Source organism: Caenorhabditis remanei, chromosome IV (genome assembly GCF_010183535.1).
Source record: "Caenorhabditis remanei strain PX506 chromosome IV, whole genome shotgun sequence".
NCBI lineage: Eukaryota > Metazoa > Nematoda > Chromadorea > Rhabditida > Rhabditidae > Caenorhabditis > Caenorhabditis remanei.
The window spans coordinates 9,586,224-9,658,312 of record NC_071331.1 but is presented as its reverse complement, the minus strand read 5'-3'; the positions used below and the strand labels follow the sequence as shown (position 1 = coordinate 9,658,312).

General features: G+C 36.3%; 5 protein-coding genes across 5 annotated transcripts; 1 reads left to right on the top strand and 4 right to left on the bottom strand.

Annotated features, from left to right (window-relative positions):
- Positions 1–20,893: 20,893 nt before the first annotated feature.
- GCK72_013066 (uncharacterized protein) lies at positions 20,894–22,150 on the bottom strand (the record flags this gene model as incomplete). The annotated part of the gene is made up of 4 exons (XM_003089918.2): positions 20,894–21,124; positions 21,256–21,336; positions 21,476–21,571; positions 22,121–22,150. The coding sequence occupies 4 exons, from the start codon at positions 22,148–22,150 to the stop codon at positions 20,894–20,896; spliced, it is 438 nt and encodes a 145-aa protein (XP_003089966.2).
- Positions 22,151–28,320: 6,170 nt separating this feature from the next.
- On the top strand, positions 28,321–29,130 carry GCK72_013065 (uncharacterized protein; the record flags this gene model as incomplete). The annotated part of the gene is made up of 1 exon (XM_053729618.1): positions 28,321–29,130. One exon carries the CDS (start codon positions 28,321–28,323, stop codon positions 29,128–29,130), a length of 810 nt encoding a protein of 269 aa, XP_053584390.1.
- An 11,418-nt stretch (positions 29,131–40,548) lies between these two features.
- On the bottom strand, positions 40,549–42,900 carry GCK72_013064 (uncharacterized protein; the record flags this gene model as incomplete). Its single annotated transcript, XM_003110132.2, has 14 exons — positions 40,549–40,714; positions 40,757–40,852; positions 40,898–41,067; positions 41,112–41,248; positions 41,295–41,425; positions 41,475–41,599; positions 41,648–41,764; positions 41,808–41,907; positions 41,953–42,093; positions 42,138–42,304; positions 42,350–42,454; positions 42,501–42,678; positions 42,725–42,798; positions 42,844–42,900. 14 exons carry the CDS (start codon positions 42,898–42,900, stop codon positions 40,549–40,551), a joined length of 1,764 nt encoding a protein of 587 aa, XP_003110180.2.
- Positions 42,901–49,443: 6,543 nt separating this feature from the next.
- On the bottom strand, positions 49,444–49,914 carry GCK72_013063 (uncharacterized protein; the record flags this gene model as incomplete). Its single annotated transcript, XM_053729617.1, has 2 exons — positions 49,444–49,695; positions 49,867–49,914. The coding sequence occupies 2 exons, from the start codon at positions 49,912–49,914 to the stop codon at positions 49,444–49,446; spliced, it is 300 nt and encodes a 99-aa protein (XP_053584389.1).
- Positions 49,915–63,271: 13,357 nt separating this feature from the next.
- Positions 63,272–63,795, bottom strand: GCK72_013062 (uncharacterized protein; the record flags this gene model as incomplete). The annotated part of the gene is made up of 3 exons (XM_053729616.1): positions 63,272–63,390; positions 63,441–63,618; positions 63,679–63,795. The coding sequence occupies 3 exons, from the start codon at positions 63,793–63,795 to the stop codon at positions 63,272–63,274; spliced, it is 414 nt and encodes a 137-aa protein (XP_053584388.1).
- Positions 63,796–72,089: the final 8,294 nt, after the last annotated feature.

Below are 72,089 nucleotides of genomic sequence, written 5' to 3'. Positions count from 1 at the left end.
ATCACAGAAATTTTAAAAAAATTGAAAAGCCAAAATTTTTCAATCTTTTCCGCTAAAAATTCGAAAATTAACATCAAGTTCAGTTTTTAATCCTAATTTCATAGAATTCTGCCAAAAATTAGATTTTTTCTCAAAATTTCAATAATAAAGTATTAGTTCGAAATAGTTCTTACAATTGCGCTCCACCGAAATGCCCTTGAGAAATCTCTCTTTTTCTCTGAGTCTCTCAATTTCGCACGCAATTTTCTTCAGTTTCGGTAGAGCGCAGTTGTTGAAACGTGCCGTGCTAAAACAGTTTTGTTCAAAATTTCACCCAAAAACCCGTTTTCCCCCAAAAAAACCAACCTGAAACCTTGCCGACGACACCCGATTCATCTCGACGACTTCTTCTGAAGTTGTCAGAAGGCCTCCTCCTGCAAGCGAGGACGCCAAAAGTTTCTGCTTTTCGTCCGTCCCATTCTCTCCATTTCCATTCATCTGTTTGTCTACAAGTGTAGGTTTTCCTTTCCCCCGGTCCGGCGGCTCTCTCTGGAAATTGAAACATGTAGAGAGGAATGGGATCAGATTTCAGAAGAGACGACGGGGGAGACGCCGTGAGAAAAATTAGAAAATGAAAATGGAAAGTGCAGAAAAAAAGTTTTTCTTCAAGCAACATTTTTGAGCGGTGACGCAAGGTTTTATAGGTTTTTTGTGTAAGGGGGCGGAGCCTAATGATTCATCTGTCAAAAAAAAAAGAAAAAAATTCAGATTTTTAGAAAAAAAAACTGGTGAAAAATGCGCATAATAGGGGCTAAACAATAGAAAAGAAGCATTGACGTAACCAAATTTTAGCCAAATTTTTCAAAAATTTTTCGTCGACGACAGCGAAAAAAGAAACAGTTGATAAGGAGCTCATAAAAACGGGGAAGCGAGTGACCGGAAATTTTTTTATCAGTTTTCAGTGCTCGCGGAGCACTGAAACCTCTCACACCCACTCAGGAGGCTACTGAATGCGCATTTTTGAATTCGGGTGATGTCAGAAGTGCGCTCTGACGTACAAGGGGGTACTGTCATATGAATGGAAAAAAAAAGAGAAAACATGCGTGGGAAAATGACGATATTTTTGATTTTTACTCGAAGGAATAAGTGTGAATGGAGTGGGTTCCCACGAATTGTACGATTTTTTGTTGTTGGAGTCGGTTTCACAAAGATTAGATGTGTCAATGTAGAAATGAAGAAATGGTTATTTCATTGATCTCATGAAGAAAACACGCTCCAGCGCACTTTATCGGAGTCCAGAGGAGCGCGCTTGCAATGACTACTTTTTCGAAAGTTCTGTGCACTTATGACGTGGAAAATGCATATGTGTTTCTGGTCAAGTACACATAACTGTAGTTTGAGTTTACCAACCACTTGAGTAAATGGGAAACAAAAAAACAAGAATAGGGTGTGGTTTTAAGTTCAAAGTATGGATATCGACTCACGGTTAACAATAGGTAGCTAAATGGAAACAACGAAACAGTAGTTTTAAATTGTGATACTGCTCCGTAGATTGCGAAAATTAATTCTACCTATTCTTAACGCTCTAATGAAAATCTTTCAAAATCCCAAACTCCTCTACTAGCTGATTGGGGACTGATGAGCTCACAAAGAATACCTGTTTCAAGAAGTTCGCTATTTTGATCAGAATCTGATACATTTCGTTTACTATTAGTTAGCAATGAAAGTTTCGAATTCGGGGACAATTATGCAATGGAACATTCTTACAAGACCAAGAGACTTTATAGCTATGTTATGAAAAAGTAAATATACAGATTCAGTAATAAGATAAAATTTGTAGCCGAAAGTTACTGTCAATGTTTTTGGTATGAAACAAAATAAACCAAAACTCATACATTCTGAAACATTTATAGCTGATCGAAGACCTGTCTTGCAGCGAATATAGCTAAAATGAGATCAGAATATATCAACTTTCAATAGGGAAAATCAATAATTGATTAAATATGTAATGATACTAATTTTGACGTATTAGTTGAGTCCTATTCGGTTGGCTCGGCCGTCATCAGGGTTAAATTATAACCTGTTTCTGACTATTCTGATACATGTGAAAAGTTACTGACCACAATACGGTGTGTTCAAGAAAAACGTTACCTAGAGATCACTTTATCTGTTTATACACTTCGAGAAGCAAAACTGATAAAAAATTATGTAAGGAAGTCCGATCTGTTGAGAATAATTAAAATATTTTTGTTTTTATTTTCAAAGATGTCGATGAATCGTTCGTAGAACCAAAGAGGCCAAATAGCAATGTTATGAAATAGTAAATGTACGGGTTCAGTAATAACAGAAAACTGCTGACTAGAAACTGTTATTAGTCCCTAGTCTTCATTCTCACCACAAAAAAAGTTGTCAAATCAGTTTTTACTTACAATAAACATTTTGGAAATCTGTTTCATGGATGTCTGATTGGTACTGATTGAAACATTTCCAGTTAATCAATCTTCTTCCTACTAATGGAATAGTTCTGTGTGTGTGTCCGTCCGGCGCTTCTCCCTGAATAACTTTTTTCTCTCTGGACCGTTTCAAAAGATGTTTTGGGGTAAACACATGAACCTCCGAGCGCTTCAATTTTTTGTACCCCGGGCACCAGATTACTGTAGGATTACTGTAGCAACCGTAACCCAAAAAATGAAAAAGGGTTCCAAACAAAACGAGGGGAGACCAGACTGGGGTGGTAACATTCTTGACCCCTCAGCATGACACTCAAAAAAAGTTGAGCCGGTTACTGTAGGATTACGGTAGTTACAGAGTTTTGAACATTAACAGTCGAATCTGAATACCTTGGAAGGTTCAGATCCCCACTGATCGAGTACGTTCATAAATTTGTTAACTTTATAGTCCTGTACTTTCTATTGGGCTACTTTGCAGATTTTCCACTGCCATACCCCTGAAGGGGTACTGTAGCTACCGTAACCCAAAAATCGGGAAAGCAGGTTCCAACTGAATATACGGGGTCAATACTTTGGCCGTGACACCCTTGGCAACTTAAGACAATACTCCGAAAAATTTGAACCAGTTTGGCCGCAACATCCAGAAATTTCCAAAAGATTCCAGAATGTTCCAGAAACTTCTGAAAACTTCCAGATACATCTGGAAAATTCTAGAAAGTTTTAGAAATTAAAAGAACCGTCCAGAAAATTCAAGACTGACTTTTCCATAGCCTTCCAAAAGATTCCAGAAGGTTCGGAAGTTTCTAGATTTTTTCTGAGTTTTCTAGAAACTTCCGGAAACTTCCAGAAATATTTCCAATTTTAGAATGCAGATATTCCTGAACCTTCTAGAAAAAACTTTTGAATTTCGGCGGGAATTCAAATATTCCAGAATCTTCTAGAAACTTCTAGAAAAATTTTTTGAATTCCGGCGGGAATTCAAATTTTCTGGAATCTTCTAGAAACTTCTAGAAAACTTTTGAATTCCGGCGGGAATACAAATATTCCAGAACCTTCTAGAAACTTCTAGAAAGAGTTTTGAATTTTGGCGGGAATTCAAATATTCCAGAACCTTCTAGAAAATTCTGGAAAAATCTTTTGGATTTCGGCGGGAATTCAAATTTTCGAGTTTTGCCGATAGTTCAAACGTTCTGAAAACTTCCAGAAACTCCCAGAAAAACTTTTATATTTTGGCGGGCTTTCGAAAATTTTTTGTGACGTCTCAATGTTTTTGGGACGCTCAAACAATTGAAAGGACGTCTAAATGTTTCAAGCGATATTTCTTTTTTTAAAGAACATCTAAACTGGAATAAAGCCAAAAGACTTCAATCGAAAAACAGAATATAGAGAAGCAACCAACAAAGCTGATTAGAAGAGCAACCCTTTCGAAAAAGTGTCCATGAATAGATGTCTCAAAATCGTCTCACTTTTGACTTTCCAGCAGCGTCTTTTCGATTTTTCATCTTTCATCAAACATGTCAAAGAGATGTTTCTAGACGCTTTAGTTTTGGTTCTTTGACAACAGGTAAGTAGAGGGAATCCAAATTTTTCTCTGAGAACTCCGGAATGTCGAGATTAATTTTTTTGAAGTTCTGAGGGGTGTGACGGCCAAATTTGCAAAGCTGTCATACGGCCGACCAAGGAAGGCCGCGGCCTCGGGTCAGCTTTGGCTCCAACAACTAAAAAAACAGCGGCCGGGTGAGCTGCTGTGAAACTGACTAAAGTTTTGTGTTAGAGCCGGAATCAAGAATACCTAAAGTGAAAAGGTCAGAAATCTTTTGTACCGCACCTTATGCTGAACGACAAAGCAGTGCAATTAAGAAGAAATAATGAAAAAACAGATAAGTCAAAACGAACAGTAAAGTTACAAGAACATTGCATTATTTCATTCATCTCAAAAGCTTTTTTGGATTTAGACGGAGTTTTCCAGCAGTTTCTACTTACAAACTTCAAGTCATCTAAGTCCAGCGAAAATCGCGGCGTAGCCGCGAATTTCCTGCTGGTGTCGTCTAACCCGACTGAAAACTGTTTCTGGATATCTAGCCACAACGTGGTAGAATTAATGTTATGCAAACGGTTGATTGAAAATTGCTACTAATTTCAACAAAAACCAGTTTCACGGAACTTAATTATGAAACAATATTATGCAACAGAAACATTCACCGGTATTCCAGATGGATTTTGGGCTACGTAGAAATTGTATTACGGGCAAAATGAGTAAAATTAATTTTCAAACTATCGAGTGGTCACTGTTTCTTCTAAACGTTATTTATTTGCCAAAAAATGAAGTTTTGATTCATTTTTGGAAAAGATTGTTCACAAGGCAAAGATATGGTTTGGTTTCTCCAATTTCAGACAACTCACAATCTTCTAACATATGTATAGTTAATCGAGTTTTGGTTCTGTTTATGACGAAGTTCCATCACTTTCAATTTGATACTGAACACATGCGTACATAAAGTAATGAACTTAAATACGAAAGAGTTGGAAAGTTCAGATTCTGTTTCATCAAGTAAGGATATTTGAGGAATAGTTCGAGTTTCAATAAGTCTGATTCAATTGACTGATGAAGTCGTGGTCTACGTTCCAGTTACGTCTAGAACTCACAGTCGTTGCCTCTCAAAATTCAAGGAAAAATTGATCGAAGCCCCACTAAAACCACTGTTTACTGACATTATAACACCGCTGGTATTATCAGAGCTTCATGAAACTGTAGTTGTGATTTTTTTTTCTTCTGAAAATTGTCATTCAGTCTCTGAGTCCGGTCTCACTTTCAATGGCCATAGACCAAAAACCGATTAAAACATGTATTGTTCCGAAATTCATTGCATGCCCAAAAGGTTTAAAAAAAAGTCGGTTAAGAAATTTAAAAACACCGTTTCAATGAGAGCTTATTCTTGTCAGCTGAATTTTTTTAGTAGTATATCTAAGCTAGTTGTAGATTATTTCAATAATACGTATCGACATAATTGTATAGTCTGGTGCGGAGATTTTCGAGCGGATTTCCTAGTAATAACTGGTTACCTCTACTATTGTTGAGGGGTGATAGGAAACGAATAGGAGTTTTAAGTTATCAGAAGCGAGAGAAAAAGTAACTTATGTATTTCCCAGTTTCATGAAACAGATATCTTAATGTCGATAAGTGTTTTGTACAATTGACAAAACTTTTAAGCTTTCTAAAATAACAAAGCAAATAAGTGAACCATCGACAAAATAATTTACTGTATCACCTGTAGGATATCGAAATCAGTATAGTTTGAAAATGATTCTTGTCCTTTTTAGAAACATTATGATAACATTCAGGTCTCAGTTTTGATCTATGTAGTTACATTTACAACTTAATCTGATTCACATCGTGTAGGAGAAAATGAGTGAGATACGTATTGACTTCTGCATTTATGAAAAAAAGATCAACCTGGTCGAAAAGATTCCGTTTCATTATTTCAGTATTTCAGTATTCAAGGAAAGTGCTTATTATAACTCAAACTTCCTTGATTATTGAAAAGGATTAAAAGAAAAATGTATCCTTCATACTAATGATCGTTTCAAAGTAATAGCGACATCTAACAGTTACAAAACAGAATAAAACATTGGAAAGTGCTTAAAATTTTGAACCACTTACAGGGTTCAATCATCACTAAGTATTTACAAAAAATTGAATTCCATGAAAGATGGTGGAATAATAGTAGGAATTAAAATTTCCCTGCTGTTTCATGACCAGGCTTTGTCAGCACTGTATAACAGAAATATGATCCTCCATCTGAGGCGTCAGTAAAGTTTGAATATGAATTTAAGTTTCACAAAAGTCACAAAGGTAGATAAATTATGAATTGGGAGTTGTGAACTGATGGAGCTAACATTGCATTGATTGAATGATTGAAACTTCAAAGCCATATTTAGGCTGAAAAAGTTACAAAACATTGGGAGAAATAAGAATAAAAATAATTGAAGGAGTTCCGTTTCACCAAAGTTTGATAATCTACTTCAAAAAATCTAGATTCAGTGTGGGAGATATCTCAAAGAATACATAATCCATTATTGAATTATGTCAGTTGGAATGCCAGAGTTTCTGACTCAACGAAGATATTTTTCTGACAAGGAAATTTTGAGTGATATCGCACTAATATCGCACTCCATATTGGACCGAATGGCTATTGGACCATTTACAACTGTTTCATGAAGCAGTGATTGTTAAATTTTATTTGTAACTAGTTTAATCTTTCCGTGTATTTGTAAGCAAGTAATGTTTTCATGTGTACCATGATTATCGTGTCAGGTGCCGACGGACTGAAGACAGTTTTGTCGGATTCGATTTTTTCATACTTGCCCGGTCCTTTTCAGCAAAATTAAGGTCCGGCCCGGACCGAAGGCTCGGATAATTGATGACCAAATTCAAAATTTAATTTTTTTGAATTTTTTCTTGCGAAAAAATCAACATTTTCGACTACAATCATTCAGAATTAGAAGAAATTCTGAAAAATCTTCAAAAACGTTCACATTATCGGAGAAAAATAGAAAAAATGACAAAAAATGGTTTTTCTTTTAAAAGTGGGCCTACAAAATTTTCCCTCGGCCCGGGTCCTGATAATTAGCAAAAAAAAATTGGGCAAACCAAAATACAAAAATTTAAAATTTCAGAAAAATTGAGAAAGAACCTTTTTAAGAAACAATACCGTTTCAACACATTATGATGTTTCAAAAAAACTTTTACACTCCATTGGATTAAAAGCTACGTTTTGATACTAATTTGCTCTACTGATAACTCTCCCCTATCAAAACACCCCAAACTAGACTCTTGAGATCAAAACTGTACAAAAGCAGAAATAAATCTTTTCTTCAAATTGACGTGGCTTTCCATCATGTGTGTACAGTCACGGGGAAGAAGCAGAAAAGCATCGAAAAGAGAAAGAAAAAGAAACCTTGTGATCGCTCACAATAGCAAAGAAAAAAACATAACAAAAAAGGGAATATTCAAATTTTTGTTTCCAAACAAAAATAATGTTTTTCTTCGATTTGAATCAAAAAGAAGAGGAACTATACGAAACGAATTGTTTCTTTTAGTGGGGGTCTCTGTGTGTCACATTGACTCCTAATGACATTGAAAATAGGGGTGAAAAGGATGAGTAGACAGGCGGAAAGAAATGACAAATATTGACTCTTTTGATTCGGAGCAGCAACATGATTGGAGCAGAGGAATGGTGCTTTTGGGATGGGACGGAGATTGAGAGTGAGAAGGGATTAGGAATTGAACAAATTTAGAGAGAGGTCACGGCTGGGGCGCCTTGTGGCGCTTTGTTGAATCTAGAGTTTATTCTCAAAATTGGAAGAGAATGATTGATTTAGTTTTAAGATACGTGAGTTAATGGATTGATGAATCAGAAAAAATTGACACCCCTCAAGAAATGTTTTGAACACGTTTTCAGAAAAGAAGTTCGACACTTTTTTCGGTTTCTGAGATTCCATTTCAAAATTTCAGATTCTTTCAAAGTAATGAAGGTTGCAAAAAGGGGGGTTCTGGAGATTTTTTGGAACCATCTTCAGGAAATGAAATATTCAATACTTGCGGTTTCCGAGATTCCATTTCAAAATTTCAGATTAAAAAACAAAATTGTTTGAAAACAACTCCTTAAAATTAGAAGTTCATAACGTAGTGATCCCATTATGGATTTTCAGATTTGTTACTGATCAGTAAAGATAGTCCTTTTATCGTAAAACAACTAGACTATTTAGTATATTTATGCCAGACGTTGCCCTGGAGACACTTCAGAAAACTTTCAAATTTTAGTGTCTATCGAATCAAAATTAGAGTGTAGTGTAGCGGCTAGCACTTCATGTGAAAATTTGAATCCTTCTGTTATTCATTTTTGAGAAATTTTCAGACGTGGTAGAAACTAATCCCCAGGGATAGTTCTTACTAATTGCTTCGGGCTTGCTGGAAGATCATAGTACCAGAGCAAAGGCTGAAGATTGTTCACATCAGACAGCTATTCAGCTACTAACAATTATCACTAAGTAAAAACAGAAAGAGATTTAAGGTTTAAAAAAATTCATAAACAATTCCTGTTTTCTGAGAGTGATTTAAGATTGAAAATGAAATAGATAGTAGTGAACACAGCGTCTGATGATGACATTTTTTAAGTAATGATTGCAATTACCTGACGTTTGAATTTACATATTTGTACTGACTCCGAGTACGTAAGCTATTTTGACGGCACCAGCTAACAATCAAACTGCTGACACTTTTAGCATACAATGAAACGGATAGTTAAAAATATGAGAAATGTAGAGCTCACAGTTTCGATGGTTTTTTTAAAATGCAGATGAATTCCAGATGAGGTTCGAAGAGAAACGATTGTCGCTTATCTAAAATTATAATATTTATTAGTGAGATTATTATGTGGTAAGTCAAAGGATTTTGATAAAAGTGGAGGAAATTGCGATAAGTGACTGATTGAGCGTTTTGATAGTGAGAAGAAAGCAGCGTTTGGAAACAGTAACGTTAAAGAATGAAATGGTTTGAAAAACGAACGGCACTTAGAAAAGTACACATTTTGACTAAAAACTTTATTTTTCATTAAAGTAGAAGTGTAGATTTTATATATGCAAATTTATATGAAACTACTAAAAAAACAATTTTTATTTTGGTCAAAACGCTACACAACTATAAAATTATCCCTTATCATTCAATAGAAACATGAAAATTTTTTAATTTTTCATATGTCTTGAACACTCCAACGTTTAGTTTATAACTACTTAAAACAATTGTTGAACTATCATGAAATTCACAAACTATTACCAATATTCTCAACCTGAACGCTTTCAGAAACTGGACGTCTGTTCAGAATGAGAATGAAAACTGGGAATTTATGGTTTCGGTTATATTCCAAAAGCCTCTAGATAAATTCACATGTACTACCAAAACGCACGTCGCCAAACACGTCGCCAAACAATTTATGTCCAATTCTACCATCGATTAACAGTGATTTGAAACATGAAAAAATAAAAAAATCAATTCACTGACAAAAAGGATATTAAAACACTTTCAACAAATAAGGAAACAGAAAATACGGTAACAGGATGGTATTCTGATTTATCGAGTTTATGTATAACACTGACTAATAATTTTCAGTTTCTCAATTTTGTCTTATATTTTGGGCCTGTGCTATTATCCAATCACCCTATCTAACTATCTATCTTACTATCTATCATAGCCCTATACTCACAAAAAAACTACGTTCCTATACAAAAGTGACAAGGACGTTCGAAGAAAATAATGTTCTGATGTGTACTTTGTACACTGACAATCATCATCTTCTTCTCCTTCTTACGACTCAAATACTGTATTTAATGGGGCGTATCTTAGAAGGACAAGATGATCATTTTGAGGGAGAAATGAATTAGAAAGAGGGAGGGATTGGTGTTCGAGAAGATCAACATTGAGAGGAGGAGGAGACGAAATGGAAGGGAATGGAAAAGGGAGTTGAGCTCAATAGTCTTAAAGAGAGATTGGAATAGGTGGAAAATGTGAAAAGTAAAACTACGGAGTGAAACAGTGTCAGGAAACTACCAGTCAATCGGAAAATTTCATATTGGATTTACTGGATTTTGAGGTACTATTTAGATATGGGTTCTGAAGATATTCTACATAGATTAATATAAGTTTGATCTCTCAAGAGCAGTATAAATTTTCATGAAATTTATATGAAATCAATGAGAAACTGAAAAATGTATCATCAAATAATCGTTTAAAATCGGGAATGAGCGGATGAAAAACCACTGATCGTGTAAAAGTTGAAAGTGAAACAGTGGGTAAATGTGATTTTTGGGAATAATAGGCCTGAAACCAGAAACTTCGAAAGTTTGCAGTTCCAACACAGTTTCAAAAAAAATGAGATTTTTCGTTCCAATTCTATTCTATTGCTGTCGTACATAGTTCATTTTTGCTATATTCACTCTTCACATATTGACGTTTTTGAACGGTTTTTCATATTGGTTACTGTTTCAAGAAAGTTACATGATATTCACGGCGTAGTAACGTATAATACTGCGTGACTTAGCGTTGCCAACCCCAACAACTGTTTTCAAAAGCACAATAAATTGAAGTCAGAATTAATAATTGTAATTCAAATAATCAAGGAAAGAAAAGTATTTTGAGCTCCAATCAGTTCTGCCGTATTGAATTAATATAAACTATGACATTGCAAGAGTGGTTAATGAAAAAGTAAACGGTATTGAGTACAGTTCGAGAAGATTTCGAGTAGAAGAAATGGCGAAAAGAAAAATATAAAGTTTCAACCTGAAAAGACACAAACTGAAATGACATAAAGTATGATCGTGTAAAAGTGAGAAGTGAAACAGTTGGTGAATATGATTTTGTGAAAAAATAACCGAAATCTAGAAACTTCAAAAGTTTGCAGTTCCAACACTTTTTCAAAAACATATGAGAGTTTTTGTTTCTCGGCTCGATGTCTGTCTAACATGGAATTAATATAAACCATACTTGTCAACGAAACGGGCCGACACGGGCCACCTCGTAACTGGCGAACATTATGAGCTGAAAAATATACCAAAATGTAGATCTCAGCGAGTTCTATGTCCGTGGGCTAATAGGGGCCGGATAGGAAGGAAAAGTGCCAAAAAACGCGAAAATGGCCAAAAAAGCCATTCTAGCCCCGTCCGCAGCACATTAACGAATAGACATCCGGCCCATAGTAGGTCACGGGCATAGAACTCGGCGAGATCTACATTTTGGTATATTTTTCAGCTCATAATGTTCGCCAGTTACGAGACGGCCCGTGTCGGCCCGTTTCGGCTTGGTTGACAAGTATGATATACACCATAACATTGCAAGAGTGGTTAATGAAAAAGTAAACGGTGTTGAGTACATTTCCAGACACAAACTGAAATGACATAAAGTATGACCCTGTAAAAGTTGGAAGTGAAACAGTAGATGAATATGATCTTGTGAAAAAATAACCGAAATCTAGAAACTTCAAAAATTTGCAGTTTCAAGACATTTTCAAAAACTTATGAGAGTAGTCGATTCATTTTAAAAAGTATGAGTAACAAACAGCTATAAAAAAACGAATCGGAGTAGCAAGATTTCAAAAAACTTCAGTTGCACCATTATTTCAAAAATGTTTCAGTTTTGGGGATTTGATAAGTGTGTTTGGATCATATGTATTCATTTTCATCCAAAGGCTGAAGAAAAACTGTCGTCCTTGCTAGAAATTTGGCAGTTTGCTCAAACGGCGTTTCTTTTGTTTTATGGTTTTCAGTGTGTCTTTGGTGTCGGCTACAGTTTCTAGGATCTCCATACTTGCAAACCGGGCCGAAACGGGCCGACACGGGCCGGCGCGTAACTCGCGTCATACTCAATATTATGAGTTCAAAAATATACCAAATTGTAGATCTCTACGAGTACATTGTCCGTGACCCACTACGGGCCGGATGGCTATTCGTTAATGTGCCGCGGGCCGGGCTAGAATAGCTTTTTTGGCCATTTTCGCGTTTTTTGGCACTTTTTCCCGGCCCGCGGCACATTAACGAATAGCCATCCGGCCCGTAGTAGGTCACGGACATAGAACTCGCTGAGATCTACATTTTGGTATATTTTTGAGCTCATAATATTGAGTTTGACGCGAGTTACGCGCCGGCCCGTGTCGGCCCGTTTCGGCCCGGTTTGCAAGTATGAGGATCTCTAATTATAAAACCGGTGTTATGATGTGGGATGAAACTTTCGCTTTTTAAGGAAAAACATCTTCTTTTAGAAACAAAAAGCATTATATTCACTTAAACTACTGTTTAAAACGGAAGATAACTGTTTTCTGGTGTTATTTTCAGAACCTGTTGATGATCAAGAAATATCAAACAGTTAACATCAAACACCTGCCACAGTAAAAAAGTTTACGGTTGCATGATCAATATAATTCTGACATTTAGTTATTGAGTGATTAAGTAATTGAAGTTTAACCCTATTCCAAGTTTATAAAAATCTCCGGATAAGAGTCTGTAACTATGATAGTAAGATGAAGAGAAACTAAAAATATAAAGTTCTTCAGTTTCAGGCTAATGGTATTCACAGTCAATGAAAGGTATAGTAATCGATGTCACAGTAATACATTGTCTGGCCAGGATATTAATTGAAATTCAAGATTTAGCTCTGTTTACCAGATAAGATACGGGGTCGGATTTCGATTAGCACGTTTGATGGAACTTCAAAAAATTTCAAAATATCTATGTTTCAAACTGGTCATATCAAAAAATTTTCCGTTTTTACATTTCCTACCAAAATATTTAAAAAGAAGTAAAATGAGCAATATGTCAAAAAGTGCATGCATTCATTAGTCCAGAGCATCACATATTCAGTTTACGGCCAGACTACTTTCAACAAAGCAAAAGGAGAGGTAACAAGAACGTTTTGGAACGGGAAGTAAAAAAAAGAGAAAAGTTCGAATGGAGATGAGATCTCTTGGGAGAAGTCTCCGCATATCCATCAGGAAACAATAAATTCTTTTTTGCTGCGGGTGTCATTTTTTTCTCTCTCTCTCTCTCTCTGAGCCACTTTTTGCAAAAAGTTTTTTAAAGCATTTCATAAAAGAAGGATCAGAAGAATCAGAAAAGTACAAAATTTCAGAAAAATGTGAAACTGAAATATGTATTTGTACTACAAAATGTGTAAAATACATTCTGGAGGAACAAAACGCACGGAAGCGTATCCAAGGGAGCCTCCGAGCCAAGAGAAAAGAAAAGAAGAAGACAGAGAACAATCGGAGTCAGAAGAAGGAGGAGGAGATGACAGGGCTAAAAATAAGATATTTTGATGCCATTGTGTAGTTTTTGTTGGGAAGAAAAAGGGGAGGAAGGAGTGGTCAAGTTTTGGGAGAATAGAGAGAAAAGGGGGTGAATATGTTCGGGATTTTGGGTTTTTGGAATCAGTTCATAGTATGTTGGATGTTTTTGTTATTGACAAATTGCCTATAAGCACCAGCTTGGAAAGATATGGCTGCTCAGAAACTGTGACCGAGAATAGACGTCTCTCAATTTTTCTTCGGCAAACTTTTCTGAGTTTCGGTGAAAAATGAATTTTGCACATAGAATAATTTGGACATAGATTGTTGCAAATCACATCCAACTTTCATTTACCGGAGTGGTGTAACCGTAAGAACTAAAATTCCACGTTTCGAAATTTTTTAAGAACATTCAGAATAGAAATTAAGAATTTGAGTTTTCATGAAAACGAAACTACGGTTGAAGGAGGATAATTATTCTTTATGAAAACCAAATTGCCAAACTCTTTGAAACTCAAATGGTGAAAGTGGAACAGTAATTCTTGAAATTATTAGACAGTGTGAGGCATGAGAATTATAGATGAGCCTGACTCGCGACACTGGTCAGCAACAGTAAAAGGTGAATGTAGTAAAACTAGAAGAATTAGCTAATAATCGCACGTAAAGTTTATATGGTGCAAATAAAACAGAAGTTTTGAAAAAAGGTTTTCAGAAAGATAAAGAGATAGTGGGGGGGGGGGGGTGTTTGGGATGTGTAGGATTTCTGGAATCAGTTTTTAGTAAGTTGAAACAGAAGAAATTCACAATTCAAGTAAACAAAACTGAAAATACTAGAAGTAGACAAAGCGAAATATGGAAAGTTTCCAAAAAGGTTATGTTTCACACAATTTGTAAAATTTGAGTCATTTCACGAACCTAATCTCAATCATAATTGCGATGGACATTTCCTCAGAGAATCATTCCATGTCAAGATCAAACGCTTAAGATTATAAATCAAGAGAAAGAGCATCCATTTTCAGATATAAAAGGAGAAGGATTAATGTAATGTACATAAGACGAGATTGACATTGTAATGGGTCTTTCGGATTGAGAAGAGAGAATACAAAGAGGAGGATTAAGTTGTTTGGTGGTTAGGAAGGAGAGAGGAATAGATACACTGACAAGTTGTGATTGGGAGAGAGAGAGAGAGAGAGAGAGAGAGAGAGAGAGAGAGAGAGAGAGAGAGAGAGAGAGAGATTTGTAGTAACACGAAGAGTCAATGGCATTAAAGTTTGTTGTTTTCTTTTCTGTTGTTGTTGTCTGTTTCTTCTAGACGCCTTTTCCGAAAGAGTATCCGTTATCCGCAGACGTTTTCTAATTTCTTTTTAGTTTTTTCCATGTTTTTCCATAGGTTCTTTGCAGTTTTTCAAAAAAGAGCGGATTCAAAAAAGGCGGTTGAAACGCATAATGTAGAACATGGCACGAATCTAATAAGAAGATGAACTGAAACAGTAGAGAATCGAAGTTTCTGCCAGAAGCGCTGAATTCGAGTAAACTGTTCTTTGCAGTTTCTCACTAAGAACAAAAGGAATAGATTCTGAAAATGCCTGATTCATGGAAATGTTGTCTTTCCTTGACCTTTTCCTACCTAATTTTTCTAAATCTGCCGACTGAGTGTATGTGTTTTTCGTCTGTAGGACAGAATTCGTTGTACCCAATTTCCCCAGAATTGTCAAGATTACTCAGATGTTTACAGACAGCATTCTCTGTAACAGCTTTTGCATTATATCGCATAAAGTCTTGGCTAAACATACACTAAAAGTTATTTCAACTTGATAATGTTAATGACGGGTTGAAACAGAAAGTAAACTCAAATATAACTGTTTCAGTAACTTAAAAAATGAGAATGTGTTACTCAACAATCGTTTCTTTCTTGACAAAAGATGGCAATGTACTTTCGAGAACTTTCTTCATATTCCAACTGTCTCTAATAGAATTTTTCTATATGAAATGGGGAGTTTGCGAACGCGCCGCGAGTGCGTCAGCCTTTGCTGGTGAATGAAGGAAAGATAAGATTGGTGGAATTTGATTATTGAAGTTAAATAGTTGTAATAAAAAAGGCCAACACAGGTTAAGTGATCATACCGATAGCAATCCCAGAAACTTCAGCACTAACTGAAACGGAAAAATATCTGACTGAATTTTGCAAAGCTATAAATGATTTGGCAGCCTATCCTCTAAAACTTGAAGAAATGTTATCTCTCAAAATGAAACGATGTAATCTGATACAAAATACGATATTTGAATCAGCGAACATTGAAGATTGTCATAAAAATCAAGATGCAATCATGAAAATTGAGTAGCACAAAATATGAAATTGATAGGAAACCGAGAATTTTTAAATTTTTAAATGAGAATTTTTAAACAATAGATTTCTACTCCATTGCGTCATGATATGACGGATATCTATGCAAGAATAACAGAAAAAATATCCCAAAAATGTTCAAAATTAAATGAAACGGAGAATTTTTCACTGTTTCAAACAGTCCATTTCAGTTTGCGGGAAACGAAGCGCTCATTATAATCTTCATTTCTTTAAACCTTGAATGAGTTTATTACAATATTCTCATTCCATACACAAAGGAAAGAACTCAAGTCAGATATTTTTTTGAGTGACGATAACTTTTTGAAACGGTGAAAAGTTGTGAAAGTTACATTTGAATCAAAATCTCACCATCATTCTAGAATTTTAATGTTGTAAAATCCTTTCAAACTAATTAATTTAAGTAAGTGAAAACCAGAATTTCTGAAATATTCGCTGTCTCAAACAGTTCAGAAAAGTGGAAAAACTTTTACATTCAATTCTCTGACACCAATTTAGAATTAAAACAGAACAACTTTTCTCCCATAAAGTGGGTGTCTATTTGAGTAGAGACCCATCGCTTTTCCCATCATCATCTAATATTTCATTTGGTAGTATAAAGAGGGGAAAGAGGCGCGAAAATCGGAGGAAAACATTAGGAATCAACGAAAGAGAGTCGGGGAATGAGAGGGGGTCAAACTACAAGAATTTCTGGGGGGAGTGGAGGTGAGGAAGGATGTTTTGGATTTACAAGAAAATGATTTGAAATCGTAAATGAAGAGGAAAGAAAGCTACATAAGATACAGAGTAATTGTAAAAGGCAAAATTCTAGAAGTAGAATGTTATGTAACAACGTGAAAGTGTAAGGAAAAGAGCCAGTGGATAACGGGGTCAATTCATTGTTTTGAATTACAGTTCCGTGAAATTAAGAAGAACTTGAAACGAATAACTAATTGTACAATTCTAACAAACTTTCAGAGTGTGGAGGTGTGGAGGTTGATGTGAGATAAGGGGAAAAGATGATAAAGTTTTGCAAAAAATCGTCATTATACTTTGAGTAAAAGATAAAAGAGAGGTTATGTGATACAGTGTAACTGTAACAGAAAACATTTTAGAAACAACCTGTCTAATGAACTATTTTGAAGTAAAGTTTTGTGAAATTATTAAAAACTTGAAACTGGCAATTACATAATTCTATAATTCTTACTTTTTTGACTGAACTACTTTAATTTCATTCTGCTACAATTGGACCCAACAACTAACAATCAATTTTTGTTGATATAAATATAAGAGTTGAAGCATCAAAATTTCAGACGGGGGATTAAACTGGTTCTGTTGGAATAACAAGAAAAAACAGGAAGTCGAGTAATATTTATTGATGAACATGCTTTCACGTCATAATTTGGAAATAAAGTTTTACAGGAATAGTCAGAGTATTTTTTAGACGATCTATGAACATGTTTTATGTACGATGAAAAAAGTTTCACAGTTTCTGACAGTACCTGAAAGTGGGTGTATATTTGGAATAGCTAATGAAGCTATCCAAAAGTTTCGAAATTTTTTGGTTGCTTGTTTTTTGGAAATATCCAAAATTAGGAGCGGTTAGTGATTTGAAAAAAAACAAGAGACAATCAATTATAGCATGCACAAAACTACAGTTTTATGAAGTTCGTGAGATTGGTAGGATTAAGAGTATTTCTGCGATTATCTACGATTTTTCCTTTCAATTTGTTCTTTACGGGACATTTTAATTAGAATCTTGAGTTTACAAGAAATGTATGTAAGAATTATATTTACAAAGAGAGTACCGAGAGTAAAGTTATTAAGAGAAGGAAAAGTATTAGCAACATTCAAAAGGATGTGAAACAGATTTTATATTTCTTCAGAACTCGAAAAGTGTAGACAAAGTTCCTACGGTACTCAAAACACTAGAAGTGATCTTGAAATTCATTGTTTACGGATATGGAACACTTGAAACAGAAACAATCTGAGAATTGTCTTCTCAAATAGAATCATCAGGTTTTTTTTTCAAAATTAGCATTCATGATTTGAACAGAACTGATTAAAAGAATATACCGACTTTTGATTGAATTCAAAAGTTGAGATAGTTTTGAAAAAAGTGAGAAATTTCAAACCAGGAAGTGTTTTCTTATTTTCTAATTACGGAAAATAAAGAATTTGAAACAGAATTAAACAAAAAGCAGACTAATATTTATGGTCCAAGGTGAGATGTTACATTTAGGAGGTTGGCAAGAAAAAATATACAGTAATCCAGAACGTTATTGGAGGAATTTACATAGCAATTCTGATTCTAACGGTCCGTTTTTAACGAATTGAAGAAACAGAAGCAGTTATCGGAAACGACAATAATTTATTATGAGAAAGAAAGGTAATGTTTCATAATGTTTATGTATTAGAATAGGTAAAATGAATAGGTAATTAGTTTTCAAGTTGTGTGGAAATATCCAATCGGGAAATTTTATTTTTCCTGTCATAAGTAAAAAAAAATTTAAAAGGACAAAGTTGAAAAACTAACGAGAAAACTGATTCTTTCAGTTTCAGAGAATTTCAGAAACTGAAAATCGCGGGTACGCTGTAATATAATCAAGGTTCCGCATAAAAAACACACAGGAAACCAGTAAATCTAAAAATTTAACTGGAACCCGTCAAACAGCTGGCCGAAAATCCAAATAGAAAATCTGTTTCAGTTAGTTCATATTTACATAAAAAATTTTTAGAATTTGCTGATGCAACTACAAATTTGTTACTTTTAAAAAACTACAAGGAAAATTTGATGCCAAGTGAGAACAACAATGAAATATTGAGTTTTGCGACTGATAAATATGAATAGTCATGAAAAAAAAATGAAGTTCCGACGATCAAAATGAGTCACAAAAAAGGATACCGTTTTAATAAAGTTTTGAAACGGCGGAGAATAGGTAAAGGATTGCTAAAAGAACATCAAATGAACAAAAAACATCGGTTTCAGAATCCTCATTTTTCTTAAAGGAAATTTCAATTTTCATTACTTTAATAAAAGCCATGTGAAAAATGAGAACACACATGTCAAAGTGTTCCAACTGATAAGAAGTAAGGGATTAGTGAAACAAAGCGTCTGCGTCTCTATGATCTACATGATATTTCTTCAGAGGGGGAGAGATAACACTCTCTCTCTCAGCCCCTCCGATTGAAATAAGCCGTCTCCAGGGCTCTGGGTCCACTCAGACATTGACACCCAGGCTGGTAGAGCAATTGAGAGAAATAGTGGGGGAGATGAAGAGACGCAGACGGTATTGGTAGAGAGAGCATTTTGGAAGGGCAGCTGGTGGTCAGTGTGGAATGGAAAGAAATGAGTGGATGGAATAGAGAAAAGAGAAGAGGAGGAAATGAATTCATTTTGCCCTTCTATTCGTCCCTTTTCTCCCCACCCCGTCAATGATTTTCTCCTTTTTTTGTCATTTGGAATATTTTTCTCGGTTGGTATGACGTTTTGTTGAGTATGGGACTAGAAAGAGGTTCATGAAGACTTAAAACCAATCACAAGCAAGAACCAAGAATCGTCTCCTAAAAAAGACACCTAAGAAACGGGAAAATTTTTAAATTTAAAATAGTTGGAATCTTGAAAAAATTATTTGAAAATTGTGCAAAAGTGTTTTTTTTGTTTCTGAAGGTACAGAAATTTGAACATTTGAGAAAAAGTGTGATCTCTTGATGCTCGTATTATCTCTTGATGCTCGTATTGGATAAATACCATGAGTGCATATTGTGTTGATGACATTTTCCGATTCCTATTACCGTTCGTTCCTTTCAATCGATAAAATTTTATCGAAACTACTGTTTCAGATAACATTAAGATGTTTCAGAATAGATAACGAACTTTGGTATGACTACTTTTGTCGACTCTGAAATAACATCAGTTATTGGATCAGGACCAGTATCAGGAAGTCTTACGGACCAAATCTCACCTCCGTATATCACTGATTACGGTTAAATTTTTTTGCAATAATGAAAAATTTTGGTTTACTTTTATTATTATCTCTAGAGCAGTTATTGCAATTTCAGTTTCAGGTAGTCTATTATTACGGATCACGGTGATTTTTTTTATTTTCTGACATATTGCTATCAAACTAAAAAGATAATGAATAAAATATGCCCTGTTCCTATTCCAAAACTCATTCTCGGCGAACTGTGGCTTTCTATGGAACAGTAAATCTCAAAGAAAAAAACACACTCAATTTTTTCTGTTCCGGTCCTATTTGATTGTGAATATTTGCATCAAACCAGCCGGAACTCACTGGAAACGTGCTCCCCCGATCTATTTTTATGAAATATTTCTTGTTATTTCCTGATATGGAATATTTCGAGCTGTGATAAAATTTCAGTTATGCTTCAAAACTACATAGTGTGTTGTGTGTTACCTCATGAAAATAGTAATTGGTGTCGAGAGTGATGTTCCTGCCATATAACTCGTATCATTTCTCACTCATAAGGAAACTGTTGTCCTTGATGTGGATAATGACTGTGTGTTTGTTTGTCCTCGAATGAAAAACCCAATTCATAACATGGCTCTTTTATTTCAGATTCGGAATCTGCGTACTCGATAGTATCAGGGGCTAAATTCTTGATTCTTTTGAAAGAAATACCACTTCACTTCAGAAATTAGTATTTCACGTTTTTATAGTTTTGTCTGAATAAATCTGGCCAACTAAAGTGTTCGGTTTGCTTCATTTAGATTCAGTCAGTAAAACCGTAAAATTTGAATTTCGATAATCTGCCGTTCCATGCTCATGTTTTCTCAGTATGTACAATGAAATTAGTTGGTCAGAAACGTTTGAATGCAGAGTTTTAGACTAGTATAAAAGAAGACTAATTAAGATTTGTGTATTGATCTTGATTGCAATTTTTTTCATCTTCAGAACTTCGATGTTTCAAAGTGGTTACAACAAATCCTTCGATTTTGATGTTGGTTTCATCTGAACAGTTCACTACAAAATTTTCATTCATTTCTACTGAAAAGTTTTCCCCCCACTAAAAATGATGTATGAAATTGAGGGAAGAGAATGGAAAAATATTGTATTTCAGTATTGTGAGATCAGTTTTGTTACAACGAACTAATCAATCCAAATCCAGCACAGACCAAGGTTGTCAAGCATAAAATCTCCCGAAAGACTTTTCGATTCGACTTGTGAACTTTTTTTAAACAAAGAAAAATTCAAGTATATTTCAGGCAGTCCATAAATTCATAAATTATTATCAGTTACCAATAGTTTCTGTAAACTATGGTTAGATAAAAACTACAAAAAAAGGAGTTTAAAAACTGAACCACGACGAAAAAAATGTTTTGACACATTTGCAGTCCGACAGTATGCCTTCGCTTTCTTATTCAATGACATCATCTCCGTTTGTCCAGTTGCACTCATATCAGTCACTATTTTATTCACCATCAGATATCTCTGTCGTTTTGGAATATAATAGAAACTTGGTTGACTTGTCAGTGATTTTATTTCAGAGTAGGCGGTGCGGACCTGGAATAAAATTTCAATATATTCATGTCTCTCATGAAGAAATTTAAAATATGTACTGTTTCAGCTTATACTAAAACAAGTTTCAAATAAGCTAGTCGTTTGATTCTATTATAAATTTTTTAAAAACCCACTGAAACCGAGGCGGCTGCCAACAATCCTTTGATATTCTCCTGTGCCATTGTGATATTCGAAATTGCAACGTTTGTGAAGGACTAGAATCGAAAAATGAATTGTATTAGTGTGGAATAAAATATGAAAATATAAAAAGTCGGTGAAAAAAAGTGTTTCAGTAAAGCCAAAAACGTATGTATATTTGGACTGCGGAACTTCTTCCTTTCCACTTTTTCTTACATTATCAATAGAATCCATGAGACTTGAAGCTCTGCTGACATAGAATTCTGTCTGTTGTGCCTCGATGATTTCGTCTTTGCGATGGTGTCCAAGGCCCTGTAATAACGGTTTTAAGGATCAACAGGGGTAGAATAGATTAATTAATTATTCAATAAGCACATTTGAGTTACTAGACTCTATGACAAAATCTAGTTGTTTATCATTTGGCTGAAACCGAATAGTTGGAAAAGGAGGCTAACAAAACTGAATTGAAATGTTTTACTTATCGAGAGATTGTTAAATAATTTATAATGATAAGTCAACACATACACTAATTTTGACAGACTTCAGAAGCTCATAACAATTTTCAGAAACGGTAAGTCCTTTTAACACGAATGGTCTCGTTTTGAAACCTACACTCAGTGTCTCCAAAAATTAAACAAACGTGAACCTTTACGTATGTAAGACTTGAAATAAACACAGGAGTACACTTGATAAATCAAAACTAAGAAAAAATTCATTTTCATTTTCACTGTTTCTAACTAGTTTAATCAAAACTCTTTGGCTAGGGAATAATTGAGAGTATGTTTCAGAGAGGTCTGATTTGTACTTTCTGAAACATTTCCAGTTGATCAGAATTCTTTCTATGTAGCGAAGAAGAATCACTTTTAATTGAAGAGACTGACATCCGTACATAAAGTAATTTACAGCTGACTGGAAACCGAAAGAGTTGAAAAGTACAGTTCCCGTTTCATCAAACTAGCATATTTGATGAATAATTTGAATTCCAATCGATTAGGACGTCTGATTCAAGTACCGCTAGTTATTGACTAATCAACTCGTGATCTACGTTCCAGTAACTTCAGAACTCACAGACGTCGGCTCTCAAAATTCCAGGAAAAATTGATTGAGGACAGAGAATTGCAATCCATCACTGATGTTATAACACCGCTGATATTATGACATCTTCATGAAACTGTAGTTGTGATTTTTGTTTTTTTTTGCTTTTTAGTGAAAATTGTCATTCAGTCCCAGAGTCCGGTCTCACTTTGAATGGCTACGGACCAGAAACCGACAAAACATTTATTCAATCGCTCTGTTCCGAAAACTAATGAAAGTCCGAAAGGCGAAAAAAAATGCAGTTGTGAAATTTAGTATCACCGTTTCAGTGAGAACTTATGCTTGTCAGCTGTGGTATTTTAGTAGTTGCTTGACAGAATGAATTTGAGTTAGAGCTTATTTCAGTAATATGTGCCGACATAATTGTATAGTCTGGTGGCGAGATTTTTGAGTATATTTCCAAGTAATAATTGATTATCTGATATACTATGGTTGAGTGATGTTAGGAAACGAAGTCGTTTTCATGTTGCAAAAGCGAGAGAAAAAGTAGGCCATAAAGTTTCCAAGAAAATATAATCAACTTTTGTAGAATGTTAATTGCAATGGCAGAGTTTCTGTCTCCACGAACTTCTCCTGACTGTACCAATAAAGGTCATTTTGATTGGATGAGAAATCTAACACTACTATTGAAACGTATTGCTGACACTACTATGGAAACGTATTGGAACATTTGCAACTGTTTCATGAAGTAGTAATTGTAAAATGTTATTAATAACTGCAGTTTATTGGATTTTTTAGGCGAATCAAACTACAAAAATTAAAAAATTAGAGAAAGAACCTTTCTAAAATTACGACTCCGTTTCAACTCATCGTCAAGTTTAGAAAAAAGTTCTACAATCCATTGAATTTCCAGGGGTTGGTGCCAATTTGCTCTACTGATAACTCTCCCCTTATCAAAACACCCGAAACACCGAAACATCAAATGCAGGTCTCATGATTTCTCCGACAGTCAACGGTATTCAAGATGAGTTGGTTTTATTAGGTCAATGTCGCCCTTGTAACGTTTCTAACACATCTAACACATTGTGATTTTCTATATTATTAAATTGAACAATACATTTTTTTAAGTGTTTCTACAAATTCTTTTTGAAAACACCTCCGTAAAGTCAATAGTTCATAACGTACGGTATCAGAGATCCCATTTTAGATTTGTGACTGATCAATAGCTGATGATCCGTTAATATCGTAAAGCAACTAGGAAAATTAGTTCATTTATGCCAGACGTTGCCCTGGAGACACTTAAAGGAGGGCTCCGGGACATTTCGAAACCAGACATTTCGAAACCGCGACAACTCGAAACTGCGACATCTCGAAACCGGACATTTCGAAACCAGACATTTCGAAACCGGACATTTCGAAACCGGTAAAACGCGTATAAATTTTACTCTAGAAAAGAGGTAATATTATGGTTCCGAGGGTCCGGGGTTCGACGTCAGGCCTGGCAAAACTTTTGCATTCCGTTTTTGGCCTTTTGGTACGAATCAAAAAAAAAATCTTTTTTATTGATTTTTAAAATCTTAACAAAAAACCGGCATCTAAAAACGCCTGATTTAAAGAAAGCATGAGTTAATGGGTTCATCGTGATATTTTTCTTATTTTTGAGATGTCCGTTTTTTGTTAAGATAAAAAAATCAATAAAAAAGATTTTGCCAACGGCCGGAGTCGATCCCTCGACCGTAGACTAATACCACAAACGAAAAATAAAAAGCAAAAATATTTTATCTGCAGTGGGGATTGAATCTTGGTCTTCAGATTGGTACCAAAAAGCTAAAAACAAAAAACAAAAAAGTTTTGCCACCAGTGGGGATCGAACCCTGGTTGTCTGATTCGTACCAAAAGGCTAAAAACGGAATGCAAAAAAGTTTTGCCAGGCCCGGCGTCGAACCCCGGACCCTCGGAACCATAATATTACCTCTTTTCTAGAGAAAAATTTATACGCGTTTTACCGGTTTCGAAATGTCCGGCTTCGAAATGTCTGGTTTCGAAATGTCCCGGAGCCTAAAGGAGGACTGAAGTCTTTTTTTTTTTTGATTCTGATACTTCAGAAACTTCTGAGCAATTTTCATCATTGGAGCATATGCTAAAAATCGCTCTAAACGCCCTAAATTAACGTTTTCCCGGCTCAAAAAGAGCCTAAGAGTTTTCCCACGCGAGTTTTCGCCCTTGTGTAGTCCTCGCGGACAAAATTATTTCTTTTTATTTCTCTATTTTTCGTTTTCTTTCTTTTTTCAACAAAATTTCGTGTTTTTTCAATTTATATCGTAAAAAAAGAAGAAAAAAACACGAAAATTTGTTGTAAAAAGCAAGAAAACGAGAAATCGAGAAATAAAAATAAATAATTTTGTCCGAGAGGAATACACGGGGGAAAAATTCGCGTGGGAAAACTCTTCCACCTACTGTCGAAAAAATAAAGTTTCGACAAGGATTTTCAAAAAAAATTTTGCGGGCTGGAACACGCAAGCGCATGAAGTTTGTGGGCGGAGCTTAAACTGCAAACGGCGCGGTTGTTAATTTGGAAAAAACAACTGGAATTAGAACCGCGCCGCTTAATTAAGCTTGCAGTTTAAGCTCCGCCCACCACTTCATGCGCTTGCGTGTTCCAGCCCGCTAAATTTTTTTTGAAAATCCTTGTCGAAACTTTATTTTTGCGACAGTAGGCTCCTTTTGAGCCGGGTAAACGTGAATTTAGTGCGTTTAGAGCAATTTTTAACACATGCTCCAATGATGAAAGTTGCTCACAATTTTCTGAAGTACCAGAATCTGGAAAAAAGACTTCAGTCCTCCTTTAAGAAAATTTTCAAAACTTTCAAATTCATGGAATTCTTAAACTACTACTCTACACCAATACTCAACTCACAACCTGAACGCGATTAGAAACTGAACGTCTATTCAGAAAGAGAATGATAACTGGGTGTTTACAGTTTCGGTAATGTTCCAAAAGCCTCGAGATAAACTAGGTATCGTAACTGTATCTATTCGAAAGCAAGTTATTAACCCATCGGAATGTTATTCAATGACAACAAGCAAAAATAATCATGTGATGGAAGTATTGAATCCAATATGAGAGAACTTTACTTATCATTGCTCCTCTGAATCAGTTAATGTTCAATTCTACCATCAGTTAACAGTTATTTGAAACGTGAAAACAGGTTTTTACTGACAAAAAGGCTATCAGGATAGTTTTCTGACTTATCGAGTTCATGTATAACACTGACTAATTATTTTATGTTTCTCAATTGTGCCTAATATTCTGGGCCTGTGCCATTTTCCAATAATTTGACTGACCAAATTGTATTAACTAAAAATGCGTTCCTATTCGAACGTGACAAGGACGTTCGAAGAAAATAATGTTCTGATGTGTACTTTGTACACTGACAATCATCATCTTCTCCTCCTTCTTACGACTCAAATACCGTAGTTAATGGGGCGTATCTTAGAAGGACGAGATGATCATTTTGAGGAAGAAATGAAGAGAATGGAAAGGGGTTGAGCTGAATTGTCGTAGAATGGCACTCGAATTGTAATGGGTAGAAAATGTGAAAAACAAAACTACGGGATGAAACAGTGTTTGGAAACTACCAGTGAATCGGAAAAATTCAGTTTTGGGATTTCCTGGATTCTCAGGTGTTATTTCAAAATGGGCTCTGATGATATTCTAGATGCTGGTATTTATGATTTCCACGTGAATTCTTTCTATAGCAGTATAAACTGTCATGCGTATGAAATCAATGGGAAACTGGAAAATGTATAATCAAATAAAGGATACGATCAGAAGGACAAACAGAAGAGAAAACAGTGATCGTGTAAAAAGAGGAAGTGAAACAGTAGGCAAATGAGATTTTGTGGAAGATCAACCGGAATCTAGAAATTTCAAAAATTTGCAGTTCCAACACACCCAAGTTTAATATTACTTTTTTCAACATTTCCCAGATATTGGTTCCTATTTCGTCGAGGTGTATTGATATTCACGGGATAGTAACGTACAGTTTTGCACGGATTAGCTCTAAAAAGCTCAACAACTATTTTTAAAAGCACAGTAAATTGGAGTCAGAATTAACAATCGCAATTCGAGTATTCGAGAGAAGAGTAGTATTTTGAGCACCAAAAGGGTTGTGCCGTATTGAATTTTAATTCAATACGGCACAACCCTTTTATTAAAATATAAATTATGACCGTGAAAAAAGTGCTAATAAAGATGCACAAAGTGTTGAAAATAAAATAAAGTTGGAGAAGACTTCGAGCAGAGGAAATGGTGAAAAGAGAAAATAGCGTGTGAAAGCGCGTAGTGAACTGAATTTATATTGACTATGATCGTGTAAAAGTTGGAAGTGAAACAGTAGGTGAATATGTTTTTGTGGATAATTAACCCGAATCTAAATATTTCAAAAGTTTGCAGTTCCAACACCTTTTCAAAACACATGACAGTTTTCGTTCCTATTCCATGCTCGGTATGGCAATCAATCGAATCAGGTCTGTATATTTCAGTTTGCCGCATCGTAAACGAAGTGCTAATAAGGCAGATTTGATTGAACTTTGAATAAATTCACTACAAGATTCTTATTCGGTACGCAAGACGAAAGAACTCAAATCAGATACTTTTTTGAATGACGATAACTTTTTGAAACGGTGAACAGTTGTAAAAGTTACATAAGAATCAAAATCTAACCATCATCCTAGAATTTTGTTGTTGTAAAATCTTTCCAAACTAATTATAAGTAAATTAAGTAAGTACAAAATGTCAAGTTAACATTAAATCAGAATTTCTGAAATATTCGCTGTCTCAAACAGTCCAGAAAGGTTGAAAAATTTGAAGCTTACATTAGATTCTTCTCATTCATAAGAGACAATCCAGCATTAAAACAGAACAAAAGAACAACTTCTCTCTTCTCCCATAAAGTGGGTGTCTATTTGAGTAGAGAGCCCTCACTTTTCCCTTCATTATCTAATATTTCATTTGGTGGTATAAAGAGAGGCGCGAAAATCGATGGAAAACATTAGGAGTCAACGAAAGAGAGTTGTGGAATGAGAGGGGGGTCAAGCTACAAGAAATTGTTGGGGGGGAGTGGAGGTGAGGAAGGATGGTTTGGATTTACAAGGATATGGTTTACGAAATGGTTGCGTGAATGGCAGAAGAAAGAAACCTACATTAGATATAGAGTATTTGTAACTGGGAAAATTTTTTTGTAAGGGAAAGAGCCAGATGAAGAAATGATTGGGGAATTGCTTCAAATTACAGTTCCGTGAAATTAAGAAGAACTTGAAACTGGCAACTAATTCTACAATCATTCTTACATATATATAAAATGCATGTGGGGTTTGTCTGCATCTCACAATGTCGGAATTTTATTTTCATTTCCAAAAATACAAATTATCAGCAAAAAAGTTTTCACGTGAACACGAGTGGCGCAGCCGTAAGAAAACGCGCCGACGGCGCGTTAGCCTAAGCTGGTACTAAAATAACTTTGACAGAATAATAATCGAAATTTTTTGGATGCTTGTTTTTTGGAAATATCCAAAATTAGGAGCGGTTAGTGATTTGAAAAAAACAAGAGACGATCAATTATAGCATGAACAAAACTACAGTTTTATGAAGTTCATGAGATTGGTAGGATTAAGACAATTTCTGCGATCATCTACGATTTTTCCTTTCAATTTGTTCTTTACGGAACATTTTAATTGGAATCTTGAGTTTACAAGAAATGTATGTAAGAATTTTATTTACAAGGAGAGTAAAGTTATTATAGAAGGAAAAATATTAGCAACATTCAAAAGGATGTGAAACAGATTTTATATTTCTTCAGGACTCGGAAAGGACCCTCATTCCCCTTGTGTGTCCTTGTCTTGAGCGCACCCTCCGTCCCTATCCTCCGGTATTGATTTTTTGGATTTCATATTCTAACTATATCTATCTATATTCTGAACCTCAATTCTATATTCGCTGCCAAATATTTATTCCGAATTTGATCATGCTGAATGGTAGGGGACCCCGTGTCAAACGGGCTCTCACAGAAACGGATTCGAAAGACGCCCCGCCCAAATTTGTTGCCTATGAGGACTATCGTGCCCTGTATGACCATGTCCTCAAGTTGACTCGTCAAGTCAATGAACTTCAAGCGTGTCTCATGGAAACCTGCTCCACTAAAGTAAGTGAACGTCTCTCTAGTGCCTGCCCTATGGCGCAGGACCCCCCAGCTATCGGGGAACCTGTCTTCTGCCATTCAAACAACGACGTCTTCTCTTTTCCCTCCGCGAATGGCGATGAGAGCCGTCCAACAAGTTATGCCGAAATCTCTTCTAAAAACCTGCCAAAGCCGCTCTCTACGCTTTCCATTGCGCAAGAAGCAGCCAAAATGCTGGACAAAGCGACCCGCGCCGTCATCGAGAGATTCCCGGACTCAAAGGACGATCCGGAACAAGAGAAACGTGACTTGGAATTCTTCTCAACATTCAGCGCAAAGCACGGACTGCCATCTCCATCTCAAGCCCACCGCCATCCGTCTAAAACGGCATGTCGGCCTCTCAAGTTGCAGTTTGCATCGAATTCTGACAGAGATAAATTTCTGAATGGATTTTTCAAAGCCAAGAACGCGGATCCGTCACTCTCTTCTATCCAGAGCCGACCAAGAGCTAGAAGAGATCTTACGAGAGAGGAACTGAAGAAATTGTACGAGTCTCGCAAGTTTGTCTACGACAACAACTTGAAAGAAAAATCATCCAAGTTCATCATGGTCGACATTGAGTATAAACTCAACAAAAATCCTCGCCCTTTTCTCTAATCGCCTGTCAACCCTCTTGCCAATTTCCATCTCTTCTAACTTCTCGCTCTAATTCTTTTTTACCACTTCCTCCTTCCAATATTTCCGACTTTTCTTCTTCTTCTCCGGCTAGCCACATTGACCAGTCTGACATACAAATCGACATAGTTCTCTCTAACGTACGCAGCGTCGCCAGCCTTTCCAAAATTTCCTTAATTATTGATTTCTTTCGATCTTCTGAACACCACCTTCTAATACTTACTGAAACCTTTCTTGATCAATCAGTACCTTCATCTCTTTTCTCTTCTCCTGATATAAACATCACAAGGTTTGATCGAGATCCCACCGTCCATCATAAATCTAGAGGGGGTGGAGTCGCCTTACTCTCCAAAAGCATCATTACCGTATCACCAATAGAAATCAATAATTCATTCCACTACCCCCTCCACAAATCCGAAATACTAGCTTGCATGATTGCTCCTTCTGACTCTTTTTCTGGCAAATTTGCTCCTTTTACCCTTTGCACTGTCTATAGACCTCCAGACATTCATGTCTCTGAATCTGAAGCTCTCATGAATCATCTCAACGTAGTTCTCCCCCTTGACTCTTGTCTCCTCATGGGAGACTTCAATTTTCCCGAAATCTCATGGGGACTTAACCCTCCTTCTCTCCATAAGTTCCAAAGTTTCCTGAATTCGCGTGGGCTTACCCAACACATCACTTTTCCCACTAGACTCGGTGCAACCTCCTCGAATATCCTGGACCTCATCATCTCTTCTCCCGACGTTCCTATCTACAAACTTGAAAGAATCCCACCTCTCCTGAATTCCGATCATCTATCTATCCACTGTGTTTTCAGCCCGCCTTATGTTAATACTATCGGCACCCCCCAAGCGCATAAACCCACCAACCGCCTAAACTTCCGAAAATGTAACTTTAGTGCCTTAAACGCTGCGCTTGCCTCCACCGACTGGGACATAGTTCTTAGTACCCTCCCATCTTCTTCTGATAAGTACAATAAATTCATTTCTATTCTTTCTAGTTTAATTCGATCCCACACTCCCTCTATACTTCCCACCAAACACCGTGGTCCATCTAATCTAGCCAGACAGCTCAAGCGTGTTCGCTCCTCCTACTCCAAAGCCCTTAAGTCACCCACTCCCGCGCCCGATTTAATGCGTGAATTTCAAACTCGCTTAAAAAAAATTCAGCATGACATCAAAAAACAATTATTCCGCCGGGAAAAACATATATTATCCACTATCCACAGTAGATCAGCGCTTGCTTTAATCAATAAACGGCTCAAATGTAGGTCTACAATTCCCCATCTATCCTTTGGCTCAGACCTTATTACTTCAGATTCCTCCAAAGCAGCCATATTTGCTGACGAATTCCTCTCCAACTACAGCACTAGCACCCACACTCCACCTTCCTCGGTCCCGAATAACCCCTCTCCTTCCGCCCACCCGCAGTCTTCCAGAGACACTTTTTCCCCTTGGGTAATTGAGCAAGTCATCTCCAAAATTCCTCCAAAATGTGGGTTCTCCCTTCACTTAGCCAATTACTTTATAATCAAAAACTGCGCCACTAGCCTTGCCCTACCTCTCTCCATCATTTATTCTGAATCCCTCGAGTCCTCTGTTGTCCCCAGCGCTTGGAAACATGGGACTATCATCCCAGTTTTCAAAAAAGGGAACCCCTCATCCCCCGCAAAACTATCGCCCCATCACGCTCACCGATTCATTCGCCCGCATTTTTGAAAGAATTCTTTGCCGTCAAATTAGAACGGACCTAGGTCACCGATTCTCCATCCACCAGCACGGATTTCTTGCTCGCCGTTCCTGCCCTAGTTCTCTGGTCTACTCTACCGCAAACTATAAAAGAATCCTGAAAAGTCACCATTCTCTAGACGTTGTCTTCTTTGACTTTAGGAAAGCATTTGATAAGGTAGATCACATTATTTTGATCAAAAAACTTGCTAACTTTGGTCTGCCAAACCCTTACATCTCCTGGTTCGAAGCTTTCCTCAAAGAACGCACCTTCTCAGTCATGGTTAACGGATCCCTAGACAATAAAATTTCTCCTATTCCTTCGGGTGTTCCGCAAGGAACTGTATCAGGTCCCCTTTTATTCCTAATCTACATAAACGACCTACTCCTGAAACTCCCGCCAAACATTCATTTTGCCGCTTTTGCTGATGATATTAAACTGTATTCCCACGACCCAGTTCTCCTCCAACACGGTATAAACCTAGTATCCGAATGGGCCTCCGCCAACGCTCTCCCATTAGCCCACACCAAAACCTCTCTTCTTAGGCTAGGTCCCGAAAACTCTCGTCACCCATTTCATGTAGACTCCATCCCCATCTCCGAATCTACAGTAGTACGGGATCTAGGTCTATTAACCGACTCAGATCTCAAATTCGTCCTTCACATTTCCAAATTATCCTCGTTAGCTTTACTCCGCTGTAATCAACTGCTCAAAGCCTTCAAGTCTAGATCTATATCACTCTACAGACATCTTTTCAACACCTATGTTCTTCCCTTGCTTGAATATTGCTCTGTTGTTTACTCTCCTACACCTTCTAGCATTCTTTCTCAAAAACTTGAAAAACCACTCAGATTATTCACTAGAAAAGTTCTACAACGATGCAACATTCCTTATTCTTCTTACCTCGACCGTCTCGAAATTCTCGATATTTACTCAGCCCGCCATCGCAGACTTAAATCACAATTAATCTTACTTTATAAATTTATATGCGGCGCAGCGTATTTTCCAAATATCCAATCGTATGTCAGACTGTCCAATTCGGCTAGACGACCCATGACTTTAATTTGTGTTAGGCCTGACGTTAATGACTTCTTCTCTACTACAATTCCCATATGGAATTCTATCATATGTAATACCCATGACTTCCTTCCCCCCGGTAAATTTGTCTCCCTACTCAATAATTCAATTAATAGACTATGATCTCCCCCCTGTGAATTTGCTCTTTACCTTGCCCCCTCTCCCCCTTTTCGGTTACTTCAGCCATTTCATTCATATCTTCTCTCCTCATGTCAATTAATTCTCGTTCCCCCCATTTTTCCCCATACCTTCGGACTTATTAGCTTGCTTTCCTCTTATTTCGCCCTCCTACCAGGTCTATAGCCTCGTGAGGGGCATGACCCGGTCTCCTGTTTTAAATTTCTTGATTTATACCCAGTCAATAAATAAATAAATAAAGGAGTAGATTTATTTGTATTCACCGGAATTTCTTGAAATTAATTCTCTACGGATATGGAACATTTGAAACAGAAACGATCTGAGAACTGCCTTCTCAAATGGAGTCATCAAGTTTTCTTTTTCAAAATTAGCATTCATGATTTGAACATAACTGATGAAAGGGAATATACCGACTTTTGGGTAGACTTCAAGCGTTGAGATCGTTTTGAAAAATTTGAAAAAATTCAAGGAAGTGTTTTCTTATTTTGTAATGACGGAAAATAAAGAATTTGAAACAGAATTAAACAAAAAGCAGAGTAATATTTATGGTTTAATGTGTGATTAGGTGACATTTAGGAAGTTGGGAAGAAAATTGACAGTAATCCAGAACGTTATTGGAGGAATTTAGCAATTCTAATTCTTACGGTCCGTTTTTAAAGAATTGAAGAAACAGAAGCAGTTCTCGACAACGACAATAATTAATTATGAGAAAGAAAGGTGTTTCATAAAGTTTATGTATAAGAATAGGTAAAATAGAAAACTGATTCTTTCAGTTTTACAGAATTTTAGAAACTAAAAAAAAAAAAGATGCACTGGATTATTTGGGTGTAATGATGAGAAACCAGTAAATCAAAAATTGAGCAAATTTAAGAAAACTATAAAAAGCTGGGCGAAAATAAACATAGAAAATCAGTTTTAGTTAGTTCATATTTTCAAAAAAAGTTTTAGAATTTACTGGTACCACTACAAATTTGTTACTTTTTCAAAAACTACAAATAAAAATTTATGCCAAGTGAGAACAACTATGAAACGTTTGAGTTTTGCGACAGATAAATATGAATGGTAATGCATTCGAATAATCAAGCTGAGTCACAAAAAAATAGGTTTAATAAGGTTTTGAAACGGCGGAGAATGGGAAAATAATTGCTAGAAGAACATGAATTGAAAAAAAAATCGGTTTCAGATATCTCTTTCTTTTCTTTTTTTTTAAATAGAAATTTTAATTTACATTTCTTGAGCAAATGTCAAAATATGAGAAAAGTGAGAACACAACTGTAGAAGTGTTCCAACTGATAAGACGTAAGGTATTAGTGAAACAAAGTGTCTGTGTCTCCATGATCTACATGATATTTCTTCAGAGGGAGAGAGATAACACACTCTCTCTCTCTCTCTCAGCCCCTCCGATTGAAATAAGCCGTCTCCAGGGCTCTGGGTCCACTCAGACATTGACACCCAGGCTGGTAGAGCAATTGAGAGAAATAGTGGGGGAGATGAAGAGACGCAGACGGTATTGGTAGAGAGAGCATTTTGGAAGGGCAGCTGGTGGTCAGTGTGGAAAATGAGTGGGGTTGGATGGAATAGAGAAAAGGAAATCAAGGATGTTCAAAAAAAATTTCGCGGGCTGAAACGCGTAAGCCTGAGAGTTGTGGTGCACGTTTCAGCCCGCGAAATTTTTTTTGTTGAAAATCTTAGGTCACTTAATTTTTTTTACAGTATCAATAACAGAATTGTTTTCAGATCAATTTTTTAAAAGTTTCAATCTGTTTTCTTGGCAAACTTGGAAACGAAAAAAAAAACATTTTTTTTAGTTTCTCTATTGTGCCTTATATTTTGACCGTTGTCGGTGTTTCGTTAATTCGGCGTTATATAAACGCGACAAGGATATTCAAAGAAAATAATTAAGGAGTATGTCGTACACTGAAAATCATTATCTTTCTCACTTTCTTACGACTCAAATACCGTAGTAAATGGGGCGTATCTTAGAAGGGACATCTTTGGAGACGCCACTTTCAAACGACCTATAAATTTGATTATAGGTATTTTCGACCCCGGGTAGTCCATTTCAGATTTTAAATTCTGCTAAATGTCTCTGTGAGCCGTGTTACGAGCTCTGAAATTTTACATATGGGTAAGATTTTTCACATGGAATTCCAAACCGATCGCATATACGGCCCACCGCGGTTCCATTTGTGTTCCCCAGCGGTACCTGTGCTTCAGAGTTGCGCGGAATTCCGACTTCCGACTTCCGACTTCCGACTTCCGGATTTGGAATTTTACTTCCGACTTCCGACTTCCGACTTCCGTTTTTGAAAAAATCACTTCCGCGCATCTCTGCTGTGCTTGTAGGATGTAAAAATGAGAAAATCTTGTGTATACTACTTGTCGATTTGGAATTTCATATGAAAAGTTTCAGAGTTCATAACTCGGCTCTCAGAGACATTTAACAAATTTTGATTTCAGAAATGGACTCCCCATGGTCGAAAATACCAATAACCAAGTTTATAGGTCGTTTGAAAGTGGCGTCTCAAAAGACTTCTCTTGTTAGAAGGACAAGATGATCATTTTGAGAGATATATTCATTTGGAAGGAAGGGATTGGTGTTCTGTCTTACCCTCACAATCAGAAACCCGCTCGCTATTCCCCCCTGATTCAGCTCCTTTCCTTTTTTGTAGCTATTGTTAAAATTATGAGTGAACTGAAATAATGAAAGATCATTGAAAATTAATAAAAACAGTGAAACAGTAGGCGGATTAAGATAATGTGATTTTTAAAATTGGAATATCATCATTTCACAAAATTTCACTCAAAAGTTTTAAAACACAAGAGAGTTTTGATAATGAATCCATCCGGAATTAATTTCGAAAATATTCGGATTCAGCACAACTTTAAAACAGAATACAGCTGGATTATATTAAACTGACATGAAGTACATCTGATAAAAGAAAAATTAACTACCATGAAACAGCATAAATATTAGATAGAAAATATTTTCTAAAAATGAATCGGACTAGCAAGATTTCGCAAAACATCAGTTGCATTATTATTTCAAAATGGTTCAAGTTATGAGAATTTAATATTCATATGTCGTTGGTTTCATATGTATTCATTTATATGCACAGGTCGTCCTTTCTAGAACTTTGGTAATTTGCTCGAACGTCTCTTCAGTTTTTTGGTTCTCAGTGTTTCCTTGGTGTCGGCTACTGTTTCACGGAGCTCTTAATATATAATCGGTGTTATGATGTGAGATAAATCGTTGATGTGAGATAATTGAACAAGAACTACTTTTAAGAAACAAAAGCATTGAACTCAAATATTCGAACAAAATTCTCTTTAAAACGGAAGACAACTGTTCTTTTGAGCTGTGTTCATTGTCAATGGAAGGAAATACATATTAGAAGAGTGGAAGGAAATACCAACCGTATATCTGTGTATTTGTTAACATCAAATACCTGCAACAGTAAAAAATGTTCGGTTGCATAATTAGTATAACTACGATTTTTAAGCTACTCTGATGAATGGAGAATTGAAAGGTAACTCATTCTCATTACAGGGAAGGAATTTAGTTATTTAGTTACTGAGTGAAAATTTCTAGGTTTAGAGAAATCTTCGGATAAGAGTCTGTAGCTAACTAGTCAGGCTAAATTTAAAAAAAACAGAAAAAGTAAAGCATTTCAGTTTCAGACTACTGCTATTCGAAATCCTCGAAATAAACTGTTATGTCTTCTGGTGGCGGGAGAAGGGACTTATAAAACCATTTATTACATGGTGAGAATCAATAACTAAGAGTTCTCTTCATTTTATATAGGCAGATCTTCTTGCCACGTGTGACCTCCGGGTTAGACGTTCACTAGGCTAGGCCATTGCTAGTTCACGCCACAACACCTCCCTTTCTTCAATGAAAGTACATTTTGTCTACTGTCTTGAATCTTCGATTCTTCCACGACAGCCGCTGCCCAGACTCCACAGCTTTTCTTCTTCGGGACCTATGTCCGCATCATTGCTTCGATCCTCTGATCATCGGCCAACGATCTTCAGCAGATGACATTTCCATATGCATCTCTCAGCTTCCACACGAAATCTGCCATTTGAAATCGGTGCACGAGTACCTCGATCCATCTTCACTCGGCGCTGCTGCTGGTTCTTCTACTTCTACTTCTACTGCTACTTCTTCTACAGTTTCTTTCTTCTGGGTGATCCGATGATCCCGAGCTCCTCGCTCTCCTACTCTTCTTACCGCTTCTCTTTTTTTAACGATGTTGTCTATCGGGATCTCTTTGCCTCTTCCTTCTTCAAGGCGCACCAGCCAACGGTCCCGTCCGACATGCCAAGCCCCCGGGCGTCGGTTCGTTGTTCAGATCCTGATCGCCAATTGTTACGTTTGTGCGATCGAGCCGTAAGCGAGTTATTTAGAACAGGTTTATTTACAAACTCATTTCCATAGGAAATAACAAGTTCAATAAGTAGAGCACGTGAACTAGGGTGCTATGCCTGGTTTATATATCTTCACGGATATAACACAAACGAACAATATGAGAGTCTCACAAGGATATATGACGGACCGAGTTGAACTTTTTCTATAAATTTGACCGCAGGTAATTTGTACCTTGAGGATTCGAAAATTGCAATAAAAATCTGCTAAATGCTCACGTGACCCGAGTTAAGACCCGTCAAACTTTTTTTTTCGTTTCGGTAGACTATTCGATGAATTGAAATTTTACTTGAAAATATTCGAGTAAACTTCTCTTTAAAACGGAAGATAACTGTTTTCTGGTGTTGGGCTCAGAACTTAATAACCTAGAGGAGATATCAAACGACCGTAAATTATTTTCGTTAACATAAAATACCTGCTGCAGTAAAAAATATTCGGTTGCATAATCAGTATAAATTACTTACAGGCATTTAGTTATTTAGTTAGTACTTGCTTTCGAAATTGCACGTTTTCATATCTACATATTCGAAAATTTTCAAAATGTCAAAATATCTATGTTTCAATGTGGCTATATCAAACCATTACTCCGTTTTTACATTTACAATAATTTTTTGGAACGGGGAAGTCAAAAAAAAGTTCGTATGGAGATGAAATCTCATGGGAGAAGTCTCCGCATATTCATCAGGAAACAATTTTTTTTTCTGCGGGTGTCATTTTTTCTCTGTTTCGCTCTCTGAACCAGTTTTTGCAATACGTTCTTCATCAGAAGAATCAGAAAAGTACAAAATTTCAGAAAAATGTGAAACCGAAATATGTGTTTGTACTGCAAAATGTGTAAAATACATTCTGGAAAACGGGAGGAACAAAACGCACGGAAGCGTATCCAAGGGAGCCTAAGAGCCAAGAGAAAAGAAAAGAAGAAGACAGAGAACAATCGGAGTCAAAAGAAGGAGGAGACGGGGCTAAAAATAAGATATTTTGATGCCATTGTGTAGTTTTTGTTGGGAAGAAAAGGGGGAGGGAGGAGTGGTCAAGTTTTGGGAGAATGGACAGAAAGGGAGGGGGATTGTGTTCGGGATTTAGGGTTTTTGGAATGGGTTCATAGTATGTTGGATTTGGTTTTTCCTATCTGGACTCGACACAAGGAAGAATGGTGGGGGAAGTCAATTGAAAAGAAATAATTCTGTTTTTAACCTTTTTTCGAAATTTCTGATTTAATCTAGATCGGGAGGATTCAATCCCGCGTTTCTGTGAGTAAACCCACAGCCCATAGGTAAGACTACTCGCAGCGTAACTGACCGAGTCTTACGGGACCCGACACAAGAAAGAATGGTGGGGGAAGTCAATTGAAAATAAATAATTATGTTTTTTTAAACCTTTTTTTTTTTGAAATTACTGATTTAATCTAGATCGGGAGGATTCATGGTTAACTCACGTTTGTTTCGTCTTCATCCCTTTTGTTGAACCATGTGTTGCTGCCGTGTACTGTTGTGGATCGTTGTAAGCTTTGGGACAAAACACTGTTCTGGGAGCGTTGTTGTGCTTCTCGACTGGAAAATAAAATAAAAATTTGTGAATTTGATAAGCTCGCATGAAGAGGTATCATGAGAGAGAAATCAAAAGGTACATAGGGACCACAGGTAGATCGAATGGAATAAAAACTGGAAGAGCCCAAAAAGAGAGGACTGCTATGTGGCCGAGTGAAAGGGATAACTGACTGTATTCCATCAGTTAGACCTCATTAAGGTTGGGGGGGGGGGGGGCGTGGTCTTATTGTCAACTTCTATTAGATTTCCCAGGATGATAAGTGACAGATGGGAGTGTTTGTGGCAGAGAACAACAATAAGAGCACAGGCCGGCATTCTCACATTTGTAATTATTGATCTCCACGTTTGCACCTTGTCGGCATAATGAGAATTCGTTATGGTCGATCAGTATATAGATGTTATTGACCCTCAGTAAGATAAGCTGGAGAAAAAATACCACAGCTCACAAGAGGTGTGAACTTGGATCATGATGGCATATTAATTTTGAATGTGAAGAAATCGGCCTATGTTCATCTTGTTACTCTCTGCCGCAGACACTCGCACTTGTCACTTATCTTCCTGGGAAATCAAATAGATGAAATGTCGATCGAGAAAAAACAAAACTAATACAGACAGGTGTGAACGTGGGATTAATAATAAACAAGACAGCCCGTATTTTTATTGTTCTTCACTTATCTCCATGTGAAATCTAATAGATGATGGCAAACAGGCCACGCCCCCTACCTTAATAAGGTCTTACTGATGGACTACAGTCAGTTATCCCTTTCACTCCGGCACAGAGCAGTCCTCTCTTTTTGGGCGCCCCTGTTTCTATGGTGCATTCGATCTACCTCTGTTTACTGTATCCTTCTACTTTCTCTCTCAAGTTACCTCTTCATGCGAGCTTATAAAATTCACAAACCGAATATTTTCTTTTTCAGTCGAGAAGCACCACAACGCCCCCAGAACTGTAGACGGCTGCAACACAACAACGGTTCAACAAATGGAATGGAAAAAGGAATAACGTGAGTAGCAGTGGGCCCTTCCTCCCGATCTAGATTAAATCAGAAATTTCAAAAAAAAGGTTAAAAAAAACATAATTATTTCTTTTTTATTGACTTCCCCCACCATTCTTTCTTGTGTCGGGTCCCGTAAGACTCGGTCAGTTACGCTGCGAGTAGTCTTACCTATGGGCTGTGGGTTTACTCACAGAGACGCGGGATTGAATCCTCCCAATCTATTATAAATTCACAGTCTGTCGCCGGGTCGGATTAAAAGCGCATTTAATTGTTCGAATCTGTCTCCACGGCCTCCAGCGAAGGCCCTCTCGATTCAAAAAAAAGAAGCGGGAAACGCCATTTTTCAGTGGAGCGCGTTTGCGTTTTCAGCTTTTTCAGCAGCAATTTTTTTATTTTCTCATCGTTTTAGCAGTGAATTTTGTGTTTTAATGCAACTTTTTTCACTTTTTTTTGTTAAAATAATGATTTTCTGGGATAACTATTTCTATTTTTCTTCTTTCCGCTATGATTTTCAGATAATTCTTCGATATACGGGCCAAAACATCAAAATTTTACAGAAAAAAGTACATTCAACCCGAAAAAACGTGCAATAGCGACTACCACGATGGCTAAAAAAGCATTAAAAGGTAAGAAACAAAGACAAACATACGATTTTTTGCTAAATAAATTGTTTTTTCTTGTTTTTCAATTTTATTTAGTGAAAAAAAAGCATTTTTGTAGAAAACTCCACGGTCATCTGCCTACTTCGATCTTGTCAACTACACAAGATGCCCAATTTTTGATGGACTCTTCATATTTTCTCCGACAGGTCCATTTTTCCTTTATGTGTCTTTCCGTTCGTCCCTTTATCGTAGTTGAGATTAGAGTAACGTGTCGATCAAATTTTCGATGATTTTTGAATCGAAAATTGATAGATCACAGTCGATAGGTGGTCGAGTCGATGACCAAAAAATGAATCGCGACTCGACGATAAACAAAAAGTCATGATTATCGCCTCAAAATTATCGATGACTATCGACGATGATGATCACTGGTGATTATCGATAATTTTTCGACCGGCGATTATCGATAGTCGGTCGACGATTATCGATAATCGTCGATCGTCGCGGCGATCGGCGATTATCGACGATTATCGACGATTATCGACGATAATTTAGCCGTGGCCGTGGCGGCCGCGGCCGAGAAAAACCGTCGTGCGTGAAGTCCTCTCGGAGTATTTCTTTTCAAATTAATTTTTTTCAACTTTCGTTCAATGCTTGCAATTTACCGTTTAATTCCGTTTAGTTTTCAATAAAATGGAAATTAATCGTTAATGATGACAAAATGAACAGAAACAAATTGGTGAATTACGACTAATTTTATTTTCTGAATCAGACAAATGGAATGCTAACTATAATTCGAGAAAAACAACAAAAAAACATAGAAAAATAACAGAAGAAGATGAGAAAGAACACCAGAAGAATGAGACGGAATGGAAAAGTTAATATTGTATCGATCGACGTCGAGTAGGGGTGCTACGGCTGCGACGACTGTCGTTGGAAGGATTACAAGTGCAAAGCGGAAGAAGATCTAATTTGATTTGCTCACCATTCTGCTCTGTCTCATCGTCATCATCATCACACTCAATGTACTCGGTTTCTTTTTCTCTGAAAGTTAATAATTTTCAATGAATAAGAATACGAACGAACTTTAATATGCCCAAAGAAGCGTTGATTAAAATTTCATGCATTGTTTGTGATGATAGGCGATTTCTTCGAGACGACGAAACGATTTCTCCACATCTACTGAAAAAAATAGTTTGAAAACAAGTCAGAATATAGAAAGCAAACCTGAACAGTCTTTCAACAGCAGCTGAAGATTGAGGGACGCAGAGAATGTGTCGAGCCAATCGAGCCAGTTTTGGAAATTGAAATTCATTACATTTCCAGAAATCAAGAGGGGAACTGGAATAGGGAGGTCTCGATTTTCTTATATATGCTTCGTAAGCAACAACTTCTGCCTGCAAAATTAACTTCTAATTAGATAATTCCCTGGAACAATTACCTTAGTATCATCCATAGATGAGGACAAACTTTTTGCCTCCATAAATCGACTGAGTCCACTTTGAGATACTTTCGAGCGTTTCTGAGGAGAACCATCGGAATTGAGTGAACCGTTTGAATTTAGAATTTTCAAACTATCTGAAATACACACATTTTTGATTAATATCATTTCAATGAAACCTACCACAATAATCAATCACGGTTTCTTCAATTTCTTGCCATTTTCTGTTATGCATAATTCCGTCGAAGTATCCGAAACGCGGGTCGATAAAAGTGGAGATCAATGCAATATCGTTCGACATGTAAGCATCAAATCTGAAAATTTCATAATTCCAATCATGCGTAACATCAATAAATGAGTTACCTCTTTTGAGTTTCATTAGTGATAACTCGAACAATGTGTTTCATCTGATTATGAGAAGAAACAAATTCTAAAAGATTTGCAAATTGAGGAATGATTTCGGAACAGAAGTTGTTATCTTTTTCAGCCTGAAAGATCGTATATAGAACATAAGCAATTTCTCATATCAAAGAAACCTCAGACACTGCGTCGACGAAGGGAGATGTCAACTCGACGAAATATTCCAGTTTCACTTTTTCCTCTTCACTCAACAAATATTCTTGAAATTTCGACAACGAGAAAATACTTTGATACTGAAAATGGTGGGTTACGAACTGTTTGGGGCTACGCACTTACGTGATTAAGAAAGGAAGCTGCGAGTATTGCGCAGCCTCCCCATCTTGTAGGACTGAATGGCAACGGAATTGGTCCAAAAGTTTTTAGAGCAGTTGATCTTCTGAACATGGGTGGTGATAGCGAGCTAGAACATATTATGACTTACTGTCTAAATATTGATCTGTCCACTTTTGACCGCGACAGATGAGATGCGAGTGAATAAACTTTCTTCAAAATCAGTGTAACCGACGGAACCTCGGACACTTCTTTTAAAATCAAAGCTAAAACATGAGCAGCGCAGTGTAGACTGCAATTATACTTTGACTTTTGCTCTTAAAAGACGTCACTTACTGATAAAGCATGTTTTTATTCAAAAAACTGCGTAAGTTGGAACCGGCATCACAAATCGCTCCGATAAGCTTCGAACTGTCTACTCCATAATCTTCCAAAACATCGGTGACAACGTTGCCAACATTTACAGAAGTGGCTTTTCCTGCCACATGACGAATTCCAAGAAACTGCAGTTATTTATTTATTTATTTTCTCATAAAGGCAATACTTACCACTTTCTTTTGTTCGAATTTCTCATCAATATAGTAAACAAAAATGGCGTAGAGGTTGACGTTCTCGAACTTTCCGTCCCATCCATCGACAGTCAAAAAAAACCTCTGAAAACGGTCAGTTAAGTCTTTTTTTTAAATTAGAAATCTCTACCTCCACATTTTCCAAATCACTTTTTGTCTTTTGAATGTATAACTTGGAGTTCTCGTGAATTCTTCTACGAAGTTTGTCTGGGCTCATCACTTCATATTGTTTATCCAGACTTCCGCAAAATTTGATGAAATACTGGTTTTTCGCGAACCTGAATGGAACTGTCGAAGTGCAAATGGCTCTGAAATTTTACTTTTATTTCGATAAATGAGGGATAAAGGACTTACAATACTAAATTCCTGTCAGCTTCAGCGTGTTCTTCCTTTCTATTGTTAAAAGACATCACGTTTTTGCTCTTTTTCTGAAAACAGAATCACATTATTTCTCAGTGTTTTTTCATCCCTACCTGCTTTTCCATATTCTTCAATTCCTCCGAGTGACACGAGTTGATATGGGATATCATTCCCGTGGTCGAGTGGCAATATTTCAGAGATTTTTTACAAATCTTACACCGCACACAATCATCACCGACTTTTAGAAAAAACTCCCACGCGACAGACGTGTATTCCGGCTTTGACATATTCCTTCTGCAATAAATTCAATAAAATAACGATTAATTTCCATTTTATTGAAAACTAAACGGAATTAAACGGTAAATTGCAAGCATTGAACGAAAGTTAAAAAAAATTAATTTGAAAAGAAATACTCCGAGAGGACTTCACGCACGACGGTTTTTCTCGGCCGCGGCCGCCACGGCCACGGCTAAATTATCGTCGATAATCGTCGATAATCGTCGATAATCGCCGATCGCCGCGACGATCGACGATTATCGATAATCGTCGACCGACTATCGATAATCGCCGGTCGAAAAATTATCGATAATCACCAGTGATCATCATCGTCGATAGTCATCGATAATTTTGAGGCGATAATCATGACTTTTTGTTTATCGTCGAGTCGCGATTCATTTTTTGGTCATCGACTAAACTAAAGTTTGATCAAATCGACATGATTTTCCCGATTATCGTCGACTCTATCGATGATCATAGCGATCGACACGTTACTCTAGTTGAGATTGAACTTGTTTCAAGAGAGGTTCTCGGCGCGTTTCAACGTCTCGTCTCGAAGAACAACGATTGAAACAACATCGAATACTAAGGAGACAACTCTAATTTTATTTCTTTTTTTTCTGCAATAAAACTTTGATTTTTTTACTTTCCTTTGTTGGAACATTTTTCGTAATTGGTTGATACAGACTGCGAAATTGAACGGAGTATTCAAACAAAATCATAATTTTTCTTTACATATGGCCGAATTGCGTCTATTTCTCTTCAAAGCTGTCAAAAACCGAAAATATTTGCGATTTCCGATTCAAAACAATTATATTTAACTTATAGCTGCTGGAATTGTGTTCAAGATCTTTCTTTTCCATCGAAAAACGCCAGTTTACAGGCTTAAACTTATTCGGAAAATGCTTTTTATTTAAATTTTTCCGCTTCGCTCCAAAATGCCGCGGAGCGCGCTTGCATCACTTTTTCTCGAGAGGGCCTTCGCTGGAGGCCGTGATGTCTCGCAGCGAAAACTTCTTACTGTAGTTATTTTTAGTTATATGAACATATGTAGTAAATACGCCTAGGAGAAAATCAAGCACTAAATGAGCAATTACCAATACATATTGAAATTAAACGGATTGTTAAAAACAGCAGAAAAAACTTTTAATTGAAAATTTTACTAGAAAAACGAGCAAACAAATAATAATTTCATTAGGCACAAACCACATTTTTCATAAGTATAGCTGAAAGGAATGGTTGAAACAATGAGAGGATCAAAAAATTTACTCTTACCCTCCATTTCTAGTTGTTCGGAAAACTGAGTTTTTTTTACTTCCCACCGTTCAAGTTTGAAAAGATATCTTCGGCTGTTGGAAAAAGATGTTGGTGATCCTGGATTGCATCGTTTAAAGCAGTGGAGAAGTCAGCACACATGCGGAGGGAGCCATTGTTCTTCCGGACGGTAACGATTGGAGCAGCCCATTGAGCGTGATCAATGTTAGTGATGACGTCGGCGTGGATTAAACGGTCCAATTTTTCTGTGATAGTTGGCCAACAAAACTATAACCAAAATTCCAAAAAAACGGGATAATTTATTTTCTATTGACTTCCCCCACCATTCTTATCTGTGTCGGTACCGGATAGACTCGTCGATCAGAGGATGTAGTAGTCTATAATACCCGGGCTGAGGTTTACTTCAGTAGACGGGGATTTGAATCCTCCCGGGTTAGAAATCAACAATATTATAATTGAAACTCCCAAAAACGGGATAATTTCTTTCGATCTAAAAATCAACAAAATTAGAATTGAAATTCCAAAAAAACTGGATATTGTATTTTCTATTGACTTCCTCTACTATTCCAAAACGAAACGATTCCCATTTTTTTTTTAATAAGTAGATGTAGGGTAGTATTTATTAACATGTGTACGGTATACAGGTGTTCTGTAAAATCATAGTTAATCAAGTGTACATGTAACTAGTTGTACCAGTGTACGGTAGGGGGTACGGTATTAGAGCGGATTGTATTTAGAGAATTTTTCAATTTTAGGTAAACAGGTATACGGTATACAGCTGCACAGAAAAGGTACTTTCGTACCAGGGAACTATGAACAGGGGTATGATGAATTACAGGCAGGCCTTGCAGGCCTGTTTACAGAAAGTTACAGGTACACTGGTTTTCCTGGTGACGTCATCTGTCGGGTGTAAAATTTTTTTAGTAAGGCAGGGTGTAAAGTTCTTCCTCCATTCTACTCACTTTCCTTTAAAGCCTTTCTTATGAGTTCTTTTTAGTTTGATTTTTTCTACCTTATAAATTCTGCGCTGTTTCTGAAATAAAGTTCAAAACAGCCACGAGAACATTTTGATACGTTTATTAGGATTACTATTTCTCTTTACTTTTTCAAGGATAACTCAAAACGAGATGATGAAATCGAATCTTGATATTTTATCGTAGATGATATTTGTTCTGTATTGAAAATATGATTGTCTCTAAATCACGGTATAGTGAGAAAACCAAATGCATTCCTGTCCCGTGGTTATATTAAGAATCACGAATTTTTGGATTGAAGTCCATAGAAAAGTGTTTTATCACAAATTAATGTTGAATATGGTTTTTGATTGAAGCGCCTTAAATTTTTTTTGATTGAAGCGCCTTAAAAGAGTCAGTGACTGCAATAAAAATGCTAAATGTTTTATTTCCAGACTAAAACATTATCAGTTGAGGCTGAAAGTTTAAAATCAGTGAGACACTCCTACTGTAATCGAGTCATTTCTTTATAAAACCTACGTTCATGTCTCAAATAAAATCATACGTGTAAGACAGAAGTCCATTAGACTTGGTTTATTAGACTTTGAAAATTAATTGCTGTTTTTACTGTTTCACACTAAAGGTTTGAATTGGGCTGTTTATTAAGGATGCTGCGTGGAGGACCCAGTACTTTTCAGTATATTGAGAAATAACAAATATAAGATAAGCGTACAGTTTCAGTTATTAGTTATCCTCCACAATATTTGCACAGGAATTTAGTACATTCATTATACAATTTAATCAAGTTTTTCATTTTGACTGGTACTGGCACAACTCTCTGAAATATGGAAATAAATAACAATGTTTCAGTAATAATAAATAAGCGTTAATTGAGTGACAGATTTGATGAAACCTGTCGTTGATTTGAAAAATGGTTTATATTCCGTAATTGCCGGATTTAGTTCAAAGTTTTCGAATAATGTTTTTTTTTTCAAAAAATGTCGACGTTTTCAAATAAAGAAAAAATAAATATATGGTTTTAGTTTCACGAAAGTTATCATTGAAATTTATGGAAAAATGAAAGTACTGTTTCAAAGAAATCTGATATTTATTGACATTACGACATTAATTATTGGCAAAACCCATTTGATTGAGAGTCCGCAATTCAGAATACTGTCGAAAAAAATAAAGTTTCGACAAGGATTTTCAAAAAAAAAATTCGCGGGCTCCAGCGCAGCGCAAGCGCATGAAGTTGTGGGCGGAGCTTAAACTGCAAGCTTAATTAAGCGGCGCGGTTCTAATTCTAGTTGTTTTTTCCAAATTAAGAACCGCGCCGCTTGCAGTTTAAGCTCCGCCCACAACTTCATGCGCTTGCGTGTTCCAGCCCGCAAAATTCTTTTTTGAAAATCTTTGTCGAAACTTTATTTTTTCGACAGTAACAACTTTTCTCCGGAATTCAAACATTCTGATAGTGAGATGTGAAAATAAGAAAAAATATTCTAACGTTTTATCCATACTTGTCAACCGGGCCGAAACGGGCCGACACGGGCCGGCTCGTAATTCGCGTCAAAATGAATATTATGAGCTGAAAAATATACCAAAATAAAGATCTCGACGAGTTCTATGTCCGTGACCTACTACGGGCTGGATGTCTATTCGTTAATATGCTGCGGGCCTGGCTAGAATGGCTTTTTTGGCCATTTTCGCGTTTTTTGGCACTTTTTCCCGGCCCGCGGCATATTAGCGAAGAGCCATCCGGCCCGTAGTAGGTCACGGACATAGAACTCGTCGAGATCTACATTTTGGTATATTTTTCAGCTCATAATATTCATTTTGACGCGAGTTACGAGCCGGCCCGTGTCGGCTCGTTTCGGCCCGTTGACAAGTATGGTTTTATCTGATTCAGGTGTTGCTTATGACTACTGCCTGAAACGTTTTCTTGTTAACTTCCATTAGTTTTTTTTTCGAAAACATAAAATTTATGAAGAGAGCAGAATTTTTACTTGAATACTTGAATTAGTATCAGGTTCGAAATGACGATGAAATCTTAAATTTAAAAAAATAATTCGAACAAGAAGGGTTGTTTTTCAAGAAAGGTTGTTTTTCAAAAAAACTTTTCAAAAAATGATGTTTTGTGCAAATGAGATCAGTTTACACTCCTTCTTAAATTGATTTCATTTTTAATCCCGCCCACATTTCACATGTCTGATCTACTAGATTGAAGTTGAAAATGTAATGGTGTAACGAGAGAACGTACTGTTAATTATCTATGCTCAGAAGGAGAATTCACTCAAAAAACTATGGTTATTTGTATAAATCTGTGAAAAGTGAGAAATATCTACAGTTTCCGTTCATTTTCTTCAAAACATTGTTTTGATAAAATTCGATAAGACGTTGGAACTTCAACAAAAAAAACAGAAATATCAGCAAAGAATTCTGTAGTGTATGCATTCTTGTGCCACTGTCATGTTAGATATTGCCAAGTTAATGAATGACTTAAATGAAATCGAGAATTCAACTATGAAAAAATAAGAATATGTATATCAAAACCCCATGAAACAGATTGTTCTGTTTCAGCGAAGTCACGTATCATCTATATTTGAACTTTGAAATTATATTAATGTCACGTAACTGGGTAATTTAGGTGCTCTTCATTATATCTCACATTTTTCGATAAGCCTTGGAACTTTTCTGTTCTACTTCGACCTCTTTTCAGTAGTATAGTAGTTCAGTAGCATATATCAATGATTTTAATTTAATCATCGGTTTTGACATAGGTCTTGATACTAATCATGAAAAGTTCACATGTTGCTGTGTGCGCACGCGGAGTCGCATTATGTAGTATTGAACCAGGAACGAAACTGATCTGTTAAACGGTGACTGCGACTGAAACTGAGCATTTCATCTAATCTTAGTAACTTGGGAATGCGGGTTTAGAATTCACTGAATCCATTCTGGACCTCAGAAGACAAATGTGCCATATAAAAAACGATTAACAACAGTTTCAATAAAAACTTATAGTTGTTGTCTGGAAGATATGATAGGTCGTGATTTTGTCGAATATTACAACTTTTTTTTAAAACTGGTATCCAAATGAAATCAGCTAATTTGAAAACTGTACGTGTTGAAAAAAAAACAATAAATGAATTTATTGTAGCTTTTTCAGAGTATCTGTTTCATGAAAGCTTGAAAAGACATGAATGAATGTCTAGTTTTAATATGATATTATCGGTTCCTTCAAAATCAAATTACACTGTTTTTTATTGTGAAGAACTGCGAAGGTGGTCGTCGGTATTAGATAAAGTACATTGTCGTCATGGATTTTAACAATGCAGCTGTCTTCAAAACAGGAAGTGAGGCTAGTTTCAGAAAAGTCAAATCACCGTTTCAGTAAAATCTGATAATCAAGTGAAATCTAATAAACATCGGTAAGAGCTCGTTTTGAATACTGTGACAATTGAATTTAAAAAGCAGAAATTAGAAACCTATTTGAAAACTATTGTGCGGAACTCAACAAATCTGCAATTGATTTTCAGTTTCATATCGTTTTTATGACTACTTTCTGACACATTTTTCATTGTCATCAGCATATTTTTTGAAAATTAAGCGGCGCCCAGATGGACCATATAAAGTAACATGGGGAACAGAAGTGTTGTCAATACACTATTCTAAATACTGTTTCATATAACTGTGATAAAATTTGATGAGTTTTTATGTCTTGATGATATTCGTGAGAATGGAAATTTTCAAAATACAGTTTCATGTTCAGAGTGTAAAAAATTGATAGAACAACTTGCCGCTTTGTTTGTAATACGGTGTTCATTTGACCAATTATGATATCTATCAAGTGAAATTCGTGATGAGCGGTATCTACACAGAGTTGTATCTCTTTTTTTTGAGCTCTGAAGGACGACGGTTTTTTTTAATGTCAACTCGATGCTAGCAAATTTATAACTATCGGCATGAATGAGTTACAATCAAGAATCTCGGAGCGACTAATTTTGATAGCTGTATTTTAGAAATTAGGTATTTTCCTTTTTTTTAATTGCAGTTTCTGAATACTGTTAAATTGATCATAATTCAGCAAGAGTTGTTGCATCATCATGATTATAGCCGTTTCTTGTAATTCCGTTTTTAACCGCTTTATTGGTCTCTAAATTGCGAATTTTATACTTTATAAAATAATGAAACACGCTTTCAATAATTCATTTATTTCGACAAAACAGCCCCATTCGCCAACATATTTCCGAATAAGTTGCCCAATGAATACGGTGGATTGTCCACATTTGCAGTCCGACAGTATGCCTTCGCCTTCTTATTCAATGACATCATCTCAGTTTGACCAGTTGCACTCATATCAGTCACTATTTTATTCACCATCAAATATCTCTGTCGTTTTGGAATATAATAGAAACTTGGTTGAATTGTCAGTGATTTTATTTCAGAGTAGGCGGTGCGCACCTGTAATAAAAATTTCTTTAAAATTTGCGGTAAACGATTCGAGGAAACAGAAAACGGGAAATATTGAGGTCTCACAGGAAGACATTTTAAACATTTACAGTTTCACGTACAGCTTATTTTTAAATAATTGTAGAATAAGCTAGTAGCTTATATATACTTTTAAAAACTCACTGAAACAGATGCGGCTGCCAACAATCTTTTGATGTACTCCTGTGTCATTGTGATATTCGAAATTGCCACGTTTGTGAAGGACTAGAATTGAAAAATGAATTGTACTCAGAGAATTTTCGGCGATATCGCCGACCAAATCGGTGCGAGCGCTGCCAAAATCGGCGCGCGCGCCGAAGTGAGGCCGGTGGTCGCCGGCACTCCTGCCGATTTAGCCGGCGAAAGCGCCGAATCAAGCGGCGCTAACGCCGAATTTAGAAGTGGCGTTAACGCCGATTCTAGGCCGCTGTCCCTTTCTTCCCCCTCGGTTCCTGATCAGGTTATCGATTTTTGAATAATAATATTTATTAAAAAACCAATTTAACAACGAAAATTATGTGTAACAAATCGGAGTAACAAATTAGGATTGATTTCGGGCCCTCCACACTTCCTTATTCGTTCCTCTCATCGAAGTGATCGTCTTCCTCATCTACAGTGTCGCTCAATTCCATCGAAGTTGATGACGTCCTCTTATGAGCAGGTCCCGACATGACTACTGTAATTATCACTTACCTAGTGTTTGACTTCTTTTTTGTTGTTTATACACACTCGAATCAGTAAATAACTAGAAAGTAAAGTGAAAATATGAAATTTAAAAAAATACTGAACAAATAATGACACAACATGGATCAGTGCAAGTAAGCATTCCAAGGTCCGGCCAATGAACGGCGTAAACGCCGTTTCCAGGCCGCAGGTGCGCCCTTCCCTGGCCGCTTCCTCTCCGCCCGGCGCGATTGCGGCGCTTTCGCCGATCTCAAACTTCTTGCATCCTAATCCTGCGCCGTTCGTTCATCATTCGGCGAAAACGCCATTACAGGTGGCATTAATGCCATTTTCAGCGGCGCTTACGCCGTTTTCGAAGGCGCTTACGCCATTTCGACGGCGCACGCGCCGATCCTACACCAAAAATTCTCTGAGTATTAGTGTGGAATAAAATATGAAAATATATAAAAAGTTGGCAAAAAAAAATTTGTGTTTCAGTAAAGTAAAATATATATACATATTTGAATTGTATAATAATTTCTTTTTTTTTAAGTTCTCACATTATCAATAGAATTCATGAGACTTGAAGCTCTGCTGACATAGAATTCTGTCTGTTGTTTCTCGATGATGTCGTCTTTGCGACGGTGTCCAAGGTCCTGTAACAAGAGATTTACATTGGAGTCATAGCAGTGCGAGGCGGTTGCGGAAATGCGCTCCGTCGCACAAAGATTGGCACGGTGCCAAAAAGACTTGACTAAGTGGCAAATTCAAATTTTACGTTTATTTGACGCATCTTTCAGTAGAAACCGCGACGCGCACGCAGCGCGACTCGGGAAAAAATTCAAAACATTTCGTTGAGGACCCTGTGTGCTAACTGCGACTCACCTTCGCAGCTCATAACAATTTTCAGAAACGGGAAATCTTCAACCCAAATGGTCTCGTATTGAAACCTACACTCAATTTTTCCAAAAATTAAATAAACATGAACCTTTACGTATGTAAGACTAAAAGTAAACACAGGTGTATACGTAACTTTAGCAGTCAATTGAAATCGAGAACATCGCAAATACTTCAAAACTATGAAGCTATCAATACGTTGAACAGTTGTGTGCGGCGAACAGTTATCTGATTGATCAAATAAGGGAAACACAACCTTCTCTTATTATTCAACAGAAACATAAACATTATTGAATCTTGAACAGTCAAAGTTTTAATTTATAACTACTGAGAACAACCGTCGAATTGGCATGGAATTCATAAACTATCACCAATACTCTACTCTCAGCCTGAAAACTATTACAATTTGATCGTCTGTTTAGAATGAGAACAAAACTGGGAAATTACCGTTACGGTAATATTCCAAAAGCCTATGCATGAATTCACATTTACTGTGTGAACTTCTATCCATTCAATGCTAATTATGAGTCCATCGGAATTTTATGCAATAGCAACAAACAAAAATAAGCCTGGGATGGAAATATTGGATTCATTGGCAGGAGCGACAGACAAGAGAAATTTAAAGGTGAAGTCTTTTCTGAATCAATTAATTTTTAATTCTACCATCAATTAACAATAATTTGAAACTTTAAAACTTTAAAAAACGTTCTACCGACAAAAAAGGCAATTTAAAAACTTTCAGTAAACGAGGAAACAGAAAATATGGTAACAAGATGGTATTCTGACTAATCCAGTTCATGTATAACACTGACTAATTATTTTCTGTTTCTCAATTCAGCCTAAAATCTTGGGGGGTGTCCCATTATCCAATCATTCAAAAAAAAAACCTGCGTTCCTATTGCAAACGTGACAAGGACGTTCGAAGAAAATGAGGATCTGATGTGTACTTTGTACACTGACAATCATCATCTTCTCCTCCTTCTTACGACTCAAATACCGTATTTAATGGGGCGTATCTTAGAAGGACAAGATGATCATTTTGAGGGAGAAATGAATTAGGAAGGCTAAGGATTGGTGTTCGAGAAGATTGAGAGGAGGAGGAAAGAAAATGGAAAAAGGGAATGGAAAAGGGGATTTGAGCTGAAATATAAATCGGACATATTGGAATGGGTGAAAAATGTGAAAAGTAAAACAAGCGTGAATGTGTTCAGGATTTTGGGTTTTGGAATGAGTTCATAGTATGTTGGATGCCTTCTCTATAAATTGGGAAAGATATACTGAATAATGATACAAGTTCGAAAGTTTTTCTGAGTTTCCGTGAAAAATGAAGTTGGCTCATTGAATGCTTTGTTGGAAATTTGTTCAAGTATAATTTACCGGAAGTGTGTTACCGCTGGAACTAAAATTCCACGTTTCGAGACATGACATTTTCCGAACTTTCGGAATAGAAATTAAGAATTTGAGTTTTCATGAAAACGAGGCGAATTCCCAATTATGTACGACTGAGGAAAACAGTTCTGAAAGTATATATGGTGCAGATAAAATCATACTTGCAAAATTCCGGGCCGGCCCGGATTTGAATTTTTGAATTTTTTGAAAAAAAATTGTTCTGAACATTTTCCAAATTGTTTCTCAAGTATATCTGAAAATCAGTCTAAAACGAGTTTTGAGACCTCAAAATTCCAAAAATCGCTCCCCCGTCGTGCACTTTTTTACATTTCAATAGACATTCTCCTCGTTTGAACGTGAAATGCATTCATAAATGTTCATCTATCGAATTTTTTCTTGAATATTTTTGAAAATATTGTTCTCACGTGCACGACGAGGAGAAATTCTATCGAAATGTACTGAAAAATTGGATGACTAGCATCGATTTTTGACATTTTGAGGTCTCATAACTTGCTTCAGACGCATTTTCAGACATGAATCCACAAACAGATAATATTTTTCCTGGCTTTTTGAATCGATTCATATCAAAAATCTTAAGTTTAGGAGTACTTGTGTCTACAATGACGTGTCAAGTTCGAAAATATATGGTTCCTCGGAAACTGTGATCAAGAATATGTGCCTCTCTATTTTTTCTCCGCCATACATTTCTGAGTTTCGGTGAATAAGCTCATAGAATATTTTCGAATCGTATTATGAGAAGATAGATTGTTGCAAATGAAGACTAGATCGGAGTGGTGTAATCGTAAGAACTAAAATTCCACTATTTAGACACGTCCTTTTGTGGAACGTTGAAAACAGAAATACTTGTATTACTCGTATTAACAATTAAAAAGTCTCAGCTTCATATCTATCAGATAATTGAAACAGTAAAACTCCATGCAATAACTTGAAACGGAATTTTAAAGAAAAGCTCGAAACGGAATTAAAAAAAAGTAAAACTAACTTTAGAAGGACAAACCAAGACTTTTCTTTTTTCATTCTAATCTCCTAACAATTGTTATCGTCGTTTTAACATTTTAAGTACATTTATCCCAGTCGCTGAATTCTTACTATTGTTTTTTTTGCATCACGATTTGTTTCCTATGTGTTTTTCGTTTAATGTAGCACAGAATTCGTTTCACCTATCATTGTTAACAATCTACCATCTGTACGGAAATGCGTTGAAACTGCAAAAGCTTGGAAAGTAGACCAATTTCTTAGAAATGTCGAGATTACTCAGTTTTCTGCTGACAACAACCTTTGTAACAGATTTTCCATGTTATTGAATAAACTCAAATCAGTCCGATACTAAAAGTCTCTTCCACTTGAAAAAGTTGATAACCAGTCGAAACAGAAATTGAACTCAAATGTTACTGTTTCTATAACTATTCAAATGTACATGGGTTATAACAAATCGTTACAATTGATGGAATTTCATAATAAAATTGGGTAGTTGTTATAAAAAAGGCTAACAGAGATCACTGTCCGTACAGATAAACGTATCAATCTCCAAAGCTTCAACACTAACTGAAACGGAAAAATATCTGACTGAATTTTGCAAAGCTATAAATAATTTGGCAGACCATCCTCTAAAACTTGTAGAAGTGCTTTCTCTCCAAATGAAACGATGTAATCTGACAAAAAATACGATATTTGAATCAGCGAACATTAAAATGCGATCATGAAAATTGAGCACTACAAAATATGAAACTAACATGGAACCGAGATTTTTAAAAAGTGTTATTTATTGGTTTCAACAGTTCTGAAACGGTCGAGCATGAAGTGATAATTGGTTCCTTTCTAATAAAAAACAATAAGTTTCCATTTCATTGTGTCATGATATATGACGGATAAGACTATATGTGTTTGGTCGTCTTTTTTACCAGTATCACAGATTAACAGAAAAAAAACAACCCAAAAATGTTAAAAATTGATTGAAACGGAGAATTAATTACTGTTTCAAAGTGCCTATTACAGTTTTTCGCATCGTTAACGAAGAGCTTATTCCAACGTCCATTTCATTAAACAATAAATTTACTACGATATTTTAATTCTATACACAAAAGGAAAGAACTCAAGTCAGATACTTTTTTGAGTGACGATAACTTTTTTAAACGGTGAAAAGTTGTGAAAGTTACATAGGAATCTAGATCTAACCGTCATTCTGGTGTTTTAATGTTGTAAAATCCAAAACTAAGTAAAAAGAAACGGGTAACTAATTTTACAATTCTAACAAACTTTCAGAGTGTGGAGGTGTGGAGCAGAGATGTTGGGAAGTGAAAATTTTCTTATCCGGAAGTCGGAAGTCGGAAGTTGGAAGTGATTTTTCTTATCCGGAAGTCGGAAGTCGGAAGTCGGAAGTGAAAAACGCCCGGAAGTCGGAAGTCGGAAGTCGGAAGTCGGAAGTCGGAAGTAGGAATTAGATTTTTTCGCAAATATTCAAAAACCCCAAGAGAAAAATCATAAAATTGCCGAAAATCAGTGGAAAATTAGTTTTTGGCTGAAGAAAAGCCTATTTTCTGTCCTTCTAGACAATTTTTCCATGTATTTCTGCGAAATTTACTTTTCCGAAATTCCACCGCTATGGAATGACGGAAGTCGGAAATAAAATTCCTTATCCGGAAGTCGGAAGTCGGAAGTCGGAAGTGAAATTTCTTATCCGGAAGTCGGAAGTCGGAAGTTGGAAGTGAAAAAAAACCCGGAAGTCGGAAGTCGGAAGTCGGAAGTCGGAATTCCCAACAACACTGGTGTGGAGGTTGATGTGAGATAAGGGGAAAAGATGATAAAGTTTTGCAAAAACAAAATCGATACATGCAATAAAAGATAAAAGAAAGCTAATGTGATACAGTCTAACTGTAACAGAGAACATTTTAGAAACAGCCTGTCTAATGAACTATTTTGAAGTAAAGTTTTGTGAAATTATGAAAAACTTGAAACTGACAGAAGAACATGCTCGGCACAGTTCTTACAGCAGCGCTCCACCGAAATACCCTTGAAAATGTCTCTTTTTCTCTGAGTCTCTCGATTTCGCACACAATTTTGTTCGGTTTCGGTAGAGCACGTTTGTAAGAAACGTGCAGTGCTAATAATTCTGGGATCCTTATTTTTTTGACTGGATTACTGTAATTTCATTCTAATTCACAGGAGAAATCTACTAATGTTAAATATCTTTAGAGATAGAAATAGACAAATTGAAACAGCAAAAAAAGTTGAGTGAAAATCCGCACATTTTTCTGAATAAATGTATTTAAAGATTTTCACACAACTGTTTCTTTTCCAAAAGAACAATCATTAACATTTCAGACGGTGGTATAAAACTGGATCCGTTCGAATCGAAAGAAAAACAGGAAGTCGAGTAATATTTATCGATGAACACATTTTCACGTTATAATTTGGAAATAGGTTTTTACCGGAATAATCAGAATGCTTGCTTTTAGACGATCTGGATGTTTTATGATAAAAGTATTACGGTTTCTGACAGAACTTGAGAGAGGAATTCTTTCGGTGACTTTTTCTTTGGAAATCTCAACTCAAAAATTAGGAGCGGAAAATTAATTGTTCACGGAAATGGAACACTTGAAACAGAAACAATCTGAGAATTGTCTTCTCAAATAGAATCATCAGGTTTTTTTCGAAATTAGCATTCATGATTTTAACAGAACTGATTAAAGGAATATACCGACTTTTGATGGAATTCAATCGTTGAGATAGTCTTGAAAAATGTGAGAAATTTCAAAAATGAAAAGTATTGCATTCTTATTGTCTAATGACGGAAAATAAATAATTTGAAACAGAATTAAACAAAAAGCAAAGTAATATTTATGGTCCAACGTGAGATGTTACATTTAGGATGTTCACAAGAAAAAATAGACACCGATCAAAAACATTGTTAGAAAGGATTAGCGATTCTGATTCGTACGGTCGTTTTAAACGAATTGAAGAAACAGAAGCTGTTTAATACGGCAATATTTAATTATGAGCAGGCTTGGTAGAGGTCGGGAAATCGGGATACTCGATTTCCCGATTTTCCCGACTTTTTTCGGGAAATTTCCCGAAAAAAAAGTCGGGAATTTTTTCCCGACGAGAAATTTCCCGAAAATCTCCGGGAAAATCTGGAACAATTTTTTTATCGCTTGTTGCTAAAATTTTCATCATTTCTGTCTCTTTCCCGTATTTATCATGGAATGTAGAGCGATCCTTATCGTAAGGTCACCAGGTTGAGTTTAGGAGAGCACGTCCAGAACTGTATTGGTTGCAGTATGGTTGGTCACGGTTCACGTTTCACGCAGTTGTTAGTGTTCATTTTATTGTTTATTATATTTTGAGTAAATTGTGTAAATCTGGCAATGGACCAGGCTTAATACTCAAGGTCGTGAATTAAGACCTATTAATTCCACGACAGATTCTATCTTCATTCTTTAAAGACTCACTGATACAGAGGCATCTGTCAGCAATCCTTTGATGTACTCCTGTGCCATTGTGATATTCGAAATTGCTACGTTTGTGAAGGACTGAAAAAATGAATCCTATTGAATGATATATAAAAGACAAGTGGTGTTTGTCTGTCTGTCTGAGGCGCTGTCCGCAACGGTTTTGGAAAGAGAAGAGGCCATCCGACTGAATCGCCGAAGGCGGGCAAACAGGTTGGTTGAATGATAAAAAAAGTCTGTGAAACAATAATTTTGGGTTTCCGGGAAGTTAAGAAATATGCATATGTATTTGGACTGGAAAAATTGACTCTTTTGATTTGGAGCAGCAACATGATTGGAGCTGAGGAATGGTGCTTTTGGAGGGAAGGAGATTGAGAGTGAAAAGGAATTAGTAATTGAACAAATTTAGAGCGGGGAGAGAGGTCACGGCTGGCGCGCCTTGCGCGTTTTTTATTAAAATCTAGAGTCTAACTGGATACTAGCGGGTTTGGATTAGTATCGTTTCAAAAGTTATAATTCAGTAGATTTCTGAAACGAAAAATAAATTAATCGATGGGTTTCTGGAGATTTTTGGGTAATACCTTCAGAAAACTAAAGGTCAAATACTTGCGATTTCCAAAATACCATTTTTCTATTTCAGATTCTTTAAAAATAATTCTTCAGGATTGGCACTGGAATTTTTTTTTTGCTGTTCTTGCTGACTTGGTTTCATTTAGGCCACTGTCGCACGGTAATATTTGGAACTTATAGAGTAGAACACACAGTTAACCGAATACTGTCATTTAGTAGATTGTTGAATCCGAAAAATAAATTCATTTATTGTTTCTAGGTTTTTTTTGTGAAAACACCCCCATCAAACCAGAAGTTCATAATGTACGATTTCAAAGATTCCATTTTGGATTTTCAGATTTGTGTCTGATCAGTAGCTGACGGTCCCACTGGAGACAATTCAGAAAATTTTCAAACTTTAGTAGTCACGAGAACATCTCAAACACTCATTAAAAAATGAGTAGTGAAATAGTCAGAAATTATATTATGAATAGTAGAAACAGGGGGTTGAGGTGGGTGGCTAGCAATTCAGGTGAATATTTGAATACTTTTCTTTTTCATTGTGAGGGGTTTTCAGACGTGGTTGGAAGTTCCAACTTGGAACTAACCCTAAGGGATGGTATATAGTTCACCACTATTACATTTGATTTTTCTGACTGTTGGGAGACATTTTCGGTCACTATCATTACTTACTGCTTCTGGTGTGTTTGAATTTTCGTACAAAAAAAGGTAAGACATCAAACAACTATCAAGCTACTGATACTTATCACTAAGTAAAAAAGTTTTACTAAAAACAGTAAGAAATTTGAGGATTTCGATTTCAGAGTACTTCTCTTTCAAATCACCATTTTTTTGACAATAATTCAAGTAATAACTATACGAAGGACAACAATCATCTTGATTTTTTTTCTCAGACTTTTGAAAATGCAAAGAAACAGTTTATTTATGGAAGAGATAATAAAGTTACTAGCAGCTGAATGCTGATTTTTCAAGTTTTGATTGAGCAATCAGTTTCTAAGAAATAGTTTTTTTTGTCTCGAACGGTCTATCAGGGATTCCACAAACTATAACTACTTGTGTATTTTTATAAGCAGTAAAAATATGTACATTATGAGATGACATTGTTCGGCAGTTAATGAAGAAAAATATTGCTAACTGTTGAGCAAACTTAATGAATTCCTGTGCCATCATTATATTTGAATTCTCAATTTTTGGATTAAAATCGGTAACGTTGTCCAAGACCTTGAAAATTTATTGGAGCTGCATCACGGACTGTAACAAAAATGTTAAAACGTTTTATTCCATGACTGACACATTCACAATTGAAACTGAAACTTTCGAATCAGTGAGACATTCCTACTGTAATCGAGTGATTTCTCTATAAAACTTACGTTCATGTCTCGAATAAAAACATATATCATATATGATATAGGCAGAGGTGCATTAGATTTTATTAGACTTCGATCACTTATTGGTGTTTTTATTGTTTCACAATAATGTTGAGCGATTACAATATTGGTCTTCATATTAATCAAGCAACATAACTTTCTGGTGAAACTGTGGAAGTAGCTAGTATTTTTCAGTATATCGAGAAATGACAATTAGAAGATAAGAGTACCGTTTCAGTTATTAGTCATCCTCCACAATATTTAAAATGGAATGCAATACACATGAAAGAACATCAAAATTGTCATTTTGACTGGTGCTCGCACAGCTTTATGGAATTAAAAACTAATGTTTCAGTAATAAGAGATAGGTTTTAATTGAGTGACAGATTTGATAAAATTTCTTTTTTTGAATCAAGGTTTCTATTCCGTAAATGTCTGATTTAGTTCAACTATTTCCAACGGTATGATGTCAACATTTTAAAATAAAGAAGCAATACATTTACGGAATTAGAGTTTCACGAAATTTATCATTAAGTTTCAAGAAAAAAAACGAAATTACTGATTCAACGAGACTTGATAGTCATTGACATTACGACATTAATAATCGAAACACCATTTTTTGAGATAGAAATTAACAACTTTTTTCGGAATTCAAATATTCTGATAGTGAGATGAAAAAAGCAACTATAAAAACTAACTTCATTTCATGGAAATGATCAGTTTCAACTTTTTTCTCCAATTGGTATCTTAGTAGAAAGTAGAACTCAAAGAACGGTACGGCGCATAACATCTTTCTGAATCCGGCCCAAATCTCACTAGTCTGGTGTACTAGGCCAAAAGCGAAAAATGTAATGGAGTAACGACATACTGTTAATTATCTAGGGGCAGGAAAAGAATACACTCAAGAAACTATGGTTACTATTTGTGGAAATCGGTAAACAGTGAGAAATAAATACAGTTTCCTAGTTAACGTATACTGAAGAAGGTCACTCTGTTCAATAATGTAATTTTTGTGAATAATTAACCTAAATCTAGAAACTTCAAAAATTTGCAATTTCAAGACATATTCAAAAACATTTGAAAGTTTTCGTTCCGATTTGTAACGTCTCGGTGTTTTCTGATATTTCTAAAATAAAGTTACACTATGATTTGAAACATCCATCTTTAAAAACATATTAAGAATAATTGCAACTCAATCATTCGACAAAAAGAGAAAACGATATGGTATAACTCTCACATTTAGTTATTTAGTTATAGAGTGACAATTTCTTGGTTTAGATAAATATTCGAATGAGAGTCTGTAGCTAACTAATTAGTCAAAATTAAAAAGAAAAAAAAAGAAGAATTTCAGTTTCAGACTACTGCTATTCGAAATCTACGAAATCAACAAACAATAGGTCCCAGCGGAAAAATAATTTTCAATAAACCAATGGTGAATTTTAACAGGTTGTCTGGATTGGATATGAATCGCATTGTGTTCGTTTTCATTAACGAGAATATCAAACTGATTTAATTCTACACGACCAATCGAAATCACTCGTTTTCATATTAACTTTGTAATTTGTTTAAACATTTTTTAAATGTTCAAAATATCAATGTTTCAATGTGGTATCAAACAAATTTCTCCGCCTTATACACTTACTAACAAAACGTGAAGAGATAGAAAATGAGCAACATGTCAAAAAGTGCTTTCATTCATTTCTTTAGAGCATCAAACAGTTTCCATCAACAAGACTAAAATTCCACATGTTGAGGCACGAACTTTTTCAAACTTTCAGAACAAAAACTACGAATTTGAGTTTAAATGAAAACCAAACAACGGCTGAAGGAAACTATTCTTCTGCGACGTTTAGGAACAGACGAAGTATTGCCAAATTCTTTGTTCGGAGAGTCAAATGGTGAAAGTGAAACAGAAGTTCGTGAAATTTTCAGAGGTTTTAAGGTTAAGATGTAATCTGGACTGACGAACTATTCCCATTTACCAGCTCGGAAATATATGATTCCGCATAAACTGTGATAGAGAATATGTGTCTATTTATTTTTCTCCTTCAAACATTTCTGAATTTCGGTGAATGAACAAAATTGCTCATAGAATATTTTAGAATCCTATTATGAAAATAAGCCACGCCCATAGATTGTAGCAAATGAGGTCCAACTGTATTGGAGTGCTGTCATCGATTTTGTGAAAACAACTTTGAAAACAGAAACTGCGAAATTGATTATATTTAAACTCAGCAACTGACTATTAAATGTTGCAGCTTCATATGTATCAGATAAATAAAACAGTACCCTATGTAATGATCAAGTTAAACTAAAAAAGACCTAATAATATAATCGGTTTCTGTGATTTCATGAGTGTGGAAGAGCAAAAAAAAAACTATTCCAGACAGATTCACTGATCGCTATCTAATCAGAACAAACAGTTCAATTTCATTACATAACCTGATACTATACACTCGAAACGGAGCATTCTAAAAATACAACGAAATTTCGAGGCGGACTAGCAATTTTTTCGTTTCCTTAGCATTATTAAGTACATAAATTGGTGAACATCAAAGTTTAGAAACAGAGGAGTTTCACAATTCAACTAAACAGATTAGGAAAACTAGATGAGGCCCAAAGTAGACAACTTGGAATACGGAATCTTTCAAAAAAGCTATGTTTCAAACAATTTTTAAATGTGTTATATTTCACGGATCTAATTACATTAACACATGTGACATTTTCTCAAAGAGAAATTTTCTCAAAGAATAATTCCATGTCAAGATCAAACACTTAAGAATATATTAGGTTGGCAAGAAAGTTTTTGACCATGATTTGTTTTGAATGCTGTCAGACAAATTACGAGAATCAATACCAACTTTGCATGGCCTATGTTAGATAAACTCTCTGGAATTCTGATAGTATACAGCATTTCCCTCCGACGCTTCCCTTCTGGGAGAGCCCTGCCTATTTTCTTTCTTGACCAACAATTCTTACAGCAATATTTTCGATTCCCCATTACATGTTATACTAAAACTACTTTAATTGTTCAACCAATAGGATAACTTAGCAAGGGTGAAATCTTCTATCGACACACTAAAAGTAATTTAGTTCACAACGTTGAGAAATGTCATTTTTAATGATCAAAGTATCACGTACTAAAAGACCATATGAACAGGATTTGTACATGCTGTGAGTTATAGAGGAAGAGTATCCATCCGAGTATTTTTGTGAATTATCAATGACAGTCCACACTGTTTACTACCACAGTTAAAAACTTCTTGAAACGTGTTGGCAAGAATAAAAATTGAGACATGTGTTCGACATCAGAGAACTGTGGGTGTCACTTTGCACACATTTTTTCTTGTACCATCTGCGTCTCTCAGAGAACTGTGGGTGTCACTTTGCACACATTTTTTCTTGTACCATCTGCGTCTCTCTCTCTCACCACTATAAATTGTGCTCTCTCGCTTTTCTCTAACCACACTCTCTCACTTTTACACACTCTCTCGCCACACTCTCTCACTTTTACACACTCTCTCGCTTTTCTCTAACTAATTGCGCACTTACTAATTGCGCACTTACTAATTGCGCACATACTAATTGCGCACATACTAATTGCGCAGTTACTGATCACTTTACCAATTGCGCACTTACGTTTTTAATCAACTTGTCAATTATCATAATTACCAATTAATACTGCGCAACACATTTCAATATTCATCATAATTTTTGTGATGCAGGTGGCGGGCCTCGAACCACGACCACGCCCATTTTTAAGATTGAGCGGCGAACAAACCTGTTAACCAAAAAGCCAAATGTGTTGACACAACAAGAACCCCTCAAAGTTTATTATATAGCACGACGGCGGAGGAAAATTGAAAACCACTTTCGACTCCGCTCTCTCAAAATATCAATTAAAAATATGAGTCATGAGATGGAATTGAGACGACGCGTTTTCCCACGACCCCCATTTTTCAATCATATTAATTGAATTTTTTTTTTGTTTTTTGTTTGTTATGTTTATTTTTAATGCAATTTTGAACAGCTGACCCGCAAAAGTAAAAGAATTTTCGATTGTTTTTCAAAATTATTCTTAGACTTGAACTTTACAGATTTCACAATATGAAATTTATTTTTGAAAAATAAAATGTGAAAAAAAAAAAAAATCAGACTATTCGTTCGTTCGTTTCGGTATGTCGACTCTCTGGATCACTTTGACTGTTGGTCGTTTTCGAGTTTCTTTTTGAGAAGAACGATATCATAATCGTAAAATTTACGTGACCGACTTTGAACGAAATGTGCTCGACAAATAACGCAGAGGGCGAGCGCTGAAATGATTGAATAATTATTAGAGAAATAGTCGAAAATGAAAACTCACGAAGTTGAATCATTCCTGGGGCCAATTCCTGGGTGTCCCGTTTGGAGTTGAAGCTCCGACACTCGGCACAGACATGAATGACGAATGGGTCCAACCCCTTGAAGAGGGTGGCTGGTTTCAGCTCACCCTCGGTTGGTGAAGGAAATGAAGCTTGTCGGGCCTGATTTTCCATCCAAGTCTGAAGTAATTTAAAAATCAAGAGGCTAAAAAAGAAACAAATTTGTTAAGGAAAACTTACTCTCGGATTGTAAGACTTGTTGTTGGACTTTTTCGGAGGTTGTGGGAAGTCATCGTCTTCGTCTGGCAAAGATTCAACCGCCGGTGAAGATTTCGTCGCTTGACGTTTGGTGCTCATGTCTATAAATTCAAAAGAGATAAAATTGAGACATTTATCGTAAAATCACGGAAAAACTAAATTCAAAAAAAAAAAAAAAAAAAAAAAAAAAGTTTCAGTATGAGAAGAAACTGAAGAAATAAAATGTCTGATAGGGTCGAGAAAAAAGAAGAAGGGGTGGAGCGTACGGTCGGGTGGCTGCACAAAAACCTCTCAATTTTGTTTTTTTCAATTCAGATAACGAAATAGCATATACGAGGAAGAGACAGTCATGAAAATCAAATCAAGGATCCATTAGCAAAAGTAGGTATTATGAAACAAAAAAAAAGATTGGGGAAAATAAGGAGACATAGAACATTTTTAGTGTTTCTGGATGTTTATCACAGGTGTGGAGCCCTTCGCAAAATTGAAAACGAAACTCTCAGGCTTTTTCACGGTTTTCGGCATGGTCTGACTCGTTAGAAAAAAGGGCTCATTGAGCATCGAAGATGAAACCTTAAATTTTTTTAAATCATAATTTTCAAATTAATAGTTCAACTTACCATTTCGTTTCCAAAATTATCTGTTACTGGTAACATATAATCTGTAGACGTCGTATTCATCATCTTTTCCGGAGCGGATTTGCGAGTGTTCATTTTTCAGAGCAGGAAACAATGTCGAATATTGTTCACGATCAAGAAGTCGAAGAGTGCCTTGAAGAATTATTGGTGAAAGTTGTGGGAAATTTAGAAGTGGAAGAAGAGGAAGAAGAAGAAGAAGAAGAAGAAGAAGAAGAGGAAAATAACGAAAGTGAAGAATTCAATCAGCAGTGGCCGGTAAGTGAAATTTTTTCGAAAAATGTAACTTTATATATTTTTTTGTTACCAGGTACAAGTGGGAGGTTCATTGAAAGTTTTGAACGAGTGTCATGGCGGAGCTGATGAAAGATTCGGCAAAGGAGCAATTATCAGTGTTACATTGGATGTTGAAATTCCAAAGGAAATAACGACAAGTCCCAATGCTCCTGAATTATTTGGCGACGCCGTGGTCAGACTGATTCAACAATATGCGCCGGCAACCTCATCACAAACCGTTCCAAAAGTGGGTCTCATCTTTGAAGCTGAAGAAATACCAGAGTCCGTTGGTATTGCTTTCAAAAAACTAAATATGATCACATCTTCTGAAATTGTGAAGAGCATGGAGGATATGACGCAGTCGAATAAAAATCCATTAGATCTGGAAGTACCAAAATTATCCATCAAGATTACATACTTGTCGCCGCCGGCAGGTAGTGGAAAGAGAAGGTACAAGATGGAAAACCTATTCAATAGCATCATACTCGAGAAAAAAAGAAGAGGACTGATTCCGCAGGAAGAAAATTTTGAAACCCTCCACGACAACAGTGATGTTGTTGAAAAAAATCGAGAAGGTTGTAGCAGTATGGTGGACGATCAATGCGAAGAATCATCTAATGATGATGATGAAGATCAGGAAGAAGAAGAAGATGATGATGACGATGATGACCAACAAGACGGGACGTCTACAAAGCCGAAATCCACAAATGTGATGAGGAATAATGGTAAGTGTTTTGTTTTTTTTTTTTTTCAAGAGTCCAATTTGTTTTTTCTCAGTGACGGAAGATTGCTTGCCCCATGCATTGTACCAGTGCTTAATGTACAAACAGTACACACAATGCCGAGATTTAAAGAATAGGAAAAAGTACAACGATTCTTTGATGAAGACCGATAATAAAAAATTGTACAAATCCGTTCATGATGGAGTTAAACGGCTGAAAGAGGTAAAAATCTCATTTGTCGAATTCATAAAGTTTATTTTTTTATTTTCAGCTAGCCAAAATGACAAAGACATCAAACTTCACCTTTGAAGACATCGAGAAGTTCCAGAAGTCACCACCATTTGCGGGGCAGTATCAAATTATGGTATTTATGGAGAACTCGTTTACCCCATACTTCAAAGGAGATGATGTAGGAAAAGGAAAGGAGCTGTATTTGTTGCTGGACGAGGAGCACTACCGAGGCGTCAGAACCCTCGGTGCGTTGTTCAAGACGGAATACTATTGCAAATTCTGTGAAACGGGATACGGCAATGTCGCGTCACATTATAAATGCAAGATGATTCATCAGAAGTGTGGCAAAATGGAGTGCCCCGAAACACCGGACGATTCGATAGTCAAATGTGAAAAATGTAAAGTTGATTTTCGCTCTCAAGTCTGCTTCGACAATCATAAGATGAAAGGTACATTTTTATTTTTGTTTAAAAAATATATTGATCTTGATTTAGGAGTGAGGGGTGGAAAAAGCCGCTGCGACATTACGGAAACGTGTGAGAAGTGCCAAAAACAAGTGTACAGAAACAAAAATTCTCGACCACACGTTTGCGGTGAGACGTTCTGTCACCGCTGTCAGATTCCAAAGGATAAAGGACATCATTGCATCATGATGCCAAGTGTAAAAAAGGAGAAGCATCTGACACGTCTTAGGATGTACTACGACATTGAAGTAAGTGTTTCTAATTTTCCGGGAAAATTGTTTAATTTCAAGAGCACGTATGATCCAAAAAACGGTCGTCAAGAGCCTGTTATGTTTGTGTCGTTGAAGTGTTGCTCAAAATGCTCGTCAAGCATTCCAAAAACACCTCGTGCTGCAAGGGAAGCAAAATGCGCAAACTGTGCACCGGAAGGTCGACTGAAAGTGATTGAATCAGTCACTCCGGGAAACGAGCATCTGAATGTTGCTTCGGAGATGACTCGGTTCATCTTCTCAGAAGATCACCGAGGATTTGTCGCCGTCGCCCACAACGCCTCGGGGTAATTTTATTGTCGTTAGATAAAAATATAATGGTTGAATTTTAAGGTATGATGCTCAGTTCATTCTTGAGCAGCTCATTGCCAGTAACAGAGCGAATCCACAAGTTGCCCTTGAAGGAACAAAGATTGTTTATTTGAAATATAAAGGGGTAAAACTTGTGGATTCTATGCGGTACTTGGCAATGAGTCTAGCTCAAGTCGCCAAATCATTCAATATTGAAAGCGAGAAAGGGTAAGTTACAGTCTTCCTCAAACCATCGTCTGATAACTAAATTTCAGAGATTTCCCCCACAAATTCATACAGCCCCGTTTCTTCAACTACGAAGGACCAATACCCGGCAATGAATATTACGGGTTGGAGAACAAGCCGGCACAAAAGCGGAAAGATTTGGAAATATTTTTGGAGACCGAACGATCGTCAGGCCGAGTTTTCAACTTTATTGACGAGCTTCAGAAGTATTGTTTCAACGATGTGTTCATCCTAGCCTCAGCTATGGCGATGTTTGAGAAGTCATTCGAAGAGTTGACAAACGTGTGTCTACTTGAAGTTAGTTCCTGATTTACTAACTGTTTATTTAACTCTTTTTCTTACACCTTCACGCAAAATTGTTCATTTTACAGGAGTCGGTGACTGCAGCTTCCGCAGCTATTAAAGTGTTTACACGTAATCACCTCCATCCAGACAAAGATATTGTCCTAGACGCCAAACCAGGAGTGTCAGTAAACGCCTCGGTCATTAGTCAAAAGTACTGTGCCTGGCTCGCTCATTGTGAAAACGTTCAAGTGGAAATTTCAACAACGTATGGAGAAAGGAAGGTATAATTTGTGATTGGTGTGATGTTTCAGTGTCATATTAAATGTTAAATTGCAGATACAAAACTATCGAGTGGACGGGTTCATCGATAAGTGTCCCAAATTTCCAGATGGATTGATTATTGACTTTCGTGTAGGTGTTTGGAATCAAAAAAGAACAAATCAAATTCACTTTTAGGGTTGTTATCACCACGCACACTCTTGTCTTCATGCGGACGACTCGTTGATTTGTGGAAAAACAGGAAAGCAGATTCGAGACAGAGATTTGAGGAGACAGAACAAGTTGGAAGAGAAATTTCCCTTAAAGATAGTTTGGGAGTGTGAGGTGAAGGAGGAACTCAAAACAAATCAAGAGATGGCTGAATTTTTTGAAAGTTATGAAGCTCTTGTAAGTCTGCATTCATTTTCATTAGTAAGTAGGAAAATTCTAGGATCTTCTTCAATGCGAGAGAGCACTTGTGGGTGGCAGAACCGAAGTTTTCCGACTTTATCAGAATAATGCAGGAAAAAAGATGCACTATCTCGACGTGGTCAGGTACGTTAGATGATTTAACTGTTTGGCTTCTTAATTCTCTAAAATTACAGTCTATATCCCACCGTCATGAAACATGATCCATGGCCTATTGGCCCTCCTCGCGATGTTCCACGATCAGAGTTTGCCGTTCCGATGACGAGACCCGATGAATTGAAAATCAGAGGTTTTGTGAGTTGTAGGGTTGTGGCTCCTCGTCATCTACTGCTCCCATTGTTGCCAGGAAAAATCTCAAATCGACTCATGTTCTTTCTTTGTAGAAGTAAGTAGTATTCGTTTTTTACATAAATTGTTTTTGATTAACAGAGTGTGCAAAGGAAGCTAATCAAAACAAATGTCATCACACAGATGAGGAACGTTCATTCAATGGAACGTATACAACACCTGAACTTCAGAAAGCTCTAAGTCTGGGGTACACAATAATCGAGGTGTATCATGTTAGTTTTGTATATAGAAATTATATTTATTCATAAATAATAATTTTCCAGGCTGTCCAGTATGACGAGTGGCTGGAGAATGATATCAATGGACAGGGTGGCCTGTTTACGGACTACATCAATAAAATGATGAAGGAAAAAATTGTAGGTGTTTGTTTTGAGAACCTTCTCACGCTGAATGATAATTTTTCAGTATAGTTCTGGTGTGCCTAAAGGAGTTAAAACAGAGGATGACTTGAAGGAATATTGTAATCGTTATGCGGAAATGGAGCAAATCACTCTCGACGATCTTGACCGTTTTGTCGACAATCCGGGATTGAGGGCTGTGGCTAAATTGTTATTAAACTCTCTTGTAAGTTTGTACACGAGAAAACTGACGTTTGAAACAGCATTTCAGTGGGGAAAATTTGCTCAACGCGTCGACAGAGAGCAGACAGAGATCATTATCAGTCCTCGTAAATTTTGGGAACTCGTCCACGACTCGAGCAACGTGCTGACTGATGTTCGTCCAGTGAATGATGTAGTAGTTGTGAAATATAGAAAACAAGTGGAAACACTAACCAGTCTGCGAACTGGAGCAGTTCATCTTGCGGCTCTGACAACTTCGTACGCAAGGTTGCGCCTCTACCATTTTATGGAAAAAGTCGGTGGTGAAAATATAATTTACACAGGTTAGTATTTATTTATTGTGACAAGGAATTTCAATTGAATTTTTTTTTTAGATACCGACTCTATAGTGTTTTCGGTCCCCGACGGCGAGACAAACCCTCTCGAAAAAGACATTGGTACTTATTTGGGCCAGCTCACAAACGAGGTTCAAGGCGAAATGACCGAGTTTGTAACAACGGGTCCAAAAACCTATTGCTATATCGACAAAAAAAGTGATGGATCCGAAAAGGTAAAATTTGCATTTAAAGCTTAGTTTCAACCTTTTTTCGTTTCAGGTTGTTCGGAAAGCAAAAGGAATTACTTTAAATGCCCAGGTTGACAAGAAAATGACGTTCTCTTTGATGAAGACGCTGGTTGATGAGGTTTTGATGGACGTCGCCAAAAGAAGCAGTGTGGCATTCACTCAGTTCACTATGAAAAGAGATAAAGGCCACCGTGTATACAGTCAGCAGATTAAAAAGCTGTTTAAGTACACTTTCAACAAAAGAAGAGTTTTGGAAGACGGATCTACATTACCATTCGGTTATTGCTAATCTCATAATGTTTTAGTGTTTGTTGGTGTTTCGTTTTGTAAATATTGTATATAAAACTTTTTTTTTCTAAGTTTTTATTTGTTAAGAAATTTACGTTATTTGATCATATTAGTTTACCAAACGCAAGCTCATAACCAGCCGCATTCTATCTTCATCACAATGGTCAAGTTGGCATGGCAATCTACGATCCTTCTTGTCGGTCCTAGTGGGCAAGGCAAAAGTACGCTTGCTCAAAAAATTTTTGAAGATCGAAACTCGATTTTTCATGCTGATAGTAAAATATGTTTCTGGTATTACGATACGTTTGAAAGTGTTCCCAGCTCAATGAAAAATCGAAAAGATGTTATTTTACGTGAAGGTCTACCAGATCTGGAGGAATTGAAAAATTACAAAAACGATCAAGCTATGGTGGTAATTGATGATTTAATGACGAAAATCGATCAAAAGTCGGGGATGGAACGTCTTGTTTCGGTTCTAGCTCATCATTATAACATGACAATTGTGTTTTTGTTGCATACTATATTCTATTCTAAAACTATAAGAAACTTGAGACTGCAGGCAAGTTATATAATTTTGTTCAAAAATAGTTCAGATAAGTCCAGTATTCGGTGTTTGGGAACCCAACTGATGCCTGGACAGTGCAACACTTTTTTTGCTATTTATTCTGACGCAACAAGACATCCTTATACTTACTTACTAATTGATCTTCACAAGAACTGTCCAGACGAGATTCGTTATCGTGATAACCTTTTACCCAACATTCTAACACATGTATTCATTCCAAAATAAAGACTCCAAGTGGAGTTTGGCTAATTTCAATCATATTCTTGAACTCTCTTCAATCTCGGACAAGAACCAAAGACTTTTGAAAATTAACAAACTCTCCGATGAAACTCTTATATGTTTAGTAGAGCTTGTGTTCAATATTTTGATGGGTTCTATCAAACTCCCGCGTGGCTCTATTCGAAAACTGACTCCAGAATCGCGAAACTTGAGATATATTGCTAAGTTGAGAAATATTGATGATGCCCGAGATTTTCTAATTCAAACCGGTGGTTCTCCAGTGGCCATACTTTTTCCAATACTCGTATCAACAGCTTCTGCCATTTTAGAGCATGTCTTACGGTAAATACGTACTTCTCACCGTTGAGGAGCATGAAGATTTGTTGGCCAATCGCAAAGAACCGGAGCCGATAAATAGTTTATTTCAAGCACCAATTGCGGCCGATATTAAATTTGCTCAATTACAAGGAAATATCGCAAATTCTGTTCGAAAACGAATGATTGACGGAAAATTCGACGACTGTGTTAAGTACGCAAGACCTGGTGACCAATTTGATAACCATGATAGTATTGTTCATTCACCACAAGACGCGGCAAAAATTGTAGATCGGACAACTCCCGAGCTGAAAAGCAATCTCCTAAGGAATGAACAAGAATCATCTGTTGCAACAAGGAAAAACAATGTTGTAGAAGATGCGAATGATGAGGAAGAATTTCACGATGCTGAAGGTGTAGATTCTGAAAACGACTCAGGTACCGTTTTGATATCGTCAACTCATCCACCTTCTACACAGAGTCCTAAGAAGAGTAAAGCGCTCATCGCCAAAGAACGTCTTCTAGGCCATTTCAAAAGACACCCTGGAGTATTTCAAGTCGACGAAAACTCGGATACTTTCCTTTTAAAAAAACAACAGCTTGGGAGCTTGACGCTCAAAAAAATTTTGGATGATTTTTCGAATGAGAAAGCTATACTCGGTCCTTCTTTCACTTTACCTTTAATTTCCCAAAACTTAAAAGAAACAAATTTTCCTGAAGAGTATATTTTAAATCCAAAACGACGATATCAACAACGAACGAGTCCAAGAACATTTTCCGTAAACAACTGGATGAATCAAAATGTCGGAAAAATATGAACTGCTCGAGAAATTGTACAACAATCCTGAATTGGGGTTTCGTGGTGTGTCGAATTTACTCACTCATTCACGAAAACATAACCCTCTCATAACACGTAAAGATGTTATCAAATATCTTCACTCTAATGAAGCATACACTAGGCATTTTCACAAAGTGAAACGAATTCGACACAACCCTTGGGTTGCTTCGGGGCCGGATAGTCATCATATGGCGGATCTCGCTATGCTACCCACACTCCGAAAATTCAACAATGGCTATTGTTACATTTTAGTGGTTGTGGATGTATTCAGCCGTTATCTTTTTGCGCGTCCTTTGAAAAACAAAACTTGTCCGGCCGTAACCGATGCGTATGCAGACATTCTGAAAACCACATGGAGAGTACCTGCACGCTTGTACACTGATAAAGGTTGTTTTCTACCATGATTTTATTCAAATTTATTCATTAAAACTATATTATTTCAGGAACGGAATTCATGGGTAAACATTTTCGAAGCCTTGTCAAGGATATCGGTATCTGTCATATGAATCCGAAAAATACGAATGTAAAAGCGTGTTATGCTGAAAATGCAATTATGCGTATTAAAAACAAAATGGAAAAATGGTTCACA